Source organism: Talpa occidentalis, unplaced genomic scaffold (assembly GCF_014898055.3).
Source record: "Talpa occidentalis isolate TD23 unplaced genomic scaffold, MPIMG_talOcc4v2.1 talOcc4.9, whole genome shotgun sequence".
Taxonomy (NCBI): Eukaryota; Metazoa; Chordata; class Mammalia; order Eulipotyphla; family Talpidae; genus Talpa; species Talpa occidentalis.
In genome coordinates this window covers 14270470-14324210 of record NW_023605305.1, presented here as the reverse complement: position 1 = coordinate 14324210, position 53741 = coordinate 14270470, and the positions used below count along the sequence as shown (strand labels likewise).

The 53741-nt window shown below is 40.2% G+C and overlaps 1 protein-coding gene across 1 annotated transcript; it reads right to left on the bottom strand.

The window, feature by feature from the left end:
• Nucleotides 1–1745: 1745 nt before the first annotated feature.
• MACO1 (macoilin 1) lies at nucleotides 1746–50880 on the bottom strand. Its single transcript, XM_037501242.1, has 11 exons — nucleotides 50621–50880; nucleotides 36970–37111; nucleotides 35409–35535; nucleotides 32348–32471; nucleotides 31714–31892; nucleotides 29984–30485; nucleotides 12347–12505; nucleotides 10801–10983; nucleotides 8860–8980; nucleotides 7234–7408; nucleotides 1746–2897 (listed from the first exon to the last, which is right to left on the bottom strand). Exons 1-11 carry the CDS (start codon nucleotides 50698–50700, stop codon nucleotides 2695–2697), a joined length of 1995 nt encoding a protein of 664 aa, XP_037357139.1. The 5' UTR covers nucleotides 50701–50880; the 3' UTR covers nucleotides 1746–2694.
• Between the last annotated feature and the right edge of the window lie 2861 nt (nucleotides 50881–53741).

Genomic DNA, 53741 nt, shown 5'->3' with positions numbered 1-53741 from the left:
GTCAATAAAGAGAGGTTGTTCTGCCAGTCAAAACATACTCGGCTCTCTCTTTGTGTAAATATTTAGCCATCCAGAATGGCCAATGCTGCTTTATGGCATGTCATAAATGATAATGTCGCAGTACGCGGAGCCATTCTCTGATAGGGCTAAACAACAAAGACAATTGGAGAGTTCCTTGGTGGAGGAGAAAGTGCCAAGGAGAATGCTGGAGGCAGACATAGTCCTCTAGGGTAGGCCACGCTGGGGCATCCCCAGGGACCCTGCTCATGGTGAGGTATGTCTGCAAGAGCCTAAACAGCCAAGATTCAGGAAGGCTACCGAGCAATCTGGAAAGGGGCTGAGGTGCCAAGAGTAGAATTTTCCAAAACTCCAGCCAAGATCAATATGACAATGGCCAAGAGAGGAAAACAAGGGCCAAACAAGGCAGCTGGTTCTCAGAAGATGAAAACAGGCAGAACCTCTGGACACAAGGGGGATGATGGAAGCAGCCACCTTGGACGTCAGCGCAGGATCTGTAGAGATAAGAAACCCAAAAGGGTATGGGTCACCGAGTGGCCTGACAAGATTATGGAAAATGGAAGGAAATTCGCTTGTAAGATTTTCTCAGCAACTATCCTTCCATCCCACCTCCAACTTGCTCTTTGAGGAAAGGATTGTACAGAAAATGGCCAGCCTAGGCTCTAATCAGATGCAGAGAGAGAAGAGGGAGGAAGGAGAGAATAAGAGAGGGGAGGGGAAGAGGATGAGACTGACTATGTCTTAAGACTGGAACTAAAGTCGGCGTGAGACCCGGACGGCTTCCTCCAAGGCCAGGTGGCTCCCCACCACACGGGACACTGCTCCCTGGCAGGGTGCTGAGATGGGGGGGAACCAGAGCAGTCACCGAAGGCTACTCAGATCAGTCTACCTTGTCGTGCCCTCCTGGAAAGTTAAAAAGGCAGAAAACTAGTTTTATCTGTAAGAAAACGTTTATTCTTTTGAACCCCACAGGAAAAGGAAAAAAAAAAAAAAAAAAAAGAAAGAATGCAGCCAAGACCAAGTATTTAACGAAAATAGTGTCCCAAAAGGCAGCAGAATGGGGGGGGGGAACCTTAACACAAAGTCAGTGACAATATTCCATGTTTTTGCACAAAGATGAAAAAATCTGTGACAATTCTGAGTAACACTTTCATGGTGACAATTACACAAGATGATTCAAAAATGCAAAATGGCAGCAACATGCACGCCTGGCTAAAGCTAGAAGTTTTTTTTATCCCAACATAAGATCTGTGATTAAAAGGATGATTCTTTTTAATACTTCTATTTTACTGACTTGCTTGTCCTACTTAATTTGCTTTAAATGAGACATACATGCCAATTAACAGGAAATTTTAGAAGAACTGTGTCCTTCCAGCATCCATGGCAAGGAAGCAAAACCAGTCTATTTGGTTTCTTCATTTTCCTAGTTTCCAAATACAATTTTGCTTTGTCCCTCCCTCTCCCAGCCCCTCCCCCCACCCCCACCCCAATTCTTAAACACTTCCAAAAGTTGCCAGTGCAAACACTTTTCTACCAATGTATAATATACACTTGGAACTAAAATCTTTGTGCAGAGTTTTGAGCTTAAACTCTTAAAAAAAAAAACTCTCCTTGGCACAAGAGCTGAGGAATAGTCAAGTTTCTTTTAAATAGTCAAACACAAGATGATGAAGAGTGGAAAGCACAGTTAAATGAAAATGGATTAAAAAAAAAAAAAAAGCAAAACCTAGAACTGCAGCTTTTATTAGCCATTGTAACAGTCTCTTGTACACAAACACCGCCCAGCAACTCTTCCCAGCAGCTCCCCCCGAGTCAAGTCCAGAACACTGTGGTGTTTCTATGGGAGGAAGCAGAAGGTGTAGCTGTGGGGTCACCAACAGCCCAGCCACCCACCAGTTTTACAGCAGGATCCACAGTGAGCTTGATACAGACAGAAGAAAGATGACAGTCAAGGGGGAAAATAGTTTAAAATTGTCAAGTTTCCTCTTGAAATGTCTCTTCCCAAGGCACTGTGAAACAGACTGCCGCTAGCAGCTCCCAGGACTGAACACACCAATGGGAATACGAGCATCTCAAATGTTCTCACAACTAGGCTCATCACCTGATATCTCTCCCCTCAGCTTAAATGACACTCCTTGAATATATTTGGCCCTTGAAGGGGAAATCAATTTTTGTTTCCTATAATATCAATAATCATTTTTAGTGCAGCTATTGAAGTCAAAGCCGCATTAGGTTATCTAGCCCATTCACCTTAAAAACTAAAGGTTTTCATCAGCATCCCGTGTGAATCCAATGTGCAAGTTTTGCTTGCTTATTTAAGGAAAAAACGCAACAAAAATAAAAGGGTTGAGGAGCAAGATCTGCTTTCTTCTTCTTCAAGAGGAAACTAAGAATGCATAAAAGGCAAAACTGGCTACTAGAAATCCAAGAATGGTTTTAATGTATTGGCCTAAAAAAAAAAGAACCGCAAAGTTCCGTGAGGTCTTCTAAAAATTTACAAGAAAAACTGATGGGCAGTTCTGGTCAGATTTGGATGTTACCTTCCCCCCTTTTTAAAAATGACAACATACACCGTCTCACGAAACAATATAAACTTCTTTTATCTTGACTGCCAGAAATGCTCCTTTGCGATGCCTTCTGGTAACCAAAAGGTTGGGCAGAACACGCTGCTGGTCTTCATTTCTTCAGGGGCTGGTAAACAGAGGCATTGGGATCAAGTCCAGAGGGGCTGGTCTCCACAAATTTGGACGAGTAGTGGGGGGACACGGGGCTTAGGGGGCTGGTGGCGGCACTGTACGTTATGCTGGGCATGACGGCCATGACTTCCGCTATCTTCTGTTTTAGGTCCTTGATTTCCTGGTCTTTCTGAAGAATTTGTCCTGGAAGATCAAAGACCCACCATTAGTGAGAAGGGGGCACCCAACACAAAGCCCTCCTGGGTCAAGCCAAGTGGACTGGCTTCAGGGTAAACAACTCCAGCTTTGATGGTTTGTAAGGGCAGCAAACTTTTCCTGTAAAGGCCCAAATAGTAAATATTTTAGGCATTGTGTGCCACACACTGTTTTTAATCTTTTTTTTGAAACCATGAAAAACATGGACATGGTTCTTAGCCCAGAGGCAGTACAAGGCCAGGTAGTGGGCCACGGTTTACCAGAACAAAGGGATTTGGGTTATGTGGTTATGACGCAGCAAAGACATTGATTCCCAGGAGCCCTGTCTCCAGCATGGCAATCCTGCAGCAGCCTACGAGGGTGCTGGATTTAAACCATAGCGCCACTTCTTGAGCTGGAACAGTCTGCTGGGAGGTGTCAAAGCAAGAAATAAAGAACAACCGAGGCCTCAGAATCAGTCATGGAAATATACTCTGCCCCTAGGTTGTCTTATGCAAAATAAATGGGGCTCTGTGGCTGCTGTGCTGGGGTGCTCGTGTGATGCAGGTGGCTCGCCCCGCCTCCTGGCACAGGGCCCCTCTATCTGCACTTGGTTGGGCTTTCAAACAACATCCCCTCCTCAGCACAAGCACACCCTCTCTCTCACTAGGCTTAGATACTTGATCCACCCAGCAGCTCCTGCCTGCCCCACGGCTGCTTCCTTTCTGTGCTCCTCATGCCCTCTCTGCATTGTTAAGGCCTGAGAACTCTTCTGCTACCTCCTCACGAGGCCTTCCCTGGCCCTCACAAATCCTAGATGCTCAATCAACATACTTTCCTTTAAAACATACTTTCCAACTAAACTTTTGTGTCATGTTAGTCTTTGTAATAATAATTATAGTAGCTAGTTAGTAAGTATCACTACCTTGTTTATTTCTCACAAGAACCTGATGAGGTGGGAGTTATTCTCATCCGCCTCCATTTTACAGATGAGGACGCTGACTCACAGAGAGGCTGAATGACAGGCAGTGCAGGATTCAGATCTCTGCCTCCTACGACCTCATTCCTCTGTCTCTTCTAACTATTCACTTGGGGTGATGATTTGTGGCCATCACCTCTCCACTGGACCAGGAGTTCCTTGAGGACAGAGCGTGTGTCAAGCTTTCTGCCACTGCTCTAGCCCTAGCCCCCCAAGAGAAAGCGGAAGCGCGGCAACCCTGCACTTGCCCAGAAGCCACTCGGCTATCAGGAGGTAGGGCAGGATTTAAACCCACTTTGTTTCAAAGTCCATGTAATCTCCATGTTGCTTTGAAGCTTCCCAGTCTCCCAGGGGAAGAACGCTAGGAGCAACCCTTTAGAAATTTAAATGTTCGACCAAGAAAGAGGTGCATTTGAGTGATACCAATTTTGAATCCTACAGAGGATGGGAAGAGACCTGAAGGGAGGCTGGGTGCATATTTTTAAAAATGATATAGTAGAGATGAAAGTTGTTATGGAACCAGGATGAATCAAATGACAGAGAGTAGGAAGGAGAAATGCAAGAGGTTTGATTTGAATTACAAAGTTGGGTTCTTATTAGACAGAGGGGAGTAGCGGGGAAGGCAGCACACAGGGCATGAGGAGAGACGGGTGCCCTCTGACTTCCTGCACGTCCCCTAAGCATTAAGAATCCTCCTTCCCTCAGAAGAATACAATACCTAATGGCTTCTGACATACGGGCTACTCTATCTTCTTCCATGCAGATTTCAATTTGATTTCTTTCATCAGTAGCATGCAAATATTCCCAGAGTTTGGGAAAAGGCAGTTCTCTTTGCTTCTGTGTTGCTTTACAAATTCCTGGGCTGACAAGGAAGCACAGTTGGTGCAGGGAAAGCCAAGCTCCCTTGGCTAGTCTGAGAGCAGATGCTGCTTCCTCCAGGGGAGAGCCTCTTCCAAGTTTGCAAATCCAGTTCTCAGGGAGCTGAGCCAGGCAGGCAAAAAGACCAGTGCATGTACGGTCAGAAGCGCACCTTCACGTAAGGTCTCCCAGGCCACCTTTATAAATGCCTTCCTTTAGTGAACAGATTAACACACCTGATTCTGAGCCCCCCTCTTCTTGCTCCACCACCTGGGCCATCCCAAGTCACTCCCACGGCTTTACTAACTTCTCACAACTTCTATATTCCACTCTCACCCCCCAGAGGCTTTGGCTTTCTCTCTGGGGTTTAGACCCCAAATTTCTACTGACATATGATGATGTTTCACCGGGGATCTGGGAAGCAACTCCAAACTAAAACATGCTAAAGCAAACTCATGTCCTCTTCTCTTCTCTTCAATCTGTTCTGCACTACTTCCTCAGTTCCCAGGCCCTCCAGGCCCCCCCCCCCCCCACTCCCCTCTTCCTCCATGTTCATCATCTCTTAGAGAGAAGGTGGTGAAAGCGTCCTAACGGGCCTCTGCGGGCACTCAAGCTCGCTCACCTTTCAGATCCACCCTTCGCACCACAACTAGACGGAGACTTCCAAAATAATGGCCACAATGCATCACCCCCTTCTCCTAAAATCTAGAGGATACCTTCTCCAGTATGACTTCATTCATGCGCCTCCTACTCTCCCCACTCTCCTATGTCCCCCAGCTTGAGGCTACTGGACTGCTCACCTGGACATTTCCAACACTTTCTTTCCTTCACTTACACTGTTCCCTTAGGTGAAAATGTCCTTTCCCTGCCATTCTCAGCGTTCATCCTTCAAAGCCCACACAACGCTTCCTCCTTTCTGAAGCCATCCCTGGTTTCTCCTCTGGCCTTTCAAGTCCTCTCCCTCTAGGTACCGGCAGAAGGCCTTTCTGCTTGGCTTACCCTGGTGCAGCAAATCTCACAGTATAGCCAGTAAGGTCAAATTATCTTCATAATAATACTAAGGCATTATCTGCTTTCTACACTCATTCCCTCATAAATGGAAGTGAAATTACAACAGACTGAATTGCAGAAACAAAGACAAGAGCTGAACTGTCTTCTATAAGCTAGAAATTTGAGACTTGCAGAATGTAAAATAATGCTACTTCTCTCACTACATTTTTTGTTTTGGAAAATACAGTTATTTTTCATAAAATAAGCATTATTTATGTTAACAATGATTATCATGTTATTTTAAAATGAATAAACGTGTTTTAATTTCTAATAGGTATATATTTATAGATATAATCTACCTGAAAATGTGGTACTCGATAATATTAAGAGTGTAAAAGGGACCTTAAGATCTAAAAACTCGAGCACCACTGCCCTAGGGGATCCCTACTTTGTCTCCCCTGTGGCTTATCTATGTCTCTCCTGTAGCTTCCAGTATGTTTGCATAGACTAAGTGTGAATGCTCTGAAAGTACCTGCTGAAATGTTCTTTTCCTTCTACTTAAGTCAACTCTTTGGAAACTGTTTTCAGTAGTCCATTGGTGGCTATTCAATTTCCTCAATAAAATAAAAATTTCTTTTCATTAGGTGCTGTTATATCTCTGCTCAGAAGCCTTCCAGAGCTACCATGTCACGCAGAGTAAACTCCAAAAGTTCTCCCCATGGGGAAAGGTCTGGCAGAATATGGCTGCTGCTGCGTCTGACTCCGGCTCCCCCCATTACTCAGGCTGCAGCCTGCTGGCCACCACACAGACTCCCTCTGCCCAAACTGCTTTTTCTCCAGAGATTTAAGTGGCCTGTGCACACTTTCCCTTTCAGTCTCTGCTCAAATGTTACTCATTCAAAGGATCTTCTATGACTACCAATCATGTCAAACTAGCCACCGCCCCCCCACAGGGATTCGCAGTGTCTGGCATATAGTAGGCCTCAGGAAATATGTGCTGAGGGAATAAAACTTGCTCTCCCATCATTCCTCATTTGCAACCTTCATTCCAGTTAAGCAGAGCTCAAGCTGTTTCTTCTGTCCTTCATGCCCACAATGCTGCTCTTCACTGGGCTAACCCTTTCTCATCATTCAAGACCCAGCTCATAGACCAGCACTCTTGATAAAGGGACCTTTCTAACTTTCCAGTCCTGTGTAGTCCCTGCCTCCCTATGCTCCCACAGACCCCGTCCATACCGCTATACCAGTACCTCTGGGGTCTCTATTTCTTCAACTATTTGGAGGTCCTTGAGCACAGAAACGCATACTCTTCTCTCTGTCCTGCACTTGACACGTTCTTATCTCAGTGTGTGTACAACATGAATTAATGTGATAGTTCCTAGATGTTAATGGTGGACACTTATCAAATCATTTGATGAGAAAACAAATGACTAGTTCTGAATTCTAAGGGAGCTCTGCTCTTTTGTCTCTGTGCATTCTCAGCCACATCTCCGCACCTGGAGCCTGCCGCTCTCCTACCTTGGGCAATCTCGAGCTGTCGCTTTGCGTCCCCCAGTGCAGAGAACAGGTCCAGCTTGATTCTTGTCTCTGCGCTCAGGCTGTTTTCCAGGTGCTGCGTTTTATCTTGCATGGCTGAGAGAGCTGACATTAACACCTCAGTGTCCTTCTCATTTTCCTTATACTTCCGAAGTTCCTATCAATATCATTAAAGCAGCAATGTTACAAGATAGTTTTGGTATCAGTGTGTACAAACCTGAAATCACAAGTTAGATCCCAGTATCAACTTGGCCATAAAACACAGAATCCTGGTGTTTTGTAGGTATAGACCTTATTGCTTAAGAGTATAAAAATTACAGCTCTTGTATTCATAAATATATCTTAAAAAAAAAAGAGTACTTAATTCCTAATTTATAGCATATGTTGCAATATCTGTATCCTTTCCAATTAAAATTTTTCATTTTCCTTCTCCTTTGTGATATCTTCCATTTTTTTAACAGATAAATTTGTGATACCATTAGGTATTACTCTTCCTTCTGCTTCATTTCAATTTTTTTTTAACGATTTATTCATTTATGTATACAAGAGCTGGGGTACAGGCCAGAGATGTGGAAGGTGAGAGGATTCACTAGAGACAGAGTGGGGAACAGAACAGGCAGACTGACTGAAATATGCTGCTGAGGGGAGCAGCAAGGCAAGTCAGGAGAGGTCTGCTGCGCCATGTGGGTTGCTCCCTGGCTGACCAGGGATTGAACTCGTGCTGCAGAGGATGCGGATTGCTTCATAGTGTGGTGCATAACCCCCTGCGCCACCAGGGAGGCCCTCTTCCATTGTTTTTGTCTAGAAATTCCTCCCACTGCAAGATCAAATTCTACATTTTCACATAATTTTAAGAAAGGCTTTTTTTCCTGCATTCAACTTTTCATCTAAAATTCTGTTTGATGTGGTATTAGATTAGCACTTAAGTTTATTTTCTTATCTCTAGTTATTGAGCTATCCCAAAGCTTTTTACTGACCACTCCTCGCTGCTGCCTGTCCACCCTGATGCACCCCCACTACATACATCTGGCTTCGTCTCTACTAACCTGCCAATAATTTCTTACCAATTCCACATGACTCAAGCTACTGTAACATTACAATATATGACATTAGTTTTATATATTCCTTTGGGGAGCCAGTGCCAAATATGTGGCTTAAGTATAAACAGTCTAAAACCTGGCTGTTCCTTAGCACTGGCAGCTTTCCTCAAGCCACACTGCTCAGAACTGCAATCTGCAAGTCTCAGAAGGATGCAAAAGGTTCAATTCCCTAGTGATGAACACGGGGTTAGGGTCAAGAAGAGATGTGTAAGTTCAAAGGACACTAATCTGATCTATACCCTAAAAAAGTGAAATGAATCTATGGTAGAGTTAAATTCTGGTATAAAACATGTCAAGAGACCATCAACATTTCTGACTTGTGTTAGAATCCAGCTAAATTAAATATAACTTGAAATGAGGTGGATAAGATCAGTGCTTCAAATCATGTTGCCACATAGAGATTTTCAGATGCAAAGGGATTTGGCCTGTATCCACGCTGCAGTGTACTGCACAACCCTAATGTAGAAGGGGAATTCAAGTACAAGAAAGTCTTTTGTTCTCCAGTTACCTGAACTTTTAGTTCTAGTTCTCTTATCTGGTCTTCTTTCACCTTCATGTCCATGGTAAGCTTCTTGCCCTCTGCTTCTAGCTCTCTGATTCGATTCCGTAAAGTTTCAGTGCACTCTCCCCTTTCGAAACAGAAGAGAAGAAAATAAAGAGATTTAAAAGACTAGGCTTACTTATATTGCAAGACTGATAATGTCTCTCAAAATCTTGGAATGGTCAGGTTTTAGCTTTGAGCAGATGAGCTAAAAGCTAAAACTTTAAAAGAAATATCATCACTGCCCATTCTTTCTGTTCTTTGATAATTTCAACAAAGAGCTAAAATAATTATCATTAATTAGGTGTCTAACATGAGGCAGCCTCCAGCAGACAAGGAACTTAACCCATTCTACCTTCTTTAAGGGGGTAGGGCATATTATCCCATTTTCCAGAGAAGAAAAGTGAGGCTACAAGAGACACAACACTAGGACACCGTAGAACAGATGATGGCAATGGGCCAATCCAAAGCTGATTAACTGTTCAGTTTCACAAACAGTCCAACGGAGAAAGTAGGTATCCTTTGCCTACCAAAAAAAAAGTGAGATTTACTTAAGACTAAAAATAGCCTGTACATAATTGATGGCAAAGAAGGACCATCCAAGGGTAAGACCAAAACAAATACGCTTCACTGGAAGCAAAGGGGGTGTGTGGTAGATGCTGAAACCAATTTACTAATTTTCAGGCATAAGAGACAATGAACAATATGACTAAGATACTGACATGCACTCCTCAGTGGATTTCTTTTCTCTTAAGGGCAGATGCTCAGAGAATTAAGGACAGTACAAGCAATACTACATAACTGTTCAGGAAAATGTCCTGTCAGCGTCAGCACTGCAGAAACGCTTACAAATCTTTACATAAATGAACAAACCAAACCAAAAACCCCACATCCTAGGTAGGCTAGTTAAGGGCTTTGTGAGTCTGTTTAGATGCTGATGGGCCAACTGAGCTCAGCACTCGTGGCATATAGCTGGCTGGAGGTAGGCAGGCCCACACAAGAGAGAAGCTCCTTCTCTATTACCTCCTAAGAGATGAAATGCTGGTTCATCAATTACTCTGCAAATGCCAGACTCGAAAAGCTGTTGAAATGCCAAATACAAAAAAAGCAAAACTCAAGGAAGAATTACAGTAGAGAGACATCACATAGACACAAATTAGGATAGAAACTTAAAATGAAATAAATGATAGTTTATCCTCACTCTATTATCTGTAAACCTGTAACTGATCCCCACCATGCAAATGGACTTCACTAAGTAAAAGAAAAAGTGATAAAGAAAGAAAAAAAGTTCTTAACTATCTTCTTGCTTTACTGGAATGCAGATGGCCATTACTTATCAGTTTCCGGAATACAGTACTTGTATACTTTTTAGAGGTACAGGAAGTAGTCCCCATTTTTCATCACTCCACAGATACGATGATACTTAATAGTGATTTGTCTTTTCTAGCTCATCTGACAGTTTGCTGACATCCAACAAAGACATGAACAGGTTGTGCTCATAGAACCAAGATTTTTACCTTACTTCATTTTAAGACAAAACATCCTCCAAACACACATACTGAGTAGAAAGTAGTGATATAATTCCAGATTCGAATCTCTCAAAGCATGCAGTAATGATCAGTCTTACAGAAAGTGACTGAAAACCATTTTTATGAGCAGCATTTTGCCTCCCAGACAGCAATTCTCTCATCCCACTTTATAGATGAGGTCACTGAGAGATGAAGCTGTTATAAGGAAGTGCAAGCTTGCACAGATGGGGTTTAAACTAGCTAATAAAACAGTACTTAACATCAATCCATCCGTGTAAGACTGTTGTAGTTCCAATCCTGCCCAAGGCATCCCCTGTCTATCTGGGTACAAGGAAAGCCAACCTTGGATCAACTACTCCGGTGACATGGACATACATACCTAGACGCAGCAGCAAATGCAACAGCCCGGGCAGCAGTAGCTTCTTCTAACTTCTTCCTTTTTTTCTCTTCCATTAACTGCTTTTCTACAAAACTTCGGGCTTCCTGCTCAGCTTTTAGCTTTTTCTCCAACTGGCTGATATTCTGCTTGTCTTTTTGCTTCATTTGCACAGCATTATGTAACCTATATGGACAAGATCGTCATACAGAGTTTTACAGTTACAAATGCCCACTATAAACCCTGGAGAGACATGGCTCCTGTTTATCATTTTGAGGCCAAATGAACAGGAGGTTTGAACAGCAAATCATTTATGTAGTCTCCAAGAGGGCTCAGGGAAAGCATACTGTCAATATTATGTAACAATTCCTAAACACCAATAAGCAAGTTGCCTTATAAGGTAAAGAATCATATCTAACCTCTGCTCTATGAAGGTGATTGATTAACAGAAGGTAATCTAGATAATAGGATAAAATAATTTTCTATAAGAGAGAAAGATATCTGTAATACTAATTCTAGTGCCCCAAAGCACCTTGAATTTCAGTATAACTGAAGAACCACTGATGGAACCAGCCCACTGAAACTGAGGTGAAGGGTAGGAGGGGGAAGGTCTTTCTTTGTCTGAATACAATTATGCTGCAGCCTTTCCTTTCCAGCTGTGCGATGTTTTCTCAACGTATCCCAAAATAGAGCTCAGAGTCAGCGTCACCGGATGCTTTATTTCAGATAGAAACTTCAGCCTGCCATTACCACCCCTAATTTTACCTACCAATCTGAGTTTATCTCAATACCTCTCTAAAAGGTGAAATATTTACACATCAAGGCTAGAGCTATGACATATGTGCTCAGAAGCAGTAGAGAGGTGATTTGCTCATAAAGCTCTAGCTTTTGATTTATGTTCCTTAAAAATGTTGAAGGACTCCTCTAGCAATGGGGAAAGCCCAACAAGTTCAGAGCCTGTAATAGTAATCATTACCCCCAGACACACATTGCTTAGAAATTAAAAAAAGGACAGACCCACATTGAGTCAAGTAGTAATTACAGAATTGATTAGTGGAAGGCATAAAAGAATTCATACAGAAGAGCTATTTTTTTCCTGCTTCTTCACATCAATGTCATTTTTTACTTCTGGAAATCAAAGTAAATAACATCTAATCCTCTGGAAACTTTCATGCAAAGGAACAAGATTTCAAATTGTGGCAGAATTTGTCAATTTTATATATAGTTATTTTACTATGTTTCTATACGTTTATATACATTATGATAAAAGCATTACTTATATTACCACAAAAGTTCAGTAACAATTTTTAAACTGAGAAGTTATTAAATGAGAGAAAACAAAATAGCAATATTAATAAATTACTTTATTGCAATGTCTTACAGATTTTATAACATACTGAACACGTGGCACTAAATATCCAAACATTTTATTTAAAAACCTCTCTGCTAGGTCCCTTTGTCATCATAAATCTTGTATTCTAATCCCTGGAAATAAGAGAAAGAGCGAGGCTGCTTGGCTCACAACCAAAGGCCCAAAAGGTGCACGTACTTGTTCTGCAGCAGCTCATTCTCCTGCCGGAGCTGGCCCATTTCTGAGCGGATCCCTCGTTCGGTGCTTGAGAGGGAGCTGATCTGACTTCGGAGCTCTTGTTCCACTTGCCTGCTGGCTTGCAGGTCAGCCTTTAACTTTTTAATGTCTTGCTCCAGCCTAAGAGGAGAAACATAGCATCTTCATCACAGAAAGGACACCAAAGGCTTACTGGAGGCCCTAGCTGAGGCCCCCAGGACTTCCAGCTGGATGTCGGAGGACCCCTCCAGCAGCTCCTCCAGCATCAGGACTCCTCTCTGCAATGTGCTTCTCGAGTGCTTCTGCCAAAGAATTTATTACATGGCGAAAAAATCATAATAAAACCCCATCTGTGAAATGAAGACTCTCTTTTCAATTCCTTACCCTGTCCATCTATTTTCTTTAATATAGTAATAGTTTCATATATTGGGGATCTATTATATGGACATATAGATCTGAAAAGAGTCAACAAAATGTAAAATCAAGCCCCTTTCTTCATAAGAGGACTTTACCACTTCACCAGGGGCCAAAAAATAGAAACTTAAAACCATTATATAGCAACACAAGAGAGGTCACGATCAAATACATGGTAGAAGGGACAGTAACAACTAACAGTTAATGAACACTTATATGGTAGGTACTGTCCTACAGGCTTTAATGGTATGAGCTCTTTTAATAAGCAAGACCACAGGTTAAGTGCAAGTACCATTCCCATTTTTACAGATGAAGAAAGCTAGGCCGGGCAAGGTTCCAGTCTGAGGTCGCACGGGCAGTCTAGCTCCAGAGCCCTGTCTTCGCCAAGCCGAGCTGTGGCCGTCTCACCCATGGCGTGGGCATGGATGCCACATGAGTTCTGAAGAGAGACGGTAATTGAATTGGCCTCAAAGATTGAGCAGAATTTAGAGAAGGGAAGAGGGGGCATTCCAAATGAGGGGAGAAACATGCTCAAAAGCTCAAAGGCAAGAACAGCTGGAGATATTTAGGGGCAAGGGCATTGGTCTGGCCTTTGAGAAAGGCTTGAGTGAGAGAAAACAGGTCAGGTAGAAGGGACTGTGGAGAGTGGCACTGAAAGTTAGAGTAAGGATGCCGCCATGTAAGACTTAAAGATATCCTTCCATCAGGATACAAACCCATAGGCAGGTAAAAGTCAGTTTACTCTGCTAAGACTTGTGCATTTCACTAATCCAACATGCCAAAAGCAGCCAGATTTCTGGAGTGCAAAATGGTGACCTTTCCTTGGAATTGCTGACTCCATGGACTAAGTCCTTATGGATGTGTTTTAAGCACGAAATTCCCAGGTCCCACCACTGTGATCAACACTTAATATATGTTGCCTGGTCTCCCTTATAAAAGCCAAAGGACGGCTTTATTTACCTCTCTACCTTTATGTACCTATCTACTGAAGCAAAATCTCAAGAACAAAAAAGCCATAGAATGGTCATCTCCCAGGCACTGTGGCCAGCTGCCCATCCAGTGCCTGGGAGCACAAACTGGAGACCTTGTGTTACAGATGCAATGGGTCTCCCGACACAGCTCATTCCCTAGGGAAGGGTCACAAGTCAGCACCACGCCACACTTTCCCTATTGCCAGGGTTATTCCAGTTGAACGTACTCCCAGAACAGTTCTAAACAATTACAGACTGGCATTTATACCATCCCCACACCATCCCTCATTCACCCAAAGTAACCCAAGGGATGTTTTAGAAAACAGGTTGATACGGTAGGTTACTGACATTAAGAAGTTTGGCTGAAAAGATGTGTTAGGTAATTTATCTTTCTTAAGAAGTCAAATTCACAATCTGAAGACTGTTTTTAGTAGAAAAGGTGAATATTAACATGAAAATAGAGACAGCATGGCTTAGCTAAGGGGTTTAAGAGTAGAACTCTAGACTCAGTTCTGCAAGACATGTGACCTTCTGGGACTCAGTTTCCCCATCTGAGGCTAATGATCTCTAAAGTTCCTCCCTGCTAGGTCTAGGATTTCTAGGCCTGACACACTTACCACTGGCTGCTGATCTGCTTCCTCAGATTAGCAACCTAAGTTGTATCATATGCAGAGACACAGGAATCAAGTTCCATACAACCAGCCAACTGGGGCAAAGCACGCGCCATAGTTGGGAATGAAAGAAGAATGAACTCAGTGGAGGCTAGATGTCAGTAATTTTGCAGTTACTACTTTTTCTTTATTTTTAATCTATAAAAGTCAATTTTCCTACCATGAACTAAGAATAACCATATTCTGAAAATTTTAGAGCTCATTGAAAAGTGTAAAAATCCAGAGTTAATGAGGCTGTGAGAGTATAAATTGCAAAATATCTAGAGTGTAACTTATGGAGATTGCAGAACACTAAACAACAACACGTTTTTATGTAGAACTAAGAAAATTTCGTCAAAGATAAATAGTGCAATACAAGATAGAATGACATGGTTACAAGAGTATATGCACTGTGAAGATGTATAAGCTATACAATTAGCACTTTTGCACTGTTGTGGATGTACATCATACTTCAATTTAAAAGGTGTTTCAAGAATAAAAGAACTTCATAAGATGTAGAACTAAAATGATTCAGGATTTTCCTAATTGCTACCATACCATTAATTTTGATAAACTCAGAATTAATTGTTTTCCAAATAGTTTGACCAAACCTTAGTAGGTTTGGTTAATTAATGCCAGTTAATACTGGCATTCCCCAGTTTAAAAAACACTGATGCATAGGAACACTGTGCATTGACATAAAACTTTTATGTGCTGAATGGTAAATTTTCACTAATTTTTAAAATTTATAAAGGAAAATATTTCATTGTCTCTCTACAGAAAGCTAATTTAACCTTGAATGTTTACTATATTTTAAATCTTTACTGAGACAGGTGGTAAAAAGATTTATAAATCCTTATTGGCTTTATCTTATCGCAAAAGTGATACCCACCCAGTTAGCATAAAAAACTGCATAAAGAGAAAACTATAAAGTATAAAAATATAAATAACTCATAATCCTCTCATCCAAACAGAACCATTCACTATTCACATCTGGTATACTACTTTTCTGAATTTTTTTTTCTTTCTCTTTCTTCACACATGTAAATACTTTTAATATTGGTGAAAGAATACCACATAAACATTTTACATATCTTAAGCAATTTCCAATGCCATCAGAAATCATTCATAATAAATTTAATTGCTGCATAATATTTAATAGTATCCATGTGCCACACAATCCTGTTTCTAGGATATATCTCAAATTTTTGCAATAGAAAAATGCATACATGAGTTTTAAAAGAATTATGTGCATTAACAAATGGAACTGAATTGAGACAGTCAAGTGCCAGGGGCATTTATTAAGCAGATAGTTACTACTTGTCTCATGGTATACTCAGCCCTTTGGGGCTGAAGGTCAATACTTTCTAGGTGAAATGTGGATCCATAATTTATTGGTGTAGAGCACCGAGAAGTATTGATTTAATGGTGTTAAGAAGTGAAGGCAAAATCTTCATATGTACTCATGGAATTTATTAAAAATAGTTGCAACCTAAACTAGAAGCAAGTGGTCAGAAGGAAAATGAGGCAGAGGTAATAGTTTACATGCTTAAAACTGATTTCAATAAATACAGACTAAAACAGAGGGAAAAACTTCATCCATGAGGCTCATATATTTTTTATCACAGTTAAATTCTACTTTCTTCCCACACAATAGAAGATTAAGGCATAAAAGGAATTTTCCCCCCAGAAAGTTACAATCTCATTCCAAAAAAAGTTGGGGCCAAAGAGAAGGTAACCAAACTCTGGTAAGGCTAAGGAGGGACACATGCGCTTTCAGCTCGCCTGACTCCTGGGAAACTAGTTTTCACACCTATCAAGGCTGCCGGATGGCGCCACCACCGAGGATACAGACAGGGCAAAGCTGTAGTCTGTGAGCCCCACAATGTCCACTGTGCACAGTTAGAAAGTCAGGATTCCGGTCAACACAAATGCTACCTATTAGGTCAAGGACCTTTCCCAGACACTTCACTTAAAAAAATAAATAAATAAAAAGGCAAAAAACCCAGCACTCAATTCCTAAACTTGTGAAACCCTACCCCTGACATTCATTCAGTACACCCTCTAACTCACAAGCACTGTTCTGCTCCTCACCCTGCCTCTGGTGAATCCTCTCATCCCCATACCTCTGGCCTACACCCCAGTTGTTGTATGCATAAATAAAATAAATCTTTAAAAAATAAAACACCCCAAAAGGATGGGTTTAAAATATCATCCAACTTGATGAACCAGAGTGCATCCATATTCTAAGCAAAACTGGACCCCAAACTTTCTGAGGACCGAAGATCCTTTGTTTGGGACCTTGCCCTGTACCTCTCTTCATCTGGTTACTGATATGCACCCTGCAGTATCTTTTGCAATAAATTGGTACTCCAGTGAGTTAAAAAAAAAAAACAAACCCAAAGACATAAACTAAACAAACTCTCCAGTATGAGGCACTGATCACTGGGGCCTAAAGTTCCCACTCCTAGAAGCTGAAAGCTCTAACCACTGTGCTTTTCATCTGGCCCTAGACCACTGCCCTGTGCTGCCTTTTGTTCTGGTTTTTAATCTTTTGTGTGCATGTATCTTACTTCCAAAAAGACGTAAGTGCTACAAAATTAGAAGTTAGGACTCTGTTTCTAGAGTTTCTTCCAATACTGACCATGTCTCTAAACCTCACTCTGTGCTTAGAGTAGAACAGGGTCACTGTTGTCACATATGAGGCTCTGGAAACAACACAGCAGGCATCAGATTTTTAGTTTAAATAATGGCTGAAGGAGACAGGGTTAAATGGAGGTTTGCTTATCAAGAAGGCAGGTGCACATGAAAAGAATGAATGAACAGCAACTGCTTCATCTTGGTAAGTACCTAATTCCATTAGGAGATCCCCTGGTACACATTAATCATACAAGACAAGACTTGTTTAGGGACCACACAGCTGTCTATGCAGAAAGCTGAGCTCATTAATCAAAGCTCTGTCCCCAGAAGAAATACTGTTTACCCTCTCCACCAACTCCCTCTGCTCCCTGCTTCCCAGGTAATTCACACTGACAGGACAGGCAGCGTGGTCATTCACATAAAAATGTGAATGTATCTCATCTTAAGTGAGGCCAACACTGACCTAAAGCTGCTCCAGTATGTTACATAAACTACAGCTTTGGAAATAGCAAACTGAAGCTGCCTCAGGTCTCACTGTGGCTACTACAATTGCTTATCAGGCACAAGAATCCAAAAATAAGCAACAGCCCGGTGACCTGATGACTAGGTGAAGCCATATTACGCTAGGTGAAGCCATATTACAAAGTACATTATGTCTCTGGCCCCACATCTGTCAAACACAAAAGGCAAACAAACTCACTTCCATTAAGGAGTGCAGAGAGAGACAGAAAAGGAATTCTAGAGACTTTCATACAGCTGGTCATTTAGGGGAAAATACAAAACTGACTTCTTGAAGTCCTTCAAGAATAAAGCTAGTTGCCAACAACTAGTGGTTTTAACAAGATCTTTAAAGAAATGTGGTCAGATTTGATAATTTGTATCAAAGGTCTTTAAAATGTTTCTGTTAATACAGCATCCCACTTCCAGACATTTATTTAGAGGAATGGAGATAAAGGGTTTATGCAAAAGCTTATTGCAGCATTACTTATAATAAAAAATAATATAATTATAATATTTAATGGCTACATAAGCTGTATATTCATGTGTCTGATTGACATAAAACCATTAAAAACACTGAGAATGAATATTCAATGACCTGAGAAAATGTAACTTATGAAAAAGACAAGTTATAAAATATTATACATAATGTGCAGAATCTGTTTCAGGATCCACAAGTGGCAGCTCAGGAAAATGAGGAGCCAAGAGATTAAGATTAAGTAACTTGCCCACGCAGCTAGCACACGTGGAGGTGGGAGTCAGTGGGGTTCAGCCAAAAGTTCCATTTTGTAAAGAAAATATACATGAGAGAAAAAAAGTCTGGGAAGATATCTATTAAAATAGTGGTTATCACTCCTAGGTATTTACCCAAAGGACACAGAAACATCAATTCCAAAGAGCACCTGCACCCCTATGTTTATAGCAGCACCATTTACAATAGCTAAGCTTTGGAAACAACCCAAATGCCCAAAAATAGATGACTGGATCAAGAAGATGTGGTACATATACACCATGGAATATTACTCAGCCTTCAAAAAAGATAAACACATGCAATTTGCAGCAACATGGATGGCACTGGAAGGGATCATGCTCAGAGAAATAAGCCAGAAAGAAAAAGAAAAATACCGGATGTTCTCACTCATAGCAGTAATCTAGAAAACTTAAATAAGGGACCAGGAAAAAGAATAACTATAAGAAAGAAAATATCAAAATCAACAAACAACTATGAACCAGAGACTATGCGGGGTGGGGGGCGGGGAAAGGAGGGCTTGGGGTCAAAATAAGGGGGTTGTAATTATATGGGGAATATAAAAAATAAAATGTAAAAAAAAAAAAGAAAATGTTATAATTTGAAAAAAAAAATAGTGTTATCTCAAGGTTTGACATAGCCAAGTATAACTTATTTTTAGTATTTTAATTATTATTCTATAATTGGGAAAAAAGTTATTTTTAACAAGGAGGCTATTTACCCGCTTTCCAAGGCTTTTCAGCATTCATTGTTACTCTAAGGTTTGCCCATGTCACAGGCCAATTTCAGAATAATCCGAAAGCCTTAGGGAAAACCCAACTCTTACTTTATAAACTTTTTAGGTCACTCAAAAAAGAAGATCTTAACTTTCTGAAGTAGATAATGCCTCACTTCCTAAATCCACATCAATGATTTTTCATTCATCAATGCCTATCAAAACGAAGTTTTTCTAAATTGAGAGTATGGAAATATAGACGATTGCCCTGCTCTGGCTCCCTCTGGAAGATCTGTTTGCTAAGACACTGACCATAGGAAAGCAGGCATCGCCCTGACGTCAGACATGATGGTACCACATGTTACAAGAGAGGGTGCTTGGCAGGTCCCAATTCAAACAGCTGGTCTGTGAAGTATGTAACAACCCACTGTCCACATCCTGAATTTGGGTATATTTTCTGTTCCAAGAACACCATAGGAAAGTGGTTCTATCTCGCCATAGAAATATCCCCAGTCCTGAGCACGAAAGGCCTATGCAGCTCTCTGCACTATATGGTACGAGGAGCAACCATATAGTGTCCCAAAATGCCCTGCTCATCAAGAAGGCTGCCCTCTCTTTGTAAGTGGTCTGAAAGCTTCACTGTCAGATGTGGGGATTCAAAAACTAAGAGGGTGGTCGTGACCCGAGGGAGGTACTATGAGCAGGGATGTGTTTTCTGTGAATAAGGGGAATTGCAGGAGAGGAAAAAGCCAAACGGCCCCATAAGTACCTGGTAGATTAGCTCATTGGATTTACCAGATATTCCTAATAAAAAAGACCTTCCTACAGGAGTCAAGTCTTGATTGGCAGGGCCAAAGGGGTGGGAGGGAACAAAACAGACAATAACAGGAAGTGGCAGGTGCAGAGGTTGCAAACTGGTGAACAATCTAGTCCTTAGCATGTTTTGTTTGACCCACCCCCAACAAGATGTAAAAATGTTTTCTAACTGGAAGATTTCACATAATGGTATCTATTTTCAGCATCTCTTCAAAATATCAGAGGATTTAGCAAATCTTGACCTGCAATCCCCTGCGGTAATAATTGGCTATCCCCTTTGGAAGGGTGTGTGCTCATAAATTTCTGGGTGTCAGGTGCAGCACTGAATGTGAATGATGCCAACCCTGGCCTGCCCACTGCATGCTCCGGGCCTTTCCTGATCCTGCAGGTGGCTCAGGAAGGCCTATGCTAAAGGAAGGCAATGAGGGGTCCTTCCCAGTTCATTATTCAGCGTCTGTTTCCAATCTGCTAGAACACTCTACCAAGAAAAATGAAATGTATCTTATGAGAGAAGAGTTGTCATTCTTCCCATTAAAAGGAAACCAAAACCTTTTTTAACCCCAGAAGAGTCCCAGCTGACTAGAAAAAAAGGTGTTAGAGATTCCCCAGAGATTAATACAGACTGAAATATACCCATTTTGGCTGTCAAAGTATTCAAATAACCAGTTTCCAAATGACAGTGTGAATAACATTTAAAGAATACAGTTCCCTCTTCAGGGAATTCACCCCTAATTCCCTTAGCTGGAAATCTAATGTGCCAGTGTGTGTACTGACTCAGAATTTAACATGAAGTTTATAGTTTCTTGTGAATTCTAGTAAGGAAACTTTCTAACTGTCTAATAAGAAATCCCTGTTTTGTTAGAATGAAATCTCAGTCCTTAGTATTTCCAATGTGGATTCCCCCAAAATAATTTGTATTATTTCATAATTTATCCACCAAACATAGACAATTATCTTCTTTGATCATCTGGACATGCAGACTATTAGGAAAACCGCTGTCTTTAAATTCATTAATGCCTACTTTCTCTTTATTTTTTTAAATATATATTTTTAAAGATTTATTTATTTATGCATACAAGAGCTGGGGTACAGGCCAGAGGTGAGGGGTAAGAGGATTCACCAGAGACAGAGTGGGGAACAGAACAGGCAGACTGACTGAAATACACTGCTGAGGGGAGCAGTGGGCGAGTCAGGAGAGGTCTGCTGCGCCATATGGGTAGCTCCCTGGCCGGCTGGGGGATCAAACTCCTTCTGCAGAGGCTGGTGACAGCGTCATAGGTTGCGTCCCAATCCCTTGTGCCACCAGGGAGGCCCAATGCCAACTTTCTTAAGTGCTACACAGTTTCCAAATCACCTGTTTAAGTATAAAATTATCATGCTTCTATTAACCCCAGAATGTTAAGAGTTTAAATCACTGCAATGGTTAAAATAAAGCTTATTATGAATTACTATAAACAGAGCTAACTAAACAAAACCTTTAAGTACCTAAAATATTGTGAGCATAGCAGAAAATGAGCATAAATCAAGTATGACAATGTATATCTGCTTCGAAATGATGCTAAACAAACATAAATCAAAGCTATGTTTCCAGAGAGACAGGAAACAAGTACACTAAATTTACTAGACAGACACATGGCTCTATTATTTTCTTCTCTTTAATGATTTCCAAATAATTTAGCAGTAGCTATCTCCAACATATTTAATCTCATCAAGCATTCAGTTTTTATTCCATAATTTCATATAACTTTACCTCTCAGCTAGAAATGATACTATTACAAATAAATTATTATATGCACCTGTAGAAGAGGAAAGGCCTGCTTTGGAGGCCATAGCTCATGGAGGGTATATAGGGAGGGGAGTAGGGAAGACCAAGTAAGTCAACTTAGAGCAGTGGTTTGTCAGCACTGTGGTATGCAAGCAGCAGGGAAAGCAGCCAGGGCAAAGCCCCAAAGCTCAAATCATTATCTCCCAAGGTCAGATTTTCTTCGTCAACTATTCCTGACGTACAGCAGTATGTATTCAATGCAAAAGGGAACAAACAAATGTACATTTCTCTCTCCAGCATCTGAGATGATATACAAGCAGTCAATATATTTTCTAACCTGGGGCATAACCTCAGAGTGAAGGCAGGAGCAGACACCTGGGATGTGAGCTCTCGCCAGTCACCACAAAGACAGAGACAATGGTTGGGATTGGGAGAGGAGAGGGGCCAAGACCCACCGGGAAAAGATGACTTAGACAAGGCAAACTTTCAAGCCCTTGGCTGAGAGTGGATTGTACCTAGAGTCCCTGGCTCTCAAGCACAACCAACCCACTGCCAGAGGAAATGGCTTTTTTGACAATAGTTCCTTAGAAGATTTTTGTCTCTTGTAACTTCCAGAAATTCTTGAACCTCCTACGCAGCCTGGGGAAAAAGTACTGACAGAGTACTAAATTTGAAAACTTCCTGGGAAATACCAAGGAAAGTTAATGTTTCAAAAATAAAATCAATAACCACAAAAACAACAAATAGTCTGACATTGGGGTCTGATCCTTGACCCAGTCTACTGTAATGTTTAGGTCTTCTAACCTCAAAGCCTTTGAGTTGCTCTATACTGTCATGAAATTACTGACCTTTATTTTCCCCCCTTCTCTCACTAATATATTCTCTGCACAAAGATATCATTTATTTCTTCACCAAGTAATGAGTATCATCTACTCTCTGCCAAGCAGTGTGCACTGTGATGGATAAAACAAAAAAGGAGGTCTCTGCCCTCAATGAGCTTATATTCTATTACAGACACAACAAGAAGGTGTAAAGATTCAAACTACACAGAAGTAAGCAGTGTAGAAATTAAACGTCCCCTATAATCAACTACAACTGACTGCTGGGTATATATATTTGGAAATTACTTCAAGTAATTTTCTGTGTTCATGAAAACTACATCCACTCATATTTTATAATGGGGTCTTATTATATGATCTATTTTGCTACTTCCCTTTAACAGTCAATCTTTGATTTTTCCATTATCTTCTTTCAAGATGGGTGGGTTTCTGCCTTTCTAGAGAATCCTTTGTTAATCATTTGCACTTAAACTGATTCCCCACTTAGGGCTGTTTTAAGTGCTTGGGGAAGGGCTGGAATGATCTTAAAATTAAAAAGCCTGCTCCGCCAGGGTGTGCAGGCCCAGGGAATGCTCCCGGGCTCCCCTCCTGCCTGCCCTGACTGTTCTACACCTTGTTTCTTCCAGACAGTCAGGTCTCAGCTTTGGATTTTAGTCTTGCTTTGTGTCTACAATCCTGGACTCTATGCTCTGAGTCTTCTTTCTCATTTTCTGTTGCAACTTGGAACCAACAAGTTTCTTGCCCTTCCTTGCCTCTGAAATGGGAACTAGCCCCACCTACTCCTAACCATGATCCAGGCTAGTCCCCAGGCAAGCTTCCTACAAGGCAAAGGAAAATGGAGAGTTGGAATTAGAACCAGTATCTCTATTCTTCTGGTAAACTGCATTAGTCCCCCAATTTTATTTTTTTATTACTTCAAAATGCTCCTCTAAAATGAAAAAAAAGCAGGGACCTCTTGGATTCTCTTTTCACGTTGCTATTTTTCAGATTATTCACACCAAATCATACTGGAGTCACAGATTATTAAAAATTAGTATCTAAGAATATCATCCTTTTTTCCAACAGCTACATAGTTTTTATAAACATATTAAAATGTGAGGAAATGAAAAATAGAAAGTATTGTGAGCTATCTCCTGTTTTGTGCCCAAACAGCAAGAACACAGTAAGGAGCCTTATATAAGTCAGAGGCTACCCAACAATCTCAGGTGCTGGTATCTGGAAAACAAGATTAAATTCACAAGTCTGAAAGACTAAACTTCAAGTCAAAGCACATTTGGGTAATCTGTGCCACCAGCAAAATCCAGGTAAAAGAGAAAGTTGGTTGTTTTTAGTTTTTTTGCTGCATTTGTCCCCCTTTTTAAGAGAAATCCGAAATAATAAGACATAAATACAAGTTTTATATGGGCGAGAAAGTAGAATGAAGGGCAATGACATTTTGCTCACCACCAGCCTAAGTTAGAGTCACAAACAGATCACAACCTAAAACATAATTAACATGCTTGTGGCTAGACTGTAACTACTCCATAACACTACTTACAAAGTATGTTGCCATGGATCCATGTGCACCTAATATATTTCTCTACGACCTAGATCTGGTACTCTAAGGTAGTTCCTGCGTCTGAGTGGAAGTTAGGCACTCCTCTGTGTGAACGAATGAGTTAAAATTTCTAAAAGTCCTTCCTCAGCCCTCCTTTTTGTTCTCCCTCCCCTCTGAGGAAGCACAACCACTTACTTAGAGATTGCCGGAAAAATCCTGAGATGTTTTTCCCTTTATCCCAGGCTCTCAAATCTCTAAATAAGCAGAAATGCTTGAACAAACTAAGTTATAAGTAATAACATTTGGTGTGCCTAAAATAACCAAATTTACTTAGAGAAAAATAAAAGAATAAGATTTTGACACATGACAACTTTCCCCAGTTGTCCATTTCTTTCCTCCCCATTTCCATAACTTCAAACTTTCTCAGAACTTATCACCATGGCAATGCCTACACTCCAGGACCTTCCAAACAGTGAACGGTGGCCTCTCCTCAGGGCAAGTTGATGGTTACATTCCTGGCCTTACATTTTAAGTTCAACACTCTTAGGTCCACTGCAGTCAAAGACGCCTGCCCAGAATTACCCTAAACGACAAATTCTATGCTGGGTGGCTCTGAGCTGCATGGACCACACTAACTCCCAAGTCAGCCCTAAGCAGACCCTGTAAGCTTTCAAGGGTATCTGCAGACAGCTCCCTTCTATTCAGATGTGTCTCTGGCAAGAGCAAGAATTTGTGTTGTAAGAGTAGAGCTTAGTGTTTGCTTCAGTAACACATATACTAAAATTGGAACAATAAAGAGAGTAGAACTTAAAAGTTCTCATCGCAAGAAAAATAATCAAACTGTAGTGATAGATGCTAACTGAACTTTTTGTGGTTATTCTTTCCTAATATATATGTTTCAAATTATTATGTTGTACACTTAAAAACTACTACAATGACGTGTGTCAATGACATCTCAATAAAAGTAAGAATTTTAAAACACAACAGCACCGCTCTGCAGAAAGGAAAATGACTTTAAGTACTTCTTCCATAGATTTTAGCCATGAAAGCATGAAATCTAGTTCTGGTACCAATCCTTATACCATTTGCATTTGCATTTAAAACAAACAACACTCACAAAAACAAAAACATGAAGCACAAAAATAAAATAGGTAGATGAATTTTTTTGAAGCAGCACGGTGTAAAAGAGCAGAAGTCAAGAAACTTGGGTCCAGGTCCTGGTCCTGGCACTGCCACTCCAGTAGGAACACCTGAACTTGTCATTTAATCTTCTAGGGTTCACTTATCTGATAAACAGGTAGGGCCAGGGGAAGTCGGGCTAGATGTCTCTTACAGCTCTTGTGGTTCCTAAAAATAATTATCATTCTAAATTCAACTCCATTTTGTTAAATGCTTCTCCACCAGGTAAACTGTGAATACTTTTTCTTTATGACTCTACACCAGACATAATTCAACCACTACAAAGATATGATGTCAAATTAATAAACACTAAAAATAAAAAGAAAATGAATATTCTTAGATACAAAAAGACATGATATGGAAACAAACCAAGAAGAGACTTAAGCTTCAACATGGATATGGATCACTCTCCATGTTATACTCCAAGTTTTAACTTCTCTCCCTGAACCAGGAAACCAAAACCAGTAAATATCACACCAAGAAAGCCCACAGTCCTGGGCTGTGTGTAAATGGTGCTTTGTGCCAAGTACAAACAAAACTGTTGGCTCTTCTGTTTGCAGGCCCTGAAACTGCGGGAAAGGGGCTCAGGTGTCACGCCCTGACCCTCCTGGCCTTAGAGTAACTATGAATGACTGCACGGACCTGCCACAGGACATTCCACACCAAGTGAAAAAAGGGATTAGGCTAAACTGGGAAAATGATTTTGATACAATTTAAGTGGAAAAAAAGCAGGACACAAAAATCACACAAATACAATGGTCACAACTATATAAATTTAGTTGATGAAAAGACAAAACAAAACAGTTTTAACAACGATTTGTGTCACAGTCGTGGGACTTTTCTCTACCCCTTTTAGCCACTTAAGTTTTCCATAATTTTTTTCACATCTGAAATACTTTTAAATTGACTACTGAAGAAACAATTTAAACCAATCTCATTCCAATTTACATCATTCCTTTCAAATCCAGCATTAGTTAAAATAAATGATCTTCCTCCTCATTGCTGTTTCTGTTTTTGTCTAGACTTTTTCCCATGTCAGAATTAAAAAAATATTTTTAATTATCAACATAAATCTGTTTCTAAACATCTTGAGTAAAGAATTCATAAATCAAGCTGGCATAAGTAGGATGGTTTTGTAAGCTATGTTATTTCTCAAACCAAAATCACACTTACTTTAATAAGATCCCAAACCTGTTCCCAAAAGGATACTACAGACAACATTTACCCCAGGTTCCCCACTTTCCCCCATGTTCCTTAACCTTAGTAATCTATTATTCAGCACCTCAACCACACATTCTCATGTATTTCTCAGTTCCTCGCCCCCAGCTCATTCATTTACTCAGCAAACATTCACTACATACTTTATTTTTTATGTGGAAATATAAAACAAAGAGACTCAGCTTCTGCTTTCTGAGTTCACAGTCTGGTAAGAAAAAAAGTTCCTCAAAACAAGCAATTACTATACAACAGGTATCAGCATATTTTTTTTTTTCTGTAAAGGGTTAGATAGTAAATATCTTTGGCTCTACAGGCTATCTGGTCTCAGTTGCCGCTACTCAACAATCACTGCAGTGTAAAAGCAGACACAGACACTGCATAAATGAACAAGCATGGCTGTATTCCAATAAAACCTTTTTAAACAGAAACAGACATTGGGCCCAGATATAGCTTGGGTGTTACCTGCCAAGCTGTGTATACAGCACGCTAGGAAACATCCTTAGAGCCTGGAAAAGATGCAAAAAAGGCCTAAGGATTGCTTGCCCTGTCTCAGGGAATGGCTATCAAACCTTATTTTGACAGCCACTCTAATCGAGAAGAATTCTCTCTGAAAGTGGTATACAAATGAATCCCACCCCCCCCGCAAGTCACTTAATTGGTTCCTCAAAAACAGCAGTTCTCAGCCATGGTATTGAGACAAATAGCTGCAGAATATGTTGCAATTAATTTACTACTAATAATACAGTGGTTTTCAAATGATTTTTAAAAAAACACTAGTTATCTGTCCATATTCTCACTAAAGCATCCACATGGAAGTTATAGCCACCCTGGACTTACACAACCCTGCCTACAGAAATGAAAGGCACACGAACACACTATCAGCTCATATATACTTATATCAGAAGGAACCTTAGTGACCACTAAGTCCAGCCCCCTCTCTCTGAAGATAACAAACCCACTCTCCAGCTGTCAACTTAAACATGTCAGGTTTGGATCAGTTACAGTTTAAATAATATTCATCAAAGCACACATGAAGTGAAACAAGAGGAAATAGGAGATAATCAAGAAGGGTAAGTGGAAGTCAGATAAGGTCTCCTGCAACCAAATTGGATATTTGTTCAGATACTCTTCTATCTATAAACTTCCATTGTTGTTCATCACAGAAAAATGTGAAAATGCATAAAAGTAAAAAAGAAGAAAATAAGGGCCTCCCTGGTGGCACAATGGGTTAAGCACAGCACTATGAAGCAATCTGCAGCCTCTGCAGCACGAATTTGATCCCTGGCCAGCTAGGAAGCTACCCACATGGGACAGCAGACCATTCCCATTTCGCCTACTGCTCCCCCCAGTAGTGGATTTCAGTAGATCAGCCTGTTCTGTTGCCCACTCTGTCTCTGGTGAATCCTCTATGCCACCCCCACACCTCTGGCCTGTACCCCGGCTCTTGTATGCATAAATAAATAAATCTTTAAAAACAACAACAAAAAAGAAGAAAATAAACATACAATACAATCACAGGGGCAATAAGTAATATTGTCATTTGGTTATTTTCCTTTCACATCTTTTTTCTGTGTATATTAGAAAAAAGTTTTTAATAAAATTCTTTCTATTTTCTTCATGAAACACTGAGCACTTTTCTATATTGTTTAATATGGCTAAAAATATAATTTTGTAATGTCTGTATTAAAAGTCCATCAAATGAACCATAATTTATTCAAATTTCTCCCTTGTTGGTGGATATTTAGGTCACCCCATTGTTTTTCATAAAAGTTTCATAAAATTTTCATTACATTAAAAATTGAAACCAATTCTAAGGAAGCTTATAAAATTATTTAAATACAATATTTTCTATTATATAGTTGACAGCAGGAGTTCCCTAAAAGAGTAGTCCTTCAGCTCAAGGAAGAATACACATCAATGACCACAAGAAGTAGCGCTGCCTCCCAGGAGCAAGTAGAGGGCAACAAACCCACGTCATCACCCCCAAAGTAGTAGAAAATGGACCACCTGAGTCCTTAAACTTCTTTATTAAAGGAAGTAAAGGCAATCAAAATGACAACAGGGATTCAAGTAAGATGGTGTCACAATACTAAGTCTTAACTGTTCTGTCTACAACATCCAATAGAGGAATGTAGTTTTGACTTGATGGTTATTATTAAAATCATGTAGGGAAAAGGATATTAAAAAACTGTGGCAGACATTTCATTTATACATACAGATTTGTGGGCTATTCCCTTTGAAACATAAGGTCAACTAATTGGCTTTTTTCCTGAAGGCATCTGGAGAAGGTTCTGCTGCGCACTGCCTGCAGGACGTGATGTGCACCAGGCTGTTAACAATTAGGACACCAGCCCCGCATTAGCAACCATGTGGGACCCCTCCAGAGCGGCCTGGGGGCTCTGAAACCTCCAGAGCCTTAAGCAGGAGAACCAAAATATATTTCCCTTTATCTAGCTGCCAATTAGAAAATTAAAACAAATCCATAATCTAGTTTGTATACTTTATAATGCTGGAAACCCTCCCTTCGAGAATTGTCTGCTCTTAAGCAAACCAAAGGAAAATAGAAAACAATTTACTGGAGAGTGTGAGTTACAATCGCTCTACTGAGCTACACATTAAAAAAAAAACCACCTCCTGGTCTGAGCCCAGTTTCCAAACGAAATTTAGGTAACAGGAACACACGTATGTCTTATAAAATACATAAAAAAGGGCAAAATTATATCTGAGCCAGTCAAGGTAATAGTACAACAATGTATTTTTAACTAAAGATGAGAAAAGGAACACCATGTCTATCGTTGCACTGGCCTATGGACTTTTTAGAAAGCAATCACTTTTTTATTTTTTTTTTTAATTTTTTTTAAATAATAAATTTTATTTTTATATTCCCCCATACAACTGCACATGCCCCATTCTGACCCCAATCCCTCCCCTCCCGCCCCCACCCCCCAAAAAGTGTCTGGTTCAAAGTTTTTTGTTGATTTTGATTTTCACTTTCTTATAGTTATTCATTTTCCTAAGCAATTACTTTTTAAATTAACTTTCTCAGAGTTATTTGGGTGATAAGTGGAAAGTCAAACAAACACAAAGTGGTAAGGACAACTTTCTCCACCCACTGCCTGCCTCCTTTGTCTGACAGAAATCTGAATGAACAGGAGAGTACTCTCCCTTTTGTGTCTGTGCCAGAACTTTGGATGGATGAGAAGAGTAGAAGGGATCATTTTGACAATGGAAATGGCACCTAGCACTGGAATGGTGCTAGGTGAAACGAGCCATATACACACAATAGAATAAAAAGAACTATGGATGTGCACTCAGAAAAGCATAAAGACCAAAGAAATGCCTCTCTCAACATCACTACAAGAAGCAAGCTACATGTAAATCTGTCAAATGTGGAAAGTAATCATTGTCACGCAGAACACTGGAAAGATCTGGAGTCAATGCTTCAGGACAATGGCAGTAGGTGGCCAACAAGCCGTGTGAAATAAACATTAAAATGTCAAGTACCACAGAGCTAACAGTCCCAGTGTTTGGTTACAAACACCTACATGCCCACATGGCAGTGTTTGTTTTTGAAGATCTAAGTCAAGTTTACTGGAAAGTGCTGACCAGAACACAGCACACACACTTACCTTACCAGTGCATCTGGCTTGCTTAGCTGGTTATTAGGAATACAATTTTCCATTAAGTCCTTGTGTGCACTTGGGCTCTTGCTAGTGCATTTTTGCTTCTTCTCATTTTTACTAGATGAGGAAGGAATGCTCCCATTTGTGGCGCTGTGACTTCGAGGTGAGGAATTCACAACTCCACTGGCATTTTTGTAATTTTTTGAGGAAGCAGTGCATGAGTCCTCTTTCAAGAGATTTTCTGTACTTCCCACAAGATCATTATTTAATCTTTTACTGTTGATATGGTTTTCCATATATTCAATTTCTTGTATTTTAGAGTCTACAGGTTGTAGAATATTGTTGTTATTTATTCCTAGGTTGTGTTTTTTGGCATCTTTGTCCTTTTCTTTCCCTTTTTCTCGGTATTCTATCTCTGGCAAAGTTGTAGAGAGTTTTTTGTTGGCTGGGATACCTCCGTTGTGGTGTATGAGGATCGAGGAATCCATATCAGGTAATCCTTTGGCTGCTACAATACCAAAAACAAACCAACAAACAAAAAAACTCACACTGGAATATTTAGTTGTACAAAGACAGAGAGCAGAGTGATTCAACAAACTGCATTAGCTATGCTTAGAAATTTACTACATTAATTTACAAACTCATTTAAAAGCAATAACCACATCACATTATACAAACTTCAATTAGCAAATCCAAATAAATTTGAGAAGATGCACATTTAGAAAATCGCCACCATTTGTAAACACCAACTCATTAACATTTGGCCTTAAAAATAAGATGAGAATTTATAATTAAGTCTTATTTTATATATCAGTCAAATCTAAATTGACTATCTCTCGGGTGGCACAACAAAGGCAGTCACACTCCTAAGAGGTCATATTTTAAAAGATGCCTGAATTATGCAAAATGTTAAAAACTTTATTAAAAGAAAGAGGTTAAATGAAACAAAAAAGAGGTGTGATGTTAGGATACAGGACACATCACCTTTTTGTGGACTCTAACACTGAGGTACTAAGGCTGCACCACTTACTAGATCACGTATACAGACTTCTCTGTATCATATCTACACATTCCAATTTGTTAACGTCTACTCAGAGATATTTTTGCACCACGCCAGAAATAAGGTTTTGCTATATATCCACTAAAAACATGAGCCCAAATGTCCTACTCTCAAACCAATGAAGACTGGGATTGCTATTAATTCATCTATTGTTATTCATTATACACTCATTCAAGAGGCCCTATTAGGAAAGATTCAATCTAAGAGCTACACTGCATCATCGGAACCATCTAGAATGGGACCTATCCATCTTTGCTCTATTCAGAAGAACTCTGACCTATGAAAGAGTCATTCCATATGTACATTCCTAGCTTGCTTATACTTTGGTTGTTGGTTTGCATCAATTACACACTCACATAGTTGTATCTGCTGAGAATAAGTATCTTTAAATATTCATAACACATAAAATATTAAAATCTAAAATCTAAAAATAAAATACATACAAGTAATAAACATGTTTATAAGTGTGTGATCTTCAGAAAGTAGGTAGAAAACATCACCCACACTCTGCACCTCAGGACCAAACAAAGCAATGGCCTGAGAAGGAACGTCAGAAAATAGGAAAATCCTCAGCGGACGTCTAAATCCTGACAACTTTTCAGAAAGAATAAAATTCTTCTGACAGACAAAACAATAACTAGCCTACTAAGCTAACAGTTTTAGAGTAAAGACCTACCTTCCTCGGCCTCTTTTTCTTGCTTCTGCAGCATCTGTTGCTCTGGTGGGAGGGCTTGTTGAAGAAGCTGCATGTAAAATTCGTTCTCTTTTTGCACTTCCTTTTGCTTCCTTAACCGCATTTTGTAACTCACATAACTTTTGAAGCCAAAGCCCAAAGTTACCACAGGGTACCCAATACTAGAAAGAAGACAATCCATACAGTAATTGAAAATAAGGCTAAGGAAATTGTAAATTCATTTAAACCTCATAAAACTGTCATGTATTTCATCAGGACTTTTTGGAATCATCTCATATAAAAATTGGTAACATTTATCAGACACCTCTGTGTGCAGCATTAAACACGTCATGCATAACACCTCATTTCACCTCTACCGTGATCCCATGAGACAGGTCCCCAATATTTCAGGTAAGAGAATAAGGCTTAGAGAGAGTGCCATGGCCACGGCAACAAAGCTGTTAAGGGACAGAACTGGGATGCAAACATTCATCTGCCTGAACAGAGAATTTAGGCTCTTTACTATGATATTATGCTATTTTCTGGGTCCATGCAAAATCTCTATGAAAAAGTTACACTTCAACTACATTGAAAGCCCTGCATTGAATTACAAATGAAGAATACATGTAATACTCACCAGTGAGCAGCGAATGGACGACAAAGGTCTACATGAAAATTTTTGAGATCTTTAAATCTAATTGCTGCTTCAATATAAACAAAGAGTATCCAAAGGGACACTGTAGGCAGACACACTCCCCGTTCTGTGGGAAAGCAGTGGAGAGACAAGCATCAGTGACACATAACTGACATGACAGCTGGGTCATTAGGGAGACTGATTCAACTATAGTGACTTTCATGAAGATTTTCAAACTAACTTAAAAAAGCAATTTGATCCAAACTGAAAGCTTTTATAGGCAAAGAGTGTCATGGAATCACAGACAAAAATAAAAGACAAACATTCTAGCATCCAACACATTCCTACTAATCAATAAAAAAACAGCTGAAGAAAAATAATTTGTAAGTCATAAAAGAAAGATAGCTAAAAAACATGAAAAGATGCTCCACTTCATTACTGATTAGGGAGATACAAATTTTAAAATGAGATTCTATTTTTTAACCTATGAGACAGGCAAGCATTGAAAAGACTGGTACTAGAGGGGTTACAGGGTCATTCTCATACCTGACAATTTTTTGAAACCAAATAAGGCAAGCAAGTTACAGAGAGAATAGGAGGGAAAAGCAGTGACCTTAAATACTAAATGGTTTTTTGATAAGGATCTAAGGGATGAAACAAAAGAAAAAAATCATAGAATCTTGGAACTAGAAAGATCATTTAGTCCAACTTCCTCATTTTTTTGAAGAGTAAAATAAAGCCCTGAGTTCAATACAAATTGGGTCCCAGTTTACAGAGATAAAACTGCTTCTAAGTAGACTCTAAGTCCTTTTAGACCTACTCCACATGTGTAACAAGACATAGGAAGCTCTGTGAAAGCAGCTAATGGCCTCAACCATTCCCAGAAATTTAACATACACATAAAAGGAACTTTTCACAATGTAGCAGGACAAACAGCAACCTACAGGATATACCTTTTCAAAATAATTTCAAAATGTTTTTTAAAAGTTGTGTTCCCTACTCCTTATAAAGTTATTATAAACCTAAGTACATTATAGGGGAAAAATGGAAAACACTGGACAAAACACTTATATTTTTACACCTATCAAACAAGTAAAAACCACACTGGAAATATTTTTGAACAAATGTAATAGTCACATTTGGACATACAGTTTTGTATCCTGAAAAAAGTTCACGATATAGTATCATTCTTTTGTAACAATATATAATTTCATCAACTATTTCTAATACTTTTAAAGAATTTTAAATTTTAACAAGTACGAGAAATTAACGCCAAATTATATAGCTTGCACTCATATTTATTGGGCCCAGTAAGAACACAGTTTGTTATGTTTTGTTTGTTTGGGTGCTAATCATCCCCAATTAAAACAGACTTCACAAACTGAGCTATTTCAACATGCATTTCTGAGCCTAGGGCTAACAAGAGGCCAGGCTCATTTATGACATCAGCTTCACTGCTGTCCTATGGGCCATCCACTGAACTTGCAGTAGGTTCTATTAATAGTTCTATGAGTCGTTTTTTTCCTCTGTTTCTAAGACATTATTAAAGTAATTTAGGGAATCATTAAAATTTATCAGAGTCATAGGTAAACTGAGCTGAAAGGCTCCCTTAGACATTATCTTGATTACTCCATCTTCACATTACAGAGAAGAAACAAACCTAGAAAGAATGACAAATATAAATGGCAACTTACTAGAAACTGAGGCCCAGTATAAAAAAAATACAAGTTAAAAACTGGAATGTAGAAAAAACACTTTAATTAGAGGAAAGCAGACTAACGGGCTATCATTCCCTAGCTTATAAATCATGTCAGATATGACAGAGTATTCAAGATAGAGAAAACCACGCTTATAGAGATACTTGAACGAGGTGAACTGCGTCTTCTACACAGGCTTTCATCACACTTCTAGAAGATTTGAGAAGAGGACTATTGCTCTAGAGAACTTTTATTAACTGGTGTTCCTTCAGTAGTCAAAATCCTACAGGTTGCAGCTGGGCCTAAGAATCAAGTTTCATACAACTTTGTAGACAAGTATGACGCTGTGAGAGCCAGTCTTCACATCCCCATGCACCCCTACTCGGGCTTCATAATGAACTAAAGGCGTCAAAATACCGCACCTCATTTTAGTTGGAAATAGCAGAAGTATAGCTCTAAGAAGGGAAGTGATTGTATAGTAGTTCTACTCTAATTAGAACATACCTGAATTAACATATTTTAGTCAAAAGAACCACTTAGCCATTTTGGTTAAGTTTGGAGATCAGGATGGTGAAAGTATTTAAAATAACATACAAGAAAAGCTGATAAAACCAGAGCTGTTTTACCTACAGTAAAGAAGATTAAGAGGGTAAGACAATGTCTTCAAATCTCTAAAGAAACATAGATGGGAGGTTACACTCATTCAACGTGATTCTAACGCAGGAATCCAATGTTTGCTGAAGGGAATGATTTGTAGTCCCTTTGAAATTTTAAAGATAAGTTTTGTAAATTCCCATATATTTTTCTGAAGTTCTCTAAGGATCAGGGAGCCCAAAAACAGTCAAGACATGCTGGCTCAAAGGTTTAAGGAAGAAAACTGACTCAGTTTGAAGAACTTTCCCTAAAGTTACCCCAAAACAACAGCTAAGTTCCATGTCACTGCAGGTTTTCAGAGATAAAACCACTATGACCCAAGGGTGCTTGTACTAAATAAGGGTTCAATTAAATGACTTCTGACATTCCATAAACATTTTTCCTACTTAGCAAATAGCTATCTTCAAGTTTCCCAAAACTGAAATCACCTTAAAAAAAAGGGGGGGGGGCATCTTCATACTAAGAGTTGGTATGGAACGCTTATAATTGAAAATAATGAAATGTCTATAGTTGAAATCATATGGCTTTAACTTTTGATTCAGTGGTGAAAAAAGGGTAAAATTTATTTTTAAAATTACAACATTATAATCTAGTAGGAAAAGACAACTTTAAAATGTCCACATTAAACTCAACTCTAAATATTTATCCAAAGAAATTAATTTAAAAAGTATGAATCTAAGATGTCTATCATCTAAGAAATTATTAAGACTTACCTGTGTGCCACACGTATTGAACCCATACGTATGTGCTAGCAGCGAAAAAAAGCCATTGTATGGGGATGAAGAGCAGACATATTATATTTGATGTGAATGCTACACAAACAAAAAATACTGAAAAGGCCTAAAGGGAAAATAAAACAAAATTAAAAAACACATCCTGGAACTTGTTATTTTTAAACAGATTATTAAAAACGTGTTGGACAAAATCTTTGAAACTACTAATGCAATAAATAACTTGAACGCAAGTTACAACAGGAAATTTTAAACATTTAAAGCAACCATGTAAAAAGTAGTGGCTAATTTAACACTGAAAAATAATGCTATTTATGGCCTCAAATCATAAAGAAAACCGGACAAGAACAAATCGAGGTTGGTTCATAATGAGTTCACCTGGACTCTATGGTGGATTACCTAAAAGAACTAGAATTTTAAACACAGAAAAGGCTTCCCCCTGCTCACAAAAATTCCTAAAGAGCCTCATTCTTAATAAGAATTAAGCTGGTGCTAATAACTATAATGACGTAGCCTCCCTCTAGAAACAGCACCACTCACTACCTATTACCAAAAGGACATGAGCTTGAAACCATCTTTTCAAGGTATAAATTACTATGACAAAAGCATCAGGTCTGGGTAGAAGAGCTGTATGTTTAAGACATGGCTATGGCATACAACAGAACTACAGGTCAACTAAGGGGATAAGTCCAAGCCTAAAACCTTGCTCTAACTCAATAGTTCCCCAAACATGGTGTGGGGTTCACTGGGGATCTCAGATTCTTTCAAGGAGTCTTCCAGTTCAAAACTATTTTCCCAATAATATTATGATGTTATTTGCCTTTTTCCCATTCATTCACTTAAGAGTTTGGTGGAGTTTTCCAGAACCTATTGGATATGTAATATTGTATTCAACTTCGTTCAGAAGCAGAGATGAGAATCCAGCTGTCTTCCATTAAGTGAGACATTAAAGAGATTTGCAAAAATGTAGTCAATCTTAACAAATTTCTGTTTAGAAAAATATAGTTATGTTTCATTTAAATATGTAACTTGTATTAACATTAATGGTGAATTAATATTTAATTTTTCCAGCTTTAATTTCTAGTATAGTTAATATGGATAGATTTAACCCATATAAACAAAAGTTCTTTGGCGTTCTCAATAATTTTTAAGAGTGCAAAGGGGCCTCTAAATTAAAAAGTTTGAGAACCACCGTTATAACTCTAACAAGTCACTAACACAATGACAGGGGCTCCAGAAACGCTTCAGAGCAGGACTGAGCAAGTACTGCTTCTTCCACTATTCTGCCTCTCTCAGGAAGTCCTTCCTCCTATTCCTCCTATTCACTGGAATAGGACAGGAATACAATGATTGGGTCAGTGGGTTTAGACAAGATAGCCTTAGAGGTGGGTTTCAGTCTACAGACCCCATAAGTTCACCCCAGTACAGTCACCTAAGTATTGTTAATAAAATCTACTTTAAGCCATTTCACTATTGGTGACAAGATATTCTCAGACATGCAATTAAATCCCTTAGACTTGGAAAATACTATTAGTAAACATACCAGTCCCTGGTATCTGAAGGAATCATAGACGCTTCTGATGAAAAGCCAGAATGGCCACAGGTATTCAAATCTGAATTCCAGGACAAAATCTGCCAAGAGGACAAGTGCCCACACCACCAGGAATTTCAGGTATAAAAATGTACTGGAAAACATAAAAATATAGAATTAATTCAAGGTCATTTATGAAGAACGAGAAAAAGAAAATGCACTGTTTCTATTTAAAAGAGACAGAAAATATGGAGAGAGAGAGAAAAAGAAATGCTGTCATGGCCCAGCTAAATCTGGGAAGCTCCACAACTATAGAGATAGATGATGACCAAAAATGTTTAATTCCATTTAAAATGGGAGAAAAAAAAAACCCAACACTTAAATCTCACCACTGTTTAAAAATGTGCTAAGTGTCTGACTTGAAAATACTGTAACACTCTGACAATTACAGCTTTCAAGCTGCTCTTCATTAGAAGGAAATGTCATGGTCGCAAGGCTTCAGATTTGCTGCCCACCCCCCCAACATCTGCTTGAAAGTCTTTGAAATCCTTGATGCACATCTCTGCACACTTGAAGAATTCCAACTTCCCCCCCTTTCTCCTCATCTCTTTATGTAGTTTTCATCTGCATTAACCAAACAAAAACCAAATGACTTCCCCAAATAGACAGAAACTAAAGGAGCAGATGCCAGTCACTACAAAGGGCTGTAAGGGCACATGTTACAGAAAAAAAAAATCCTTGATCATCTAAGTCTTGATCGAGCTTAGATATAAAGGTGTGTACCCACTTTCTGCTGGTATATAGAAACACACTCTGACAAATCAGTCAGAACACGTATCTAATCACTGTAGTCGATTAAAGCAAGATAAGGATCTGGATTAAAAAACATATTTTTCCAGTTCAGTTCATGAGTTGTATAATGGATATACTAAATCTTCTACTATTAACAAGTCCCTCATTCTATGTCCTTAGCCTAGCCAATTCTGGGACAGATTAAGCTCAGGTATCAGAAAAGTTTTTTTCTAAAATATACAGATTTTTTTTTAAAGATTTATTTATTTATTTATACAAGAACTGGGATACAGGCCAGATGCGCGGGAGAGTGAGAAGATTCACCAGAGACAGAGCGGGGAACAGAACAGGCAGACTGACGAAATACACTGCTGAGGGGAGCAGTGGGAGCGACAGGACAGGTTTGTTGTGCCATATGGGACCCTAACCGGCGGGCCAGGATTGAACCTGCGCCGCAGAGGTTGCGGACAGCTTCACAGCGCTGCACTCAACCACCTGCGCCACCAGGGGAGGCCCTAAAATATACAGATTTTAAGTACCTAAATTCACTTTGATTCAGGTGAGAGCCTTGACTGATATTGTACAATCAAACATTCTAACACTGGTGTGACTAAATAAGCTGTATAAATATATACCACCAACAAAAGCAGGATTTATAATAAATTATTTCAGAATACATTAAAATAAGGTACAAAAAGACATACTATGGGGGGGTGGGCATAACAGCAAGATCCAACATTGCGGTTTTTCTGTGCCTGCTGAAGCTTTATAGGTAAAAGATGTCAAGAACAGATACATACCACCCCCTATGATACAGTATTCATAATTATTCGTAATTTGCAAGAAGGGTCTATTTCTAATACTAATTCCTAGTCTGAATTCTTCAGGCTTGATAATGTTTTGATGAAAAGGTTCCCTATATAACTAAAGAACCCAAGCAAACCAGAAGAACAGAGGCTTGAATCTTAAGTCCCACCTTTTAGTTTCAGGTTACTGGACTCATGTAAACCAGAGTGAGGGGGGCAGAGGGCTCACTCTCATAAATCTGTCACTGATCCAGTGGAGAGAAAGGAGTATTTTATTAGAAGGAACAACTGAGTCATGCAGGCATTCAGGAGTACAAATCTAGCTCAAACCAGATTTCCAACCTGCTTGTCTTTAAAACTAAAAGGTTTTTTCCTTGTTTCTAGGTTTTAAAGAAAAAAATAACAGTCTCTGGTCTATGTTTCTAAGGCATTGAAATACTGGCATGGAATGTATTGACTTTTCTGATGAATCCGTTTCCGCATGGGGCTTTGTCTGCAATGTCGCTGAATGAAACAAGGTGGGTACCTCATCTAGTTCTTGCTACTCCCCAGGTGGAGTGGAAGAGAACTATCAACTATTCTCTGCCTGGAAAGTTCCCAACACATGGCAGGATCCCAGGCCAGAGAGCAATATTTCTATTTAGGTAGCATTATCTAAAGAACTGCAGCCTGTTAAATACTTTTAAACAACTCAATCATTTAAATAAAAGACAATACAAAGGTGATCAACTCTGTTACAGTTGTGTAACTTCAAGGGGGCTCGTTGGTTTTCAAACCACTATTTTCATATCTCTGATGTTCCTTAACACCCAGTTTTTATTGAGTCAGCTTAAAAGTATATCTATCTAAGAAACTTGATATTTCAGAACATGCCAAGCTCTCAGATTTCCTCAGGTTTCCGTTTTTCATGGGCCTGTCTCTAAAATTTAAAAAAGGCAAACTAATGAACAAAGTTGATTTTACTCTACGACTAGTCTTGAGCTGTATGGATTCCTTTCAGTCTTACAGAATTTTAGACTAAGAGTTTAAAACAATTGCCTGATTCAGTATTATTTACTTAGCCCTCTATATGAGTAAATTATGGCTGATATTCTTCTACAGGCATATACAAAAAGATAAAAAAACAAGTGATTTAAAATGAATGCTCATCAGTGTAGAAACCCTAATTCCTTTCCTTCATACTCTGAAAGTCCTAAGATTTTGCAAATCCACAGATGACATTCTAAAATAGGAAAAAATTAGACAGGGTTTTAAGTCACATAGCATTCCAACGTTTTTTTAAACCATGAAAAAATATGATGAAGTATAAAATTTTTTTGTACATAGAGTTCACTATATGACGTATGGTCAATTTGATGTTGCTTTAATATTCTGATCTAAATAAACTTATTACTAGAAAATATATTGAACAAAAATTTAAAGTGCAGCTGCAACAAAAAAATACTTCCCACAAGAATAGATTGAAACAAGGGAAGACCAATAATATCTTCCGACAGTATTATATAAACTTCTTCTTTGGGTACCAATGAAATAAAGAGAATGTGCAATTATTAGGCTTAATGGCAGTGATTTTTTTTCAAAGCGGATATTAGCTATAAGATTTTCTTTTCTCCATTCTATTTCTACCCTTGCCATTTACCACCATTTTTTCAACCTGAATCTATTTTAGGTTAATCCATCTATGGATTAATCATCTAAGAGTAATGAGAAGTAATATCGAACATTCTTCTTTCTCCAAGTAAAGTGCACCTTTTCTCCAGTATCTCTAAGCAGCTTGTCACTTAGATCATTTACTGGAGCTCACATAATTACCATGGGGTGGCCATCAATCCTCAGTACCTGACCTTTTCCCTAGGCAGACTAATGGCCATTTAGTTCACTTGATCCTCACCACAGAAATGACTCTGAAATATTTCACTGGCTGTGCTAGTGGCCATCCATCTCACTCTCTAGCTTTCCTGTCCTCTCTGTAATGGCAACTGTGAATCACCTTTAGCATTCCAATATGGAGGATGATACTTCTGCACCAAACTGCTTTGTCTTCTCTGTTATCACATACCTTTCCCTATTCAACATCATCTCTAAAATATTTGTCTTGTCTAGCTGGTACTCCTCAAGGCTTATTATTTATCATTGGAGTCCTGCTACTCAAAGTATGGTCCCTGAAATAGCAGCATCAGCATCTTGTATGAGCTTCTTAAGAAAAGTAGAATTTCAGGGCCCTCCATAGCTCTATTTAGTCCAAGCCTACTTTTTAACCAGATACTTGAACACTTGCACATACTTAAAGTTTAACAAGTACTAGTCTATAGTATAAACTTCTAAATGGCAAGGAATAGATAGAAGACAACACTATGCAAATAACCAACCATTACTTATCTCCAAAGTGTCAGTTATCCTTCCCTCAACCAGGAACATTCAAATTGCTTGCGGTTAACTCTTCCATTTTTCTGCATTTCATTTTGAATCACAGACAAGATCCCCACCTCAGCACCATTTAAACTAAATAAAATACTTCCACTATTATTCTCCTTTTAGCATAAAGCATGAATATCACTTCCTCAAAAAAGGTCCCTCTGGCCCCAAAGACTGCAACCCCATTTATAGGCTCACACAACAAACAGTATCATAATACTTAATCACAATTATAATTAAATAATATTTTCTGTAATTAACTGTTTAGATATAAAGTCTATAAGAACAAAGAAGCTGGTGCTAGCTGTCCATTTTGTTCCCTCCTTTGCCTATAGTGCCCAGCACAGCACCCTGCACACTGTAGGAGCTTAACATATACTTGTTGAATGAATGACCCGCAGTACAGTGTGTTTAAGACTGACAGTAGGGTTTTATCAAAGTACACACAAAGGTAGAGGGAGCATGATGGGAAGGGTGTCCGAACAAAGTAACATATAAAGATAAAAAAGATGACCGGGGCCTCCCTGGCGGTGCAAAGGGTCAAGACTCAACCTAAGAAGCTATCTGCAGCCTCTGTAGCACAAGTTCGATCCCCTAGCCGGCCAGGGAGCAACCCACATGGCACAGCAGACCTCTCCTGACTTGTCTGCTGCTCCCCTCAGCAGTGTACTTTGGTCAATCTGCCTGTTCTGTTCCCCTCTCTGTCTCTGGTGAATCCTCTCGCCTCTGGCCTGTACCCCAGCTCTGGCCTGTACCCCAGCTCTTGTATGCATAAATGTCTTTAAAAAAATGACAAATACAAAACAAATAAAGATAAGAAATAAGGTTTCTGCTATAACATTTTATAAAGGTATAGATTATATATTATATATCAAGGCACTGTAACCTAACGGAACTGGAGAGTTTGGAGTTTTAGAACTTCTGCTTTAAAAACATTCTGAACAGGACTTCCCTGGTGGCTCAAGGGGTTAAGCACCACACTATGAAGCAATCCGTAGCCTCTGCAGCAGTTCTATCCCCGGCCCACCAGAGAGAAACCCACATAAGCGCAGCAGACCTCTCCTGTCTCGCCCACTGCTCCCCTCAGCAGTGTACTTCAGTCAGTCTGCCTGTTCTGTTCCCCACTCTGTCTATGGTGAAACCTCTCAACCCCAGCATCTCTGGCCTGTACCCCAACTCTTGTATGCATAAATAAATAAACTTTATAAAAAAATAAAATAAAAACACCCTCAACAGTATGGAGCCTGTGGGTTTCAGGATGGGGAGGGTGAAGAAACATATTAAGAGAAAATACAATCCACAGGCCCTAAAAAAATGTGTTCACATTGCAAGAATGTAAGAAATTCATTTCATAAGCGGATCAAGTATTACGTTTCATATCTTCTATGTAATAATCATCTACCTAATCACACCTTACATTTATATCACAATTTTAACTCTCTCTTCTAAATGTTTTCATGTTAATTATCTCTTTATGAGAAAAAATGGGCAGGGCAGTTATTGCCATTTTATAGGGAAGAAACCTGAGCAACAGGGAACTCACAGGCCTCAGGGCACAATGAAAGGAGACAGAAACGGGAGTTAAGAGACAGTGTACACTGTGGGGAAGGTTGTGTTGCTAAAAAGAATTAATTTCTAGGTAAAGAAATGGACAAGGCATTAAGTGGGGGGAGAAAATACAAGAAACCTTTATGTAAAACAGATTTCTATTTCTGTTTAAAAAAAGAAATACATTTTGTTTATATACAACAAATATAGTTTACAAATTGTATAAATTATATAGAATGATCACCCCAGAGCAGGCATACTAAGATCTTTTATATTATACTTAAACGCTGTCATATTACCTTAATTCCTTTTATAACAAGCATCTGTTAATTTTACTTTTTAATTCTTCATTTTGAAATAAATTTATAGTGACAGAAAATTTGCAAAATTAAAAAAAAATCCATTATATCTTTCACCAGATTCTACAAATGAGAAAACATTTTATCAAGTCTCTGTTACTCTGTATACATATTAGGTTTTTTTCCTGAACCATTTCAAAATAGTTTGTACACATAATGCCCCTTTATTTCTAAATTTCTTGAAAACAAGGGCATTCTCTCATGTAACAGCACAATGATCAAAATCAGGTCATTAACACTGATACAATCCTACTATCTGACCTATAGATATTAAATTTTCAGTAATTATCTCACTAATGTCTTACATAGTAATAAATAGACAGACAGCAAACAGACAGACAATAGATTGATACTGTTCCAGGATAACATTTTGCATTAAGTTGCCTTATCTATTTTGATTTTCCATTTAACATAGGAGATTAAAAATTCCCATTAATTTCCATTTTGAGAAGGAAATAAAGGGTCATGGCACAAGACACTTCTGGTAGCTGTTGCTTGTTCTGTAAAATGAAGATAGTGACCCTTGCCCTATATGTAATGGTGAGTCTGAGAAGATCATATGTTTATTACACATAAACACCATTCAGAAAGGATGAAGAGGCACAGTATAATGGGGGGAAAAGGAACAGATTTCAGATCCAGACAGATATGGGTCTCTATCAATTAAGGAAACCTCTGGCAACCTCGGTTTCCTCACTAATGAAAGTAAAGCTAATACCCTTACTGGAACTAAATAAGAGAATGAAGATAAAAATACAACAATAGTAGCAACAGCAAGCAACTTGAGCAATTAGTCTGCACTATGCTAAGTATTTCATGTGACTTATCTCAGTTAACTTTATAACAATCCTAAGAGTAGGGATTATTCTCATTTCACAGGTAGAAAACTGAGGATTAAAGCAAGTAAATGACTTGTTCAAGATCATACAACTAGTGTTAAGGACATTATTAGAACCCAAGTTTATATGACTTTAAAGCACCTATGTTTATTCACCACGCTGAACTTCTCAGGTAAGTAATAATTAATATTTTCCTACCTAAACACATATTCAATTTATATAATTATTTAAATCTCCAAGAAAGCTGTTTTCAAAAAAAAAAACAACAGATGTACTTATAAAAGAATAAACCCTCAGGATCTTAATTCATAAACTATGGATTTGTAAACATACCATGCAGTTTTACAGAAAAAAAATTAAATTCTAATGTCCTGCACAGAAATAGAAACAGCACAAAAGATGGGACAGCCGTACATTGCTTTCCAACAATATTCACATTCCTGGAATGGTCACTGTAGTAGAGAAACATATAATTTAAAAATAAAGACAATTCATTACAAAAAAACCCCCCAAAAGAGAAATACAACAAACCATGAGGCATAGCTTGTCAAGTCTAGAAAAGGACCAGAAAATAATACATACTTAGTACATCTGAGAAAGTCTCCAATCTCAGTATTTCTCTAATACGAGACAGGCATTTTTGTTTGACCACGAACCATGGCATTAGTTCTCTCTAAAGCTCAAGAGTTCTCATCACAAGATAGGCAAAGTACTGACTTTAAGTACAGAGACGCTTATTTGGTTTTTAAAGGTGTTGTGGAGAGGAAAAAAGTAATTATATAATTTAATGCAGAGTGAGATTATTTCTAGCCACCTTCCCTGTGCTAGGTAGGGAACAGCTCCTAAACAGCACAAATGATTCAGTGTTATCTACCGATACACCTAAAGGAGACCAGTTGAACCTTTCAACCCACTAAATGCAAAACCTCTAAAAAAGAAAAAGGCAACAGAGAAGATGGGGTGAGGGGTAGTGATTTCTGACATTACGATCCCATGACTCAACATGAGCACATCATCCTTAAGGGCATCAGAGAAAAACTACAAAGAAATACAAAGACCAGTGCAATGAAAGGGGCATCTTAGGAGGTTGATGAGCTGAGGCCAATTTGCTGTCAGTGAAGTGTCAAGGTTAAATGTCAAAGATATAAAGTCTCAAAGAATATACTCTTAACAGTTTATTTCATTTTAAAAGTTTCCATTACCAGGATGTACATGCCTAAAGGTGAGATACCTCAAGGAAATAGTCACTCCTTAGGTATTTGAAGAAATCCATGCTGGAAAAAAAAAAAGTCTAGCAAAGATTATGTGCTGCTACTGTTGATATGTACCATTTTATTTCTGCAGCTTGTTGAGAAGCCAACTTATTTTTCTTCTTGACCTATTTGTTGAAAATGATCCAAGTAAAATAATTACACCCAAATCCAGTAAACTTAGAGAATAAAATAATCAGTGTATTTAAAAAGAACATTTGACTTTATCGAGGAAAGTAACCTACCTAAAGTATTTTACTTTGCTGTCTTAATGATGTAAAATTTCTATCTGACACTCCAGATTCCAGGATATGTATCTTATCATGTTATATCCCCTTAAATATCACCTAGATGGTAGCCTAGAAAATGACGAAACAAAACCCATATATACATACTTAAAACTCCAAAGCCTTATATCAACGAGGAGATCTGGGTGAAATGATCAAAGATAACTCTGGAAATATGTTTACAGAACAGACAGGGCACACTGACATACAATCATGTAACTATCAAGTAAATGAAGATAAGTAACAAGTTATTAAATCTATCATTAAAGTCAATATCCAAATTGAGGTCCAAGAAAGGCTATGAGGAATCACTATGAAGAAAAAGAAGAACATAGCTGATAAGCCAGGAAACTTTTAAGCAAGAAATTTGAAAGAGATTATATTCTCTCCTTTCCCTGCCTTTACCCAAGAGTGGCAATTTTAAAGGGGTTTTCAAAACACTTAATGAAACTAAACTACCAAGAGTGCTTGGACACGCTGAAGCACAAATGCAAGCTGAAGGAAAGTAATTATTTTTTTAAGGGAGCACGCTACAGGAAAAAATTAAGTACAAACATTTCCCTGTGGCAGGTTTTTTAAAATATTTCATGGAAACTTACAAACACAAGGGTTTAGCCAAACACCTCATTGGACAGGTTAGTGAAAACATTTCAATTTCTCCATTATATTTATTTATTTATTTAAAAAAGATTTATTTATTTATACAAGAACCGGCATATAGGCCAGATGTGCGGGAGGGTGAAAGGATTCACCAGAGACAGAGCCGGGAACAGAACAAGCAGACTGAAATACACTGCTGAGGGGAGCAGTGAGCAAGACAGGAGAGGTCTGCTGCACCATGTGGGTATCTCCCTTGCTGGTCGGGATGGAACCTGGACTGCAGAGGCTGAGGGCAGCTTCACAGCGCTGTTCTCAACTGCCTGCGCCACTAGGGAGGCCCTCCATTATATTTATTCCTCCCCTCAACACCTTTCTAAAACAATACTGAATTTATCACTTTTCATGTCAGGTCTGGCATTGTTGAAGTTGTTTAAAACCTACCAAGATTACCAAAATGCTTTTAGGCTATGAGGTTGCAACAATGGTATCTGGGGTTTCAGTTGCAGAACACATGTACAATCAGCACAGCCAAGGGTCACACCAGCCTCCAGAGGCTTTAATAAGCATAGCCCAAAGGAGTCTAAAACAAGACATAGGAAACACCATTAGAGAGGCAGGAAAAGCAGTAAAGAACCACCTCTGGAGATTACTTAGACAGGGCTCTGAAAAAAGGAAATTAGGAAGCTGAAAAGGATGCAGACTGATCATTTAAAATAGTCAAAGGCCAGAAAACTCTCCTATTTACCAGAGAAGCCTTGAGTGCTCAGTCCTAATTTCATGGCATTAAACTGTAAAAATGTGTGAGTCAGGAGTAGTATTGCACTGTCAAAACAGCAAGCAATATGTTACAGCAGAACCCAGTACATGAACAGGAAGTATTCATAAATTCAAAATGAAGTGGTACTTCCTTCAAACACCAGTCACAATGATATAAAATAGTTTCCTGGGGCTTAAAACACAAGCCTTACTTAAAATTATTATAGGTTTCTCCCACTATCCAAAAGTAGAATATTCCAATTTGGTAGGTTATTTTTTGGGTCTGGAAAAGCTCCAAAAAATTCCCATATAAATTAACAGTAATAGTGTTCCCAGACCCAAATCGTATTCTACCAAATCATACCAAATAGGAATGTTCTACTCTCAGATAGCAGGGGAAACCTATATGCTTACTTGGTAAGTAACAATTTTAATTGCAAAGACATTAAACCTTCCTGCCTCAGTCTTATATTTCTCACATCCTATCTCCTCATTTTCCTATTGTGAAGTCAGCAGTTCTCAAGGGAGAAGGAATAGGAAATAAGGTAAGGTGAAAGGTGGGTGAACCACACAGAATCCCCATAAGACTTTTTAAAACTACATAACACTTCAACCCGAGCTCACCTGAAGAATCACTGTATGTAACTAGATATCACTATTGGGAATGTCTGGTGCATGGGTGAAGGCAAACACAGAAAATCACTGCCTGAAAACCCAAGGATCTCTAAAATGTAAGTTAAGTAGAGTTATTCATTTTACTTTCTCATTAACAACTTATTTCCATAATTTCCAAAGTGTTTTACATCCACCTCAATTGAGTTAGAAAATATTCCCCCATTTAATGGCAATTGTCTACTTCATCATAAAATAGCACAAGGCAAAATAAAGATGTTTATGTATCAGGTGAACCACTAAAACAGCAAGCTAAATTTTAATTCAACAAAAATATTTTTTGCTTCAACAAAGCTCATAGTTCCTTGGACCCCCCAAAACCACTATACAAATTTAAGTGGGCATTTTGACCTAGCAGACAGTAAACTCCTTTAAGACAAGGAACCATGCCTTCTGCATGCTTCATAATCCCCTCAATAATGTGGGTTTTTAAATGAGTGAAATGAATTGGCTTACATTTGTTTATTTACTAATTCATTCACTTAACATTCACTGTGTACTAAATTCCTACTCCCTGTCAGGCTCTGTGTGGGCTCAGTTTTTAAATGGCATTATATTTTGTCCTTATGAATATAAAAGAAAGTGATTAACCATTCCTGTTATCTTTTTTATTTTTGGTTGCTAACTAGAATAACATTACTTCCTTACATTTCAATTGTCAAGTGATAAGCATATATATGTGTAGATGGCATTAATATAACGTTCAAATCCATTTTCCTTTTTTCTTGTCCCTGAAACAGAATTCTCTCACAGCCATGATACTAACAATAAATGGTATCATTTGACAATCACCTCAGTCACAGTTGCTGGATGGGAGCCCGTGATTAAAAGCATCTCAGCAACAGGAATTTTTTTTCAGCAAGATCAAGCAGCAACTAGCCTCCTGTTCCTACTACTTAATTTTTGCTTATAATTGTACCAAATCTAAGAGTCCTTCCTGTCTCCTTAAGGAAGAAAGCATATTAAGCTGTGATAACAAAATACGGTTGATAATATGTGTACATCACACTAGAATAAAGCATTTCACAAACTGTACATTATCTCCTTTAGTTCTTAAAACTCATCTGACAGATGAGAGAACTGGAGCTCAAAGTTGTGGCTGCCCTGCCAATCAAAGTGGCAGAGCTGGGCTCTTGAGTCTGAACCTAGGTCTCCCAGTGCCAGTGATCCGGAGCTTTCCTCACCACTGCTGCATCCTTACAACACCAAAACTCAGAAAGTGGTAGAGACTGAGAACATGAAAATAATAAGCCCATGAAAGGTTATGCTACGAAACAGCAACAGATAGTGGCTATCAAAATTGTCAACAGAGCCTAAAAACAAACAAACAAACAAACAAAAAAAAAACCACCAACAACTCTCTGGTAAATGAGACCAAAATTGGCCAGATATTAAGAAACAGAATGAGCAATAGATGGTGTGGACAATTTATTATTTGATAGTCAACAAAAGTTTGATATTCACAAATCCTTAAACACCATAATTTTAACTATCCGACTCATTCTGGAGGGGAGGAACAAAATATATGATCTTGTTCTTCAGTCCAACACACCATAAAAATAAGAAATAAATAAGTACATTGAAACACTTATTTGATATATGATGTTCCAACAGGAAAAGTAGGTAGAAATATATTGAGGTGTTTTATTGATAATTAACTTGAAGGCTATCAAACATAGGGAAGTAAAGTGACTTGAGAGCTGAGGCACTGCTGATTTTTTAAAATTGTAAGATGAAACTCTAACTTGCATAGGGTGTTTACTGTTAACATCCGGGCTAAGAAAATTAAAATTCCAAAAGATATCAGTAAAACAAAAGATTGTCAATAGACAATGAATTCACTCTTCACATTAATTCACATCATAGACTATGGGGCAGGTACTACACTAGGGAAATTTGTTCAAATACAAAGAAAAATTGAAATACAACAGGAGATATGTAAACAATATGGGATTCCCAATCTCCTTGCTATAAATGGAGATACATCATTACATGCCATTGTAAAAAGCAGCCATTCAAATGCCACAACTGTCCCTAATCTATTTAATACGCTTTTGCTTTTCGGTTTTTGTCAAATGGTCAGGTTTGATTGATACAGTATGATCTTCAGCCAGTTTTACTCACTGTTGTATTCTCATTGGTTAAAGCAGGGTTGGCACATAGTATGTATATTTGTTGAATGAATGAATGATTCCCGTGATCTATGGCTCATGACATAATTGATTTCACATACTTTAACTGACTTTTTAATGCTTTTAAACTTGAGATAAAGAAAACATAATGTTTACATCAATCAGCTGCTTGGGAAAAGCAATCATTCCACATGCGTAAACAAGAGCAGGTGCAAGATGTACAGTTATGCTGAGACAACCTGGGTGTCATCAGCTACCTTGCATACTTCTCCAAGTCTCACAGCTAGAACAGCTGAACTGTAAGACACCAAGAGGACCCAATTAAGTCCACACCCGTGCTGAGAGTCCTCCTCTGTAAACTAATAGAATTAATCTGAGAAGAGCCACAAAATAACAGCAAATTCTGCTCAGGGAAGCTGTGATTGTCACCAAGTTGCCCCATGAACCTGTTGTCCTCCTGAGTACTGAACTCAACTTCTATTGAAAGAGACACCACTTTTCTTTTGGAGGAAAAAAATTACGAATTTGGGCGAAGATCCCTTTTAAGACACAGAAGAAAACGATCTGCTCGTAATTGTCAAAATAATGTTTTGCTGAGAAAAATGTTCTCCAGCTCCTTCTGAGTCTGGAGCGGGGCCACGGGGCACGACTTGGGGGCAGCAGCTTCCGCCGCTGGGGCCAGCTCTGAACTCCCACGAGCAGCAGGCGAGGCGCGAGGGGCCCGCGGCCACCTGCCCGGCCTGCCAGGGGCCGCGGGGCCCCGGCCGGCGCCCAACTTTGTCAGCCTGTCCCCCCAGCGCGCACGGCCCACGCGCCCCCGGCTCGGGCCGCCGACCGCCAGGCCGGAGCGGGCTTGGGGGGCCAGCGGCGGCCGGTTGGGACCCCGGAGCGGCCCTCGGGCCTGGGGGGCGCGGCCGCCACGGCGGGGGGCGCCGCCCCTCCCCCCGACGGCCCGGGCGCTCCCAACGGCGGCGCCGCGACCGCCTCAGCCCGCGCCCGCCGCGCCGCCCACCCCGCCGCGGCCCTCGCCACGCCCCGCGCCCCCGGGCGGACCCCCGGCGGCCCGGCCGAGGGCCCCCCGGGCAGCGCTCCTCGGGGAGCCCCCGGCGCGGGCGTGCGGCCTAGTCGGGGTTACATAACGGGGCCGGGCCCCTCCGGAGCGGCCGGGGCGCACGGGCCGCGCCGGCGGGGGCGGGGGCGCCCTCACCTGCCGTAGATGCCCTCGGCGATCCGGTTCCGCTTCAGGGGGCGGCGGAGCTTGCTGCAGTCGGCGTTCCGCCGCTTCATCCTCCCGCCGGGGCCGCTGCCCCCCGCCGCCGCCTCGCGCCGCCGCCGCCGCCCGCCCGCCGGGCCTGGACTCTACCCCTGGGGCCGGTCACACAGACATGGAGCCCGCACCGGGGGGAGGGGGTGGCAGGGGAAGGGGGGGCCCGGAGCCTCCTCCGCCTTCGGAAACAAAGAAATGACAATTCCGGGGCCCGCCCGCCCCAGCGCCAGCCAGCCGCCTGCCCCGCCTCCTCGGTCCGACGGACGGCCCTTCGGGCCAATCGGAGGCGCCGCTACGCCGCTGCCGGCCAATCCCAGGGCCCGCTGAGGCCAAACGGACTCTAGAACCCGCCTCCTTGAAGGACAGAAGAATGCGCCAATCATGTTGGTGTCTGGGCGCGTGTCTGAGCCTATCAGAAAAGAGTTAAATAGAGGCTTATAAATAGGCCCTATAAATATAACACCCTATATTATGCCTTGCTGCGAAGGTACCCTCATGATTATTGGATTGCGTTTTGCTGTATTTTTACCCGTACTAGAGCGGGCCGGGCTACAGTCACTGTGGGCCGCCCCTCGCACCGAGAGCACCCGGCGGCCTGGCTCTGCGGCATGTGCGGGCTCCGCGCTGACATGTGCTCCCGGCGCTCGCGGCGTTATGTAAGGGGCTCGCAGCCTCCTCCCCGCGCGGGAGCCTCGGAGGGCAGCGCCAGGGGCCCTTTCTGCGGATCCCGGCCGCGTCGGTGCCGACGGGGGTACGAATGACAAAGCAAACCACACACACACAAACACACACACGCCCGCCCCGCCAGCTTCAGCGACGTGGTGACAGCGCGCCGGCCAATCCGAGGCGGCGAGGGGCGGAGCCTTCCGCGGCCCCGCCCCCTGGCGCGCGTCACGGGGGCGGGCCGCGGGCGCGCGCGACGTCGCGCAGGGCGCCGGGGGGCGTGGGTGGCGGCGGCGTGGGCTCCACGTCCGCAGCGCGGGCCGGGCGCCTGGTCCGCGGCCCCGCGCCTGCTGGGTCGACGGCTGTGGGCGTCGGGGCCGTGTCTGCCCCTGGGCTAGGGGCGCCGACTGCGGGGACTGGGCCTGGCAGGGGGCCGCGGAAGCCGAGCCGGTGACCCTGCTCGCTGGACACCCCGATTTTGCGCTTGACGCTGTGCGGGGGGCTGTGCAGCTCTTTGCGCATTTACTCCTCATGACTCCCCTTCAAATAACAAGGAGAAAAGACAGCAAAGGGAAAGAACGGGAAGAAGGTGTGTCATTCAAGAAAACTGGGAAAATGTAGAAAAGTAGCAGGAGAAGGGGACGTACCTCGATCTCATCACCTTAATACGCCACTGTTAGCATTCTGTATTTTTCCTTTCTGTGCAGTTTTCCTTTATTTCCATGGGTTATATTATTATCATCATCACTACTATTGTTATTAAATAGAATAGTGATCATGCTAGATACTAAATTTTGTATCCTGCTCTTTATATACATTTTTTTAATGGGTCACCCTTCCTAAACCTTATTGATGGTTGCAGAATCTCCTGTTAAATGACTACACCAACTTAACCACTCACCAACCACCAGGACTGCTTGGTGGTCTTCCAGCGTATTTTAAAAAACTTCCAGGGAGTATGTGCCAGATGTTTTATCCTGAGATGGGTGAACCTCTCCCCGCCCTATATAACCCCGTAATCTATATAACCACCCCAAGGAGGGACTAGAACTTCAACTACTACTCTCTGCTGTCTTACTTTGTCTTACAAATCTTCAAAGATTCCCCCACTGCCTGGAGAAAAAAGGTCCGGTCTCTTTACTATGGCCAGTTCTCTTTATTATGGCATCCAGAGCTATTCCAGACTTCCCCAGGCAAAACAACCCTTATCTACTCACTGTTCTCAATCCCAGTACAACCTTATCTTCTCTCCTTCCTGCCTGTGCTCCCACACAGAACATCCTAATGCTGCTCCTAATCTATGGTTCCTTGGTGTGGTTTCTTGTCCACCCACCTAAGTGTAAATCTTGAGGGTTGGATCCATACCACATAGAGATGCAGTTTAGAAAAATGATAAGAGCATCTGCTTTTTCAGTCCAGGATTGAAATTCCAGCTTGGCCACTTACTAGCATGGGCAAGTTACAAAATCTCTCAGATCCTCTATCTCCATGTAAGTATCTTTTAAGTCTTGCAGGATAATGAACCTTCAGGGCCAGGCAGGCTGTAGGGAACAGCAAGTAATTACTGTTAAGCGTATACTTGTTTTTCATCCCTTACCTCTATACCAGCATGTTGCTAAAGTGGCACTGGGCAGCCAAGGATAACTAATTCCATGAGCTCAGAATTTCAACACGGCTGCCATCACTGTGAAAGATTTGAGTGAAATGCTCTGCTTGGAGCAGCAGGAAAAGGCTTCAGCTGCCAAGGCACATTGTTTCACAGAGGCCTAAGTACAGGAGGGACCTAAATCAAGGTGGATGGAGGCTTGGAGGCATGAGGGAGGATGTGCAATTGATAAGGTCCTGCCTCCAGACTCTTGGGAACCCCAGACCCAAGGAGGCCTTATCTCCATGACTGCAAGGATTAGCAGATTACCTGGTCAGAGACTAAGACAGCCAACTCCCTGAGGTTCGGGGCCATGTATGTGGTCTTTTCCATTCCCCACTTGTCTTGGACAGTGTGTCGAGGCACACTGGGAAATTGATGGGTGAGAAATGCAAAGAAAAGATGAGAGAGCCACTGGGGACATGTTTCTGGAGCTCACAGTCCAGGTTGCCATCAAGTAGGTTCCTAAGAAGGGCATTTCATGCTGTGGCGGAGGTGTGGAGCAGCTGGGGGCTATTGGACCATGTGACTGAGCATTTCTGTTGGGCACAGGGCTATTTGGAAGCAGAAAAAAACAAACAGATAATCTGGGGGTGAGAAGAAGCAAAATTTCACAGATGAGAAAACTAAGGTTCAAAGACACTAAGGCCACAGAATTGGTATGGTTGAACAATTTAACTCCACGTACAAGCGGAGTGAGATCAGCCTTGACGCTTTGGACATTGGCTCTGGTGCCTGTAAAAGGCTACTGAT

Excerpts from the sequence above, each read along its gene's own strand:
- MACO1 (XM_037501242.1), bottom strand. The coding sequence starts at position 50,700 with ATGAAGCGGCGGAACGCCGACTGCAGCAAGCTCCGCCGCCCCCTGAAG. Across the intron at positions 31,893-32,347 it reads CGTCCATTCGCTGCTCACTG|TATTGGGTACCCTGTGGTAA; the intron begins GTGAGTATTACA and ends TCTTCTTTCTAG. Across the intron at positions 12,506-29,983 it reads AAGCCAGATGCACTGGTAAG|GCTGGAGCAAGACATTAAAA; the intron begins GTAAGTGTGTGT and ends TTCTCCTCTTAG.